The sequence below is a fragment of the Camelina sativa genome, chromosome 14 (assembly GCF_030686135.1).
Source record: "Camelina sativa cultivar CO46 ecotype springtype chromosome 14, ASM3068613v1".
NCBI classification, from domain to species: Eukaryota; Viridiplantae; Streptophyta; class Magnoliopsida; order Brassicales; family Brassicaceae; genus Camelina; species Camelina sativa.
In genome coordinates, this window is record NC_141893.1 from 30,381,271 (window position 1) to 30,453,359 (window position 72,089).

The 72,089-nt window shown below is 40.3% G+C and overlaps 3 protein-coding genes, 1 non-coding gene and 2 pseudogenes across 5 annotated transcripts in view; 4 read left to right on the top strand and 2 right to left on the bottom strand.

Annotated features, from left to right (window-relative positions):
- The first annotated feature begins 18,060 nt into the window (after nucleotides 1-18,060).
- On the top strand, nucleotides 18,061-19,518 carry LOC147928822 (uncharacterized; annotated as a pseudogene).
- Nucleotides 19,519-33,167: 13,649 nt separating this feature from the next.
- Nucleotides 33,168-34,160, bottom strand: LOC147928823 (uncharacterized). The gene is made up of 3 exons (XM_087486280.1): nucleotides 33,868-34,160; nucleotides 33,492-33,780; nucleotides 33,168-33,323 (listed from the first exon to the last, which is right to left on the bottom strand). The coding sequence occupies exons 1-3, from the start codon at nucleotides 34,158-34,160 to the stop codon at nucleotides 33,168-33,170; spliced, it is 738 nt and encodes a 245-aa protein (XP_087342406.1).
- Nucleotides 34,161-35,637: 1,477 nt separating this feature from the next.
- LOC147928824 (uncharacterized) lies at nucleotides 35,638-36,742 on the bottom strand. The gene is made up of 3 exons (XM_087486281.1): nucleotides 36,728-36,742; nucleotides 36,338-36,630; nucleotides 35,638-36,250 (listed from the first exon to the last, which is right to left on the bottom strand). The coding sequence occupies exons 1-3, from the start codon at nucleotides 36,740-36,742 to the stop codon at nucleotides 35,638-35,640; spliced, it is 921 nt and encodes a 306-aa protein (XP_087342407.1).
- Nucleotides 36,743-38,859: 2,117 nt separating this feature from the next.
- Nucleotides 38,860-39,851, top strand: LOC104742619 (transcription factor TT2-like; annotated as a pseudogene). Its single transcript, XR_015580978.1, has 2 exons — nucleotides 38,860-39,142; nucleotides 39,221-39,851. The product of XR_015580978.1 is annotated as a transcription factor TT2-like (transcript).
- An 11,529-nt stretch (nucleotides 39,852-51,380) lies between these two features.
- On the top strand, nucleotides 51,381-51,487 carry LOC147928825 (small nucleolar RNA R71). The gene has a single exon (XR_015581122.1). It is a non-coding gene; the product is annotated as a small nucleolar RNA R71 (small nucleolar RNA).
- Nucleotides 51,488-66,857: 15,370 nt separating this feature from the next.
- LOC104744044 (phosphatidylinositol 4-kinase alpha 1-like) overlaps nucleotides 66,858-72,089 on the top strand; it is a 10,499-nt gene continuing 5,267 nt past the window's right edge. The window contains exons 1-12 of the mRNA XM_087483192.1: nucleotides 66,858-67,698; nucleotides 67,806-68,141; nucleotides 68,338-68,499; nucleotides 68,588-68,755; nucleotides 68,899-69,057; nucleotides 69,153-69,277; nucleotides 69,549-69,858; nucleotides 69,994-70,162; nucleotides 70,297-70,514; nucleotides 70,664-70,822; nucleotides 70,923-71,105; nucleotides 71,578-72,015. Of these exons, the coding sequence (XP_087339318.1) occupies nucleotides 66,979-67,698; nucleotides 67,806-68,141; nucleotides 68,338-68,499; nucleotides 68,588-68,755; nucleotides 68,899-69,057; nucleotides 69,153-69,277; nucleotides 69,549-69,858; nucleotides 69,994-70,162; nucleotides 70,297-70,514; nucleotides 70,664-70,822; nucleotides 70,923-71,105; nucleotides 71,578-72,015 (3,147 nt within the window). The 5' untranslated portion in view covers nucleotides 66,858-66,978. The remainder of the gene's footprint in view (nucleotides 67,699-67,805; nucleotides 68,142-68,337; nucleotides 68,500-68,587; nucleotides 68,756-68,898; nucleotides 69,058-69,152; nucleotides 69,278-69,548; nucleotides 69,859-69,993; nucleotides 70,163-70,296; nucleotides 70,515-70,663; nucleotides 70,823-70,922; nucleotides 71,106-71,577; nucleotides 72,016-72,089) is intronic.

The window sequence follows — 72,089 nt, forward strand, 5'->3', positions numbered from 1 at the left end:
TGGACCAGTCTTATTGTTTCTAGTGTTAGGCCTAGGATGAATGCACCTGAAACACACAAGAGAGGATAAACAAAACCGTGTTAGTTGAAAATTAAAAGAAAAATTTAGACAAAATCAAAAACTCAAATCTAATGGTAGATTAAAGAGTCCTCAACAACGGCGCCAAAATTTGATATGCTCAAATTAAATCCTAGAGCTACTCTCTCAAATTTAGAGATCACTGCAGTACTTAGGGGTCGAAATCCACAAGGACTCAAGTCTACACAATAAATTATAGAGTTTATTAATTAAGCTAAACAAATTAATTTGAAATAAATTAAAAAATGCAAAATATTTAAATAAAAGCGTGTGAAAATTCAATAAATCAAAAAGCTAGGCCTAGGAAATTTCTCAGAAAATTACAAATTATTAAATCAACAAATAAATAGGATTGAATCAATGAAGATCAGATCTACAAGTCTAAACATTTTTGTAAAATAAATCAGTTCTCACTACAAATAATAGCTAAATTTAAAATCAGAAATCCAAATCTCTTTGTAAATTTGTAGGTTATAATTCAGCTTTGAAAACAGGTTTATATTACTCACAGAATTACTAAATCAAATCTCTTTGGAAGAAGTAATTTTGTTCATCAAAAGGTTTTATCAGGAAAATCAATTATATTCTCATATCAATTTATTTTCCTAGGTTATTAATTCTAGGTGATCAATCAAAAATTAATGTGAAGAACAACCTATGATGAAGATCTAGAAAGATAATGAATCCTAAATAAAGAGATATAATAATTCATAAAAACCCTATGAAAAACCCTGAACCTAACAAGCAAACTACTCAAACATATTCAATGAAGAAAAAAAACATAATTATGGTTAAAAACCGTAAAAACCATGATATATCAATAACCTGATGCCAGATCTATCTTGGAGAACCAAGTAGCACCTCTCAGCTGATCCAAAAACTCATCGATCCTGGGAAGAGGGTACTTGTTCTTCACAGTGACCCGGTTCAAACCCCGATAATTGATACACAAGCGGAAACTCACATCCTTCTTCTTAACGAATAACATTGGCACTCCCCCCGGTGACACACTAGGACGGATGAATCCCTTGCTCAACAAATCCTTAGCTGCTTCTTCAGCTATGCCATCTATGTTGGAGCCATTCTGTAAATAGCCTTGGATAACGGCGTCATCCCCAGCTCCAGTTCAATCGTGAAAGGATCAGACCGAGATGGTGGTAACCCCTGTAACGACTGGAACATATCCTCAAATTCCTCAACAACCTGTATATAGCTAACCGTAGACTGTCCCACTGACTTTGTCATTGATATAGTAACAAAATAAGCCTCACGGCCCTTCTCGATCATCTTCCCAGCCTGCATGGCCGAGATCACGAGACTCCCCCAAGTCGGTCTAATACCCTGAAAAACCAACTTCCCTCCTGGACGCTCAAATTCCATTTTACCCCGATGGCAATCCAAATGTACCATACGCCGATGCAACCAATCCATCCTAATGATAACATCATACAACTCCACTGGACTGATAAGCAAATCCGCTGGCAACGACTCTCCTGCGATCTGTATATCAACTCCCCTAGCTCGTCCAATGACCCTCAGAAACTTGCCTCCCACAACTCTGACAACTCTTGTACGCTCCCCGGGATCTCCTCTGATATCAGCACTCTCTGCACACTCCGGAGTAATGAAGGTATGAGAAGCTCCAGAATCAAACATAACATGGGACTTAAACCCGCCCACCAACAAGGTCCCTACACAAACCTCATGTGCTGAGAACCTAACACTTTATCACAGGCAAAACATAAAATCTGAACCTACTAAAATTCATAAAGTTTAAGTACCAGAAATTATACCTGTGATCGCTCTGGCACTGGTTCCACCAGGCTCGAACGTCGTGTACACTCGTGGCGCCTGCTCAATCTGTGCCACCTGCTGCACTCCAGGCTGCACCACATGATGCACCGCTGCAAACACCATCTACTGCAACTTGGGACACTTGGGCTTGATGTGCCCAGGCTCCCTGTAATGATAGCACACACGAATCACTGCCATTGGAGCACTCCTATGGGGACAGGTAGCTACCTTGTGATCCACGCTCCCACATCCAAAGCCTCCTGCACCACTCGGTCTCTGCGTAGCCTCCCACTTCCTCTTGGCTCCCCGCGCAGGCTTGCCGCCCTTGCTAAAACCTCCCTGATGATGAGCTTTCCTAGGCTGCACCACGGGACTAACCGTCACTGCTTGTGCCCGGATATCCTCCTAAATCTCCGCTGCAGTCTCAACCAACTCTGCACGCGTAACATAACTTCGTCCTCTGCATTGGACCCTCAAATCATCACGAAGAGCCCTCATGAACCTCCTGATCTGGGCCTCCTCAGACTCCATAGCCCGATCCCCATAACACAGAATTCGACTGAACTCCAAGTCCAGCACCCGCACTGACCGCGTCCCCTGAGATAATTGAAGGAACTGCACCTCCAACCGGTCCAATGCCTCTCTAGGAAAGTACTTGCGGTTGAACTCCTCCACGAAGTCAGCCCAAGTCAACTCCCTCTGCACTCTCCTAGCAGCCACTGATCTCCACCACACCTGAGCATCACCAACCAAGTGGTGGACCCCTATGTCCACCCAGAACTACTCAAGACATCTCAGACTCTAGAAGTTATGGTCCAAACTCGTTCTCCACGCATCTGCAGTAGTAGGATCTGTACCACCTGAAAACCGCGTAGTATCGATGCCATGCATCTCCCTCAACATAGACACATAATGTCCATGAGCTCCCGCATCTGCAGCCACTGGCTGGCGCTCCTCCGCCACCACTGGTGGCACTACCTGAGTCTGAGCCGGTACCACTACTGACAACCGCTCCAACACCTGTGCTAGCAAAGCCGCAACATCCACTCCTGGGACTCCACCGGCTGGAACTCTCACACCCAAGACCCAAGCATCACCGGCCACTCGAGCACCCATATCGCCCCCTCCGACCACACTCATGGAATCCTCGTGGTCACCCTGCGACTCGCCAACACCATCAGCTGTCACACTCTGGTCCACAGTAACACTAACTGTTACCGACCATGACCGCGTCCACGACCAGCAACAACATCCTCTCTAACCATCTGCACTACCATGAACAGAAGGCTAAGAAAGCAATTTAATTAGAACACAGAAAACAACATAAGTAACCGTGGAATCACACAGTAGGCTCGAAGAGGATGTTCTAGGACTCCATGCCACACACAATTGACTAACTCACACAATCAATCAAAGCATGCAAACCCTAAACATCTACAACACAAAGCCTAGTGAACCCAAACCTAGAACCGTATACGAAGGGGTTAAGGTCATCTACATCAATAAAATAGTCTTTCTTCCCGATTTTATTTTTTATCGCATTGGAAAGAAGGTTAGCCATGACAAAAAAACATAGGCTAAAACGAAACCTACGATTTTGACTTTTAAAAGTTTTCACATATTCATATTTATATACATAACTAGATTAGGACCCGCCCGATGTGCGGGTTTAGAGTTTTTTTAAATAAAATGAAATCTAACAAAGAATATAAAATAAATATTTTTCAGTAAGTAAAAACTATCAATAAAAATAAATTAATACACAGAGTTGTCCAATGTGATATTTGATGTAAATGGTGGTTGAGACTATTATTCATGTTTTCTTTGAATGCCCTCGCTCTTGTGAAGTTTGGGATTTATCTCTGACTCTGGTCTCGTCAGAGGGTTTTTCATATGAGTCGGCGTACTCGAATTTGGATTTTGTTTTCTGGATGGGTGCCTCTCAACAGGATGATCATGATCAGCTTCTACAAATGGATTTTATGGGCAATCTGGAAGACCAAAAATAAAAAAAGTTTTTCAAGGTTTAGAGATCAAGGTGAATAATATAATTGCTTAGACTTTGGGCGATAAGTTAGCTAGGGAAGAGGCGCTCTCTTTTACGGCAGTCATGTCAGCTCCATCTCCGTCTTCAAATGTCCAGATTTCTTCACGTGGTTGTCAGATTGATGATTCTTAGAAAGCAACCAATGTACATTCAGAATTGGGTTGGTGGTGTTGCGTTGGGGAGGAGTGAACCTTGTTGTTGGAGGCCCAGTGGGTGGGCATTCTAACTGAACGGATCCGAACCGATCCGACCCAACCAAACTCAAACCGACCCAAACCAAACCCAATCCTACTCTCAAACCATTTGGTTAAGTTTTTTCTCAACCCAAATGGTTCGGTTTGGTTCGGTTTAAACCCAAACCGAATCGATAACTCAATGTGCTTTTTATTAACTAATTTAATTAATAATATTCATAATTTTTGTATAATATGTAATCATAATCTTATATTCTTTATGAATTCATTTATGTTAAATTAGATTTAATTATTTCTAAAACGTTAACCCTAGGTTTTAAAGAGTAAAATTGTCAATAACTCCAAAGTTCTTATAAGAAATTAAACTTTTCTATCTTCTTATGTTGTTTGGTTTGTTTCATTTTTATTTTATTCTAATTACTAAACATTTAATAATAATGTTGTTATTATTTTTAGGTAAAATTTTATGGATTCTTTGAATTATTCAACTTACAACTTCTTGTTTACTTTATACATATTATTATCAAAGGACAATGAATTTTGTTTTGTTACATTAATTGATTTGTAAACCGAATAAAATCGAACCAAATTAGAGCCAAACCGAACCAAATCAAACCAAACATAAACCAACCCAAACACAAACCAAACCGAACTAACTTTGGTTGAGTATGGTTAGAGTTTTATGAAAACCGAATTAATCAAACCGAACTGAACCCAAACCGAACCCGAACTTAAACCAAAATGCCCACCCCGAACCCAAACCGAACCCGAACTAACTTTGGTTGAGTATGGTTAGAGTTAGAAGCGTAGTTGTGGGTCGTGGAGCGGATACATGCTATAAGGATCGTTTGTCAACATTTCAAGACAGATTGTGCTGAGTTACTTACTATTGTGCAGTCCCTGAAGATTGGCCATCCTTCTCCAACCTGATCGATGAGTTTAACTCGCTGGAGTCCTTCCCACTATTCTATATCTCTTGGATCCCGCGTGATTCAAATATGAAGGCAGATTGTCTTCTTCGTGCTTCGTGTTCTCTTATCTCTGAAGTTTCTTTTGTAAACTCCTTCCCTCGAGCTTGGACAACTAACCGATGAATTTCCTTTTAATTTATTGTTTGGTTAGATGAGTTCAAAGTTATTAAAATAAAATTAAACAAAGAATATATATTTAATTATTTTCATTAGTAAAAACAATATATAAAAGTAAAGAGATAAACTTTAGTTGTAGAATATAATTATTTTTTTTGCTATACTACATTAATTTATATTCATTTAAAAACCTACTATATACATTAATTACCACTAAAAAGTGTATTTGTACACACAAATATATTTTACTGTTAAAATATATTCTTTAGTCTTTACTACTACCAACAAATTATCTTTTTGAACACATTTAATAACCTATTATATGTCTCTTCACTTTAACATTTGTATAGTTACAAAAACGCATATGTTAATATTACATACTCATATCTTATATATACTACAATAACAGTCTTTCTGAATAAATTATTTGACTGGTTAAAAAAAATAAGACGATCAATTTTTTTTTTCAACAATCTTTTTTTTTATGTAAAGGTGAGTATTTATATTTTTAGAAACAGTAATTAATTGTATATTTTCACAATCATTTTTTATATTATATAAAAAGTAATCATTTTTCTTGTAAAATTTTAAAATTAAAATAAATAAACTATATTCCATTTTCGAATTTTATGACGTATATATATATATAATTTCCTTATGATGATCTTTTTTTAATTTTAAAGCTGTTTAAATTTTATAATTTCCTTTTAATATTTTTAAAACTGTTAAAGTTTTGTTTTACATATGGAAGTTTACAAAGGTTTTTTTCTTTAAAACATTTTAAATAAAATGAGGTTTTGTTTTCTCTATTTTACTTTTATATAAAACATTTTTATGGTAGGCTTTGAATTTTTTTACATTTTTATTTTAAAAATGACATGTGTCAACATCTAGATGATACAATTGACACGTGTCACGATCTTGTTAATTAGTAATTTTGTCATCAAGCTTTATATAATAAGATACATAGCACTTTTTGGAATATTTACATCTAAATATATTGTCAATAATTTAAACTATTTTATCATCGGAAAAACTTAATTGGTATTTGTACATTTATCAGTAATTACCTATATTTTATAGTAAATTTCGATAAAAAATAAGTTTTACATATTTTATAGATATTTCCATTCGAAATCTGACATGAGCTCTTTGCGTTTCCTAGAACTTCCATCTTCCATCGCAAAATCTGAATCTATAATATTGAAAAACTGTAATCTTTCAAGCCAAGGAGTAAATAAACGAAAGATTTAGTAAATAACGATTGAGATCTTACCTCGAGGATACGGATGATAATAAACTTTTTTCTTTGTTGAGAGGGGATAACAAAAGGTCACAATATTAGAGAGACGTAGAATACTTAAATATTTGTTTGGCGAGTCGTGAAGGCTTTCATATTCGCGTCTCATGAAACCAGGCCCAAATAAGTTAACCAAGACTAACATTTGTCCGTCTTGGTAGAGATTTTAAATTAAGAAAAACTCTTACTTAATAAAGATATAATTTTTTAGTAAAATAATGATAAAAAATCAAAAGACTATGTAAAAATTAGTGAAAAAATTATAATAATTCCAAACATGACCAAACACGAATATTCATGTCCAAAGTTACAGCAAATTATTATTTAAAATTCTAAAACAATAGAAGTAAAGTGAACATAATAGATAACATCGAGTTGTGGACGTATAGCTAGCTCCTCAAACCACAGCCTTAATCTAGATAGTCTTCATCACTGGACTCGACGTCTAGCCAGCGTCTGTTAAAAAAAAAGTTCAGGTTTTAAATTTAGGAATAATTTTGTTTACACTACATTTATTCAAATCTGATAAATTAAGGACATTATAGTATATCACCCGTATTAATTCTTGCCATTTCATCTTCAAGTACGACCTTTGAACATCGTAATTGAGACATCATACATTGGATACCTATCAAAGTACAATTTAAGTTAGAAAATGATAGTTTTGAGTGGTATATAAGATGATTATTAAACATTACCTTCGAAAACAGAGATCCTCCAAAACAAAAGATTACACATTACTGGTTGATTAGCATAGGTAGGAGAGGACACAATTTTTTCCCATTGCTCAAGAAATGCAGTACAACCGCACGAAGAGCAACACACTCAATCTCTTGGCCATTTTAAGAAGAGAAGGCTACCTTCTACTGGCGAGAATTCGGTAAAATAGTTATGTTTAATATGACGATTCATAGGCTTCTATTATGGAACTGACGACAGGGTGATATGTAAAAATGCTCTGCCCTAATGGTAAGTTTATAGGACAACATCTAACAGTAGATTGCTTATTGGTGTTGGTAATGGATTAATGTACATTGGTTGTTGAATTAATATCCTATAGGCAGAACAAGTTTCTGCAAGTGGAGGGGTAGAGAAGAGTGGATGTGGTTTTTTTGGTATGGAACGTGAATGTAGAAGTAACATCCAGCATATCGGATAAGGACTTCCTGCAGTGTTTGTTTCATGTAAGTCGGACCTGCTTTGTAGATAAACTTGATGCAGCAGAAGCGTGGACGGAAGATTGTCGGCTTAGAAAATGGGAAGGGCAGTGATGTTTATGTCTTTGTATTGTAAATAGAAGCTGCGTTGTAGATAAATCAGGCGGGTTGTTGCAAACTTGATGTGATTCTCCCAAGGAATCGACGCTCTAAGGTAGGTAGACTGATAATCCTAGAACTCTGATGGCTCGCGAATCTGGATGATAAAGCTTGAGATAAACTCGAAATTCCTTATGCCCCAAACTCTCTTAAAACAAACATAACAAAGCAAGACGGTGGAAATTTCGATAGAAGCTTCGCGGAGACAGATGACAAGGCGTGAGACGAATCCCGAAAATCCTTGTGCCCTAGACTCTCTTGTAACGACTCTTCAATCCTCAGCTAATGAATGGTAATGTCAAGTGCGGCGGAATCACTTGATATACCAAAAACTCTTTGATGAAACCCACCAAGGAGAACTCTTTGATGTAACCCACCAAGGAGAAAGAACAAGTTCCAAAGGAACAAAGGAGTTTACCACTCTCAAATAAAATATAAAAGACTTCATTATTGATTGATTTCTCAAATGAGATTACATGTGTTTATAAAGAGATAGTAAACTTGGTCACAAAGCCAAGTATTAATTATTCTTGAAACTAAAACACAATAAAGATAGATAGTTGAATGAAGACACAACTCTTGGTGCATGTTTCCTTTCCCAAGGTGAGTTGAACTTTATTTTCGTCACTCTTCTTTGACCACAAAATAAAATTATTATATTGGGCTCTCATGGGCTTGTATTTTGCTCAAAGTGGACTGGACTTGATAGACATCATCCCCAATAGAATTTTATATGCTCTCTTTAGTCATAAGCTCTTGAATTGACCCATTATGTGTGTTTCCTTGATCTTCTCTCTCTACGACTCCAGTGATGAGAAACAACATGGGCTGTATAATTTCTTCTCTTTGGAAATAGTAGAAATAATTCCTGATTGCCAAACATAATTCTGGAAGCACCTAAACCAATTGGACCTAAAACTCTTCATGTGAAAAATTAGATTGACCTTCTTTGGCAAATGAAGCGTATCCTTGTATTCCTTGCACTAGTAAAAAACGTTCATATACCTACGAGATTTTGTTACGGGAATTGTTGTAGGAAACTATTACTACAGATTGTTACTAATGAGTGACTAATAAGTTGGGAAAATTTTTTGTAGCTAAGATGTCACTAAAGGTGGGTATTTAGTTACTGAAAGTATCAATTTAAATCTGTAGGAAATTTGTGATATAGTTTGTGACACAAAATGTTGTAGAGATCTTTCACACAATTGAAGTTGTCACAAAAACTAGTTAAAGATAATGAAAAAAATGTAAAATAATGAAAATATAAGTTTAACAATCTGCTAAGTCTTAATTAAAATAATAAAAATATAAGTGTAAAATATTTTCTCTATAATTCTTAATTAAAATCAAATCTAATACTTTTTAGATCCTAAACCCTCAATATCAAAATTATAACATTAAATGAGCGCAAATTACCATAAAAAAAAAAAAAAAATCGCATTGGCTAATCTAAAATAGCAAGGATTGTCCTTTTGCAAATCTGTGGTATAATGTTGAATTATTTTTCACTACATTTGTCACTTTTGTAAGATACTAGACATTCACCCGCGGTACACCGGGGGCTATATTTTTTTGTTTAGAAATGCAAAATAAAATTTATTTATTATATTAACTATATATGTAAATAATATCTTTTGTATTTTTTAAATCTACTATAGTTTTACATCAATATATTTTTGTAGTGTATAATTTCTATTGTCAACAAATATACTATTTTTTATTTTTCTTTTTCATTTACAATGGAATATGATATATTTTGGTATTTAATTCTGCTTCTTTTATTTGTTTTGAAGATATGTTGTAGGGGAGAGAATAATTGGGAATCAAGAAGTTTAATCGGAAATCTGGGCTGTTATTATTGTCTAAGATAAATCAATTGTGTTTAATGTTTAATACAGTATTTTAGAGACTGGATTAATTAAATGTAAAATATTTAATGCTAATAGGTGTTGGTCCGATACTTTTGAAAATTTGTATTGGAGAAAATATTCTTTAATTAGATTCTGAATTTGATATTTTTCAAAGAAAAAAATAATTGTAAAATTTAATGCTAATGGCATGATTGTAAATATGTTCAAACTCCAGGATTTATTTGCTAAATGTCTTAAAAAATGTATATATAGATATGTCATATCATATAATTAATAAATCCACTAATACTATTACAAAAACTAAAAATTACATAAAATAATTTGCTGTAAAAAATATTAGATTATACTATAATTTATTATAATTTGGAGGGAGTGAAGTTTTGGGAATAGTGGGAAAATTTGGGCCTTACCGTCTAAATAATTTGGGTTTGTGGAGAGAGGTAAAAACCCTAATTTATATTTTGGCTAAGTGTTTTTTTCTCTTTCTCTTCTCTTTCATTTCCCTAAGAGGGGGATATTGGTTTCAGATTTAAAAAGACTTTTAATGACTTTATGGAAAGAAAAAAATGGAGGATTTTAGGTGATTGTTAGAAAAATTTTTAAAATTTTTCTGATTTGTTTTTTCTAATCTAGTAAAATCTCTCATAAAATCTTGTAAAATCTTTCTAAAAAAATATTACACAATATTCTTTTATTTATTCAAAGTTTATGTGAAAAAAAAATCTCTTACTTATCTCTCTCATCTTCCTTACAACTAGATTCACATAACACAATGATTTCACCACAATGGTTTATGCAAGTTATGAATATATATCCTCACAACACAATGTTTCACCACGATGACTTTCATAAACCACCGAACACATAATTGAGATTTAGCGTTAAGGTTAGTTGATATGAACTAACCACTGAACACATAATTGAGAAAAATTTATCTCTATCCAATAGGTAACAAAAAGGTTGATATAAGATATGTTGAGTTTGAGAGAAGAATCAAAGAGATGAGGACAGAGCAAGTTATGAATATATATCCCAAAAGACCCATGTTTTTATTTTCAACAAAAGAACAACAAAAAGCCATGGCCTCTATCACAATCTTTCTATTTGATGAAAGAGTTTTCATGACTTTTGTTATGAAAGAAATGAGATAAAATCTCAAATCAATAACATAATATTTGAATTCATTAACAATCCAAAATTCTTTGGGTTCGGGGTGGGCATTTTTGGTCGCAAATTCGTAACTAATTTTTTCTTTTCTTGCTACAAAAATCATAAGATAACTACAGAATTATTAGTAACTATATGACAAGTTTTTACTAGTGTTGGGCTAAATTTCTGTTTATGAGCTTTTGGAAACATAAGGGATCTATTAACATCCTCCAAGTAGTTTTGTGTCGAAATTGTGGCTGATTTGGTCTGTGTAACACGATCTTTGGCTTAGACGCGAAACTAGGACTGGGATAGATCCACTGACTTGAAATATCCATATCTTTCACATATCTTTTTTTTTTTTTTTTTTGAATTTAATGTTAAATAATATTCAAAAGAAAAATAGAACTGTTTTACAACTTGTGTAACTTAGTTTGAAAAAGACAAATAATTGAGAATCTCTTAACCATACACCCTAGCCACGAGATTGTAACCAAAGCTGAAACACTTCATCATAACGCCGATCACCTAGTTGGCCAATAGCTAAGAGTTGATCCTTAACTTGTCGATCAAGCCACTCGATTAGTGCTGATGCAGGCTTTGGTGCATCACCATGGCGACGTCCATTTCGCTCCCTCCAAAGCATGTAAGTGACAGCTTGGAAAACATACCGGATGAGGAATCCCTCCACAAGTGGGATGTTTGGGTTTGAAATATAATCAAGTAGGATAGACCAGTCAGTAGTGTAGTGTGCCTTAAGCAGACCTTTAGCAAGAGCTGACCAGACTGCAGAGGCATAGTCACACACAAAAAACAAGTGATCCCTCGTTTCCATGGCAAGTTGACAGAAAGTACAAGTACCAGCCGACCCCCCGTTCCAAGCAATCATACGCGCCCCTGTCGCGAGACGATCAAGAGCAGCCAGCCATACACAAAAGGAGAATTTTGGAGTCGCATGACCAAACCAGACCCCCCTATGCCACGCTACCACATGTGTTGTCGTACGTATGTGGTTCCAAGTACATCATTTTTCCCACGCCAGAGTACTCTGTCTTCTCCCTGCTGCCGGTTTTGACTGGACTGAAGCAAAGCAGCCTCAATCGATGTTAGATGATCTGCACGGTGACGTCGCCGTCGCCGTTGAGCCCAGGCCTCCGCTAGAGAACTCTGCCAAGGTATCCCAAACTCTACTACTCCTCTGTCCCCCACAACCTCCGCAAGCATCCCCATACCAGACCAATCGTCAAACCAGAAAGATATACGGTCGCCATTACCAACTTCGACCTTACAAAACGTTTTAGCCACGTCCCTGTATTTCAGGAGCTTTGTCCAAATCCAAGACCCAAGAGAGGAGTTACTCTTCACTGACCAGAAAGAGGCGTCCTATAACAAATTGGTATGCGACCATTTTACCCACAGAGAGTCTCCATGAGATACTAACCTCCATATCAGCTTCAAACAACAAACCTTGTTTGCCTCATGGAGAGATCTTAACCCAAGTCCACCTTCATTTTGTGGCTTACACACCACCTCCCAAGCAACCTTTGCCTTTCGCACATTCATCTCTGCGCCAGACCAAAGAAAAGCTGAACACATAGAGTTAATCTCCGCAATACACGCACTCGACAAACGATAGGCCGCCATCCAGAAATTGCAGACACTCCAAAGAACAGACGAAATCAAATTGAACCGAACAGCAAAAGAGAGATAGCGAGCTGTCCATGAACCAATTCGTATTCGAAGCTGCTCCACCAGCGGCAAACAGTCAGCAGAGGTGAGCCGTTTTGTGACTAGAGGGAGTCCCAAATAGCGAACCGGGAGTGAACCAACCACAAATGGGAAACGCTCCGTGTCAAGATGTTCTGCATTACCAGCCATATATAGTGTTGATTTCTCCATACTAATCGACAAACCTGACATTTTGGCAAACTGAGTAAACACGGTGACAATGCCCTCTATAGACCGTACCTTGCCATCCGACAAAACCATGAGATCGTCGGCGAAGCTTAAATGGGTGAGACCAAGATTTTTACATCGTGGATGGAACCCAAACACACGTTCACCGGCAGCCTTGTCTAGGAGCTTAGATAAAACATCCATACAGATGACGAATAAATACGGTGAGAGAGAACAGCCCTGACGAAGACCCCTAGAGCTTCGAAAAAAACCAGCCAGCTCACCATTAACTTGCACTGAGAACGAAGCTGTTGTAACACATAGCATTATCCAGTGGATGAACAAAGGAGGAAACTGCAACGCAGTTAGAATCTTGGACAGAAAAGACCAGTGAACAGAATCAAATGCTTTGGATATATCAATCTTTATAGCACAACGACCAGAGAGGGCCTCCTTATGATAATTTTTAACCAGCTCAGTAGCAAGAAGCACGTTCTCAATCAGCAGACGATCCTTGACAAAAGCAGATTGATTTGCAGACACAAACTTAGGCAACACCCTCTTGAGCCTGTTAGCGATGATCTTCGAAATTACTTTATATAGCACATTACAACATTAGATGGGGCGATAATCTTTCATTTCCATAGCAGAAACCTTCTTAGGGATTTGTACCTTTGGGCAAGAAACCTTTGGCGAAGAAAGATTGTACAGCTAAGACGAACTCAGTTCCCAACAAATCCCATGTCGTTTTAAAAAATTCTGAGGTGAAACCATCAGGCCCCGGCGATTTGTCATTCGACATTGAAAAGAGAACCTGCCTCACTTCCTCACCAGTTACTTCCCGAGTTAAAATTTGTTGATCAATGCTAGAGCAGCGGAACGACAACAGGTGCTCAAGTTCATCAACCGTGGATCCCTCAAACTCACTGGGAATGAACTGCAAGAACTCTCTAAAGTGTCGTTCTGCCTCATCCTTAATCTCGTCAGCATTTGTAACCACCCTTCCATCAGCACAATGAATCTCCTTGATAGAATTCTGTGCAACCCGAGTTGCAGCTGCTCTGTGAAATGCTTTGTTGTTCTTATCACCTACCTTCAACCAGTGTAACTTCGACCGCTGCTTAAGAAATTTCTCTTCTAGGCCCGCCGAATGATCCCATCGAAGATAGGCTGCATTCTCCTCCTCCATCGTTAGTAGTGAAGGATTAGTCAAATTTGCCTGCTGTTTTTGACACAGGAGATCAAAAGCTTGCCTCGTCTTCAATACCAGAATACCAAGACGGCGCTTAGCTAGGGAACGGAGAGCTGGTTTGAGAGCCTTAAGTTTCTTGGTGAACCGAAACAAAGTTGACGTAGACAGAAACAAAGGTGATGTGCCCTGCCAATAATCTCTTACTAGCGGGAGAAACTCCTCCATCTCAGTCATGACATTGACAAACCTAAAAGGTTTACGTCTACGACCTTGAGTGTCACTCTGCACCTTAATCCGGCAGTTTAAATGATCTGAACAACCCCCTACTGCAAAAACGTTGTAAGCTTGTGGATACATCCTTGCCCAAGTGGCATTCACCATCATACGATCAAGCTTTTTCAGAATTAAGTCATCTTCCCGCTTATTACACCATGTAAAAATTGGTCCATGCCAGGCCATATCAGAGAGGGAACAATGGTTAATAACTGACTGGAAATCCCGCATTCCTCCAGTGATTATCGGATTGTCATCGACTCTCGAGTGTTCCTGCATATCTAAGGTTTCATTAAAATCCCCAAATAATATCCAAGGCTTATTTTGGAATATAGGGGAATCATGGTGATCTTTTATCTCCCGCCATAACACTTTACGAGCCTCCACTGTATTTAAACCATATATGAACGAACAGAAAAACTCCTCTGTTCGATCATCAAGTTTCACTGAGCACGTTATCATCTGCTCACTTTTATAGAAAGGATCCATCCTCACATCATCCTTCCATAGCACCCAAATACGTCCCCGAGAACTATACTCATAGTTCGTTAAGACAGACCATCCAGGAAACAACCGACTCCCCAACCGCTGAGCCTTTCTTTCCCGAACCCGAGTTTCCAGCAAACACCCAAACTTAAACTTATTACCCTCCACCCACTGCTTGATAACTGAATGCTTAGAGGTTTTATTCAAACCACGCACATTCCAGCAGAAACCTGACATTAATGTTTGATTTGAGGCTTCTTACTCTGATCTCTAGGAGGATCCATATCAGAATGAGTAGGAAGAGTTGAGCTTTGTTTATTGACTGATTTTGTTCCGCGAAGTAAATAAGTCCTCACATGCACACCGGATTGTTGGCCGCGTTTTACCACAGCTCCTGCATCTCCTGTCTGACGTATGGTGACATTGGAGGCATCAGAGCAACTTACAGTGGATACCTCCCCTGCAGTCATTGCTTTTCCCGGTTCAACCTCCTCTAACAGCTTTGTTTCTTCCCCCAAAACAGAGTAGGAATTCTTCAACATAGAGACAACACCAGGATTAGGGGCTGCTGATTGTTTTCTCGGGCTGATATGACTTGTTTTAGGTGTGATCCATTCCTCCCTCGGTGGATCCTCTCCTGGGATCGGCGAAGAGGCTGTTTGAATCTGCGGAATCTCAACTACGGCTAGTGGCGGACAAATCTCACCAGTGGTGGACGGTGGTGGAACTCGCTTATCATTAGCAGAAGCCTCATTCCCCGCATCCTTAGAGGTGGACGGCGGCAAAACATGCGTATCAAGAGCAGAAACCTCAGAGGATAAACAAGTTGCAACAAGATGACCCCATTTCTTACAACGAGAGCATCTTGGTGGTAACCAAGGGTAGCTATATGTTATGACTGACTCCAATTCCCCCTCTTCTTCTCCCGTGAAAACATACTCCCGAGGTAACTCTTTAGTCAAATCTGCGTGCACCATAACTTGAGCCTCATCAAACGAGGCACACGCCTCAGTTTTTGGATGCAACCTAATAGGCTGACCTACCGCACTGGAGAGAAACTCCAAACCCTTGTCCGTAAACAGAGTTGGAGGAACATGCTTAAGAATAACCCATAACGGAATTGACGTCATGGCCGGCTGAGCTTCCTCAGCAAAAGGTGAACACTTAGACACAACCATAGGGAGATATGTAATGTTCCACATTCCACGGTTCAACACCCGGTGCCTGATACCCTCATGTTTGATGCAAAACTTAACCGTAGATTCATTGACCGCGTAAACGTCAATCAACGATGTCCGATCTCCAAGTCGCCATATCTTATTCACAATCATGTGAATCTTTTCCACATGTGGAGCTTTAGAGTTTAGAAACTTGCCAATCACAAAATCCTCCCATAGGGGTTTTGCACCCGAAAAAACTTCCTTCGGTACCACCACCTTCTCCTTCCCATCTACCTCCAATACCTCAAACTTTTGTTTAGTGAAAAATCGCTTCTGAGCAACTTGCAGGAACGAACGTTTTCCTTTTACGGCAGGTGGTATCGTAGACGAGACCACCTTTGAACCCTCCTGAACGTGACTATTCCCTGAGGAACTCTCAGCCAAATCCACCACACCTATTGCACATCCTTCCCCCTCTTTCCTCCTCACCTCTGAATCCTCCTCCTACGGCAGATCAGCCGCAAGCCGTCGCGGAGAGGCCTCCGACGGCATCAAACTTGATGAGAACGCAAGAAAACCCTAGTCGCACTTTTTTCGCCCTTGCCACGTCATACCTTTTTCTTTCTTTTTTTTATCGTTCCTCGAACCGTGGTGGGACTCCAATATCATGATGAGTCATCACCACTTTGCTGGCTGAGGATTGGTCTTTCACATATCAACTGATCTTAATGTGATTCCAATTCTCCGTGGTTCTGGAATGGATCAATATTCCAGAACAGTTTTGTTCATAGCTTGAATCCGTCTGACTTGGTTGGAATCCTCCGTTGAATGATCATAGGTACAAATCGCATAGCCATGAGTTCACCTGATTTGTAAAATGAATAACTCCTTCATACGAACTCTGATTGGACTGATTACATTTCGAGATATGCTCTAAATGAGGTAAGAATGTATCCCAAATAGTCTTTTGGCTGAAAGAATTGATCTTTGACTTCGTTCGTGTTGAACAAGACTTAAGAGTCGTCTTGGATGGTTTCATGATCATATCAAAACTGCAGGAAGAATGCTAGGAAGTAAAGAAGCCTTTTGTCTTTTTTTTTGTAAATGTAGTTTGCCTTTGACAACAGAACCCTGTGAAGGGGTGGTTGATATGCGTGGATGAATATGTTAATTATTAACGAAGGTTGAGTTTGAAAAGTTATAGTTGCAGGATGTGTCATGTTTTACAAAAAAAAAACAGGACACATATGAGACGCATTGAAAAACTTTCATACATATCATTTGACTACTTGAAGCGAAGCGAAATAAAAAATATTTTATATTTGCCATAGGGAACCATATGATTACAAGCCACATAGGATACAAGGAAGAAAGATAATAAGCGTTGAATAGCATAATAAACAAAGACTTTGAATATGTTAAAGGATTGTCGATAGAGAAGATTACATCAGCAGATAGAACTGAAGATGAATTCGTACCAGAAAGGAAAACATTCTTCACAAACATTATCTGCAGCATTCTTCACAAACATTATCTGCAGCACAAGCAATGTAGGTGCACTGTGGAACAAGATCAGTCGGATAATCGTGAGTCTGAATATACAAACCTAACATCGCTGGGCCCATTTGTTGAATTTGCGAGATCACCATGTCTGCAATATCAATAGGTTGACTAAGCATCTCCATCCCAACCTCGAACTCCCCTGCACATATTTTGAAAACCCCAAAAACGAACGTAGCGTACACTAACGTTCGAGGTGATAAACGAAGCATATTAAACGCTGTTGTTGATGGTCCTTCCTAGCATAGAATACGTAGTGCTTCAAATTGATTGGCAGTGACGTTGCCATGTTCAACACATTTGACAAAGAAGTTTTGGTATATCGAATCTAATATGATTATTAGGTTTTGATATGATTATTAGAATTATGGTATTATTCCTTTTTTTAATTAGATTTAAGATTTTATATAATTTACTTTTAATAGGTCGGTGTAAGGTTCTATATAAGAACCCTCTTATGCTAATGAGAATTTGAAGCTTCCAACAATTAACCTAATTCTCAAAGAGAGACTTGGGTTAAAGGGAAGTTAGCTTTCAATCTCTTTGTTCTCTTTTGTTCTCTTTGTTCTTGAGCATAAACTACGGGGGTTACTACTAGAGGTAAGGCTAAGGCTTTGGCTCATAGCAACTTGGTATCAGAGCCAACCGATTCAATGGGGGAGAACGATTCCGTTGCAGCAGAACTCGCAAAGTTGTTTGCAAAGATAGAGAGTTTGGACACAAAGATGGAAGACATGAAGAGGGAAATCTGCGACATCAAGGGAATATTGAATCCCTTGTGTTCAACGGTGGAAAACCTCAAAACAACTACGGAGACGCAACAAGCCGCGTTAGACACAACTTCAACGACACTAGAGACGGTCGCAACCTTGCATGAAGAACAACGTGATAAGACAAAAGCTCTAGTAGAAGAGTTACGACAAGAACAGACGGAGATGCAGAAAAGTTTGGTAACAGCAAAAGCCACAACCTTGAACGAGACTTCAAAATCTGCTGCAACACAACTGAATCAAGAGTTTGGTGAGCAAGCATCTGTGATGACAAAAGTCAATCAGATAAGAGAGGAACCAAAAAACGCTTACTCTTGTGGACCATGGCCGTTTTGCTCGGAGGAGAAGGAGCGAGGTCACCGGCGAACAGATGGAGGTGGAGATTGGCATGTGAGACAGATTGGGGAGAAAACTAATTCTGATTTCTCACATGGTGATTTCCGTGTGCAGTCAGGATTGAGAGAAGGGAAAGAGGATAAGCTTAGAAACGAAGGAGTTGGTGGTTTGGTTGAATACACCGTAACACCAGCCAAAATGGAGTTTCCACCTCACGACGGAACGACTAACGCTGGCGAGTGGCTGCAAAAGTGCGAAGATTATTTCGAAGATCAAAGTATCTTCAATGATGATGCATGACTTCGCCAAGCAACCTTTGTCTTGATTGGTAAAGCGTATCACTGGCACAACAATTTGAGAAGGTTAGTCACGCATAGGCTAGGCTGGGCTGAATTTAAAAGGATTTGTAAAAGTCGTTTTGGAAAGGATGATGCCGTGAATCCAATTGGAGAGTCATGTAATCTACGACATACAGGAACAATTAATGAGTATTGTAACCAATTTGAGGAATGTTTGGTAAAAACGAGACTAACTGGAGACCAGCAACTGTGGCAGTTTTGCGTTGGACTTACAGATAGTTTAAGGAAGGAAGTCGAGTATCTCCGTTCTCGGACAATTTTTAAAGCTATGGAATATGCTCGAGATAATGAATACAAGATCGATAATGACAAGCGGACACGAACGTTTGGAGGACATTTGGCACCAATAGCTCAACACTCGGTCTTGTTCCCTAGGACAGGAAATCGTGAGAGCTCCAAGGGTGGAAAAGACAAGGAAGCTCAGTTGCCCCAACAAACAGAAGAGAAATCGGCTCCTCAACATCTGTTTTTGAAGAAATTGACCACCGCAGAAATGGAAGAGCAACGAGCAAAAGGTCTCTGCTTCAACTGTGATGAATTCTTCACCCGAGTGCATGTTTGCAAACCAATCCTGTTTCAGATCACGGTAGTCAATGATGGTGCTAATCAAGACGACGAACCAATTGAAGAGAAGGACATGCCATGAGCTGAAGCTTGAGGACAAGCTTCAAGTGGAAGAGGGGAGTGATGATATGATTATTAGGTTTTGATATGATTATTAGAATTATGGTATTATTCCTTTTTAATTAGATTTAAGGTTTTATATAATTTACTTTTAATAGAGAGATAGGTCGGTGTAAGGTTCTATATAAGAACCCTCTTATGCTAATGAGAATTTGAAGCTTCCAACAATTAACCTAATTCTCAAAGAGGGACTTGGGTTAAAGGGAAGTTAGCTTTCAATCTCTTTGTTCTCTTTTGTTCTCTTTCTTCTCTTTGTTCAAAACAAGCCATGGTGGACGTTTTAATTAATTCATGTGTCCTAACCATGATAGAGAGCGGAAGCTTAATAACGGATGAGAACGCTAGATCTCCAGGAGAACTCGGATTCACGAAAAGATCTTGCTTAGAACGTTGTAACTTGATGAAGAAGCAATAAGGATAGGGTCGAGATCGGGAACAATATCAACGTGGTTTTGCAAGTCCTCCTTGCAGGGCTTGAACACAAGGTCTTGCGGTTGAGAGTCCTCCTTTCTAGGCTTTAGGCAAAGCTCTTTTAAAACAACGTTTATTCAATAATCGATAATTACACAATAATGAGACTCATGTCTCCTTAAATAAGAAAACGAAAACCCTAGTCTAACGATAATACTATGGATTTAAAACCCATGAACCTAAGGCCCATTAAGATGACTTAAACAATCAACAAAGTCGTGGAGGTGGTAATCAACGACGTGAAGACGCACTGCATCAGTCCCTCCGGATTAGAAAGATTCGACCTCGAATCTTAAATCTTTGGAGATATCCTTTGTCCACCAATTCATAATATTTTCGCTTACGAACTTCATGACGTTTCTTTTTTTGCCTAAAGTGCAGCTTGCGAAATTTTCCTTCTTGGTGAGCCTCTGTAAAAGCAAACGTAGCTACCAAACTTTCTTGGACACGTGTGACCACAAGATCCTCTTTTTCCTTGATTCTTTTATCCTTTTTTGGAGCCAATGCCAACCCTTGTTGGTATTCATGAGAACAAAGACGATCTTCTCGGAACACCAACCATACAAAATCACATGTTTTCAACACCAAGTCACAGCTCCTAATGTGTATTGCACAATACTTCAAATGCAACTCAGCTTGCAGCTGAAAATCTTGAAATTCCGCAAAGAAATCAACGATATAGCATCCAACCCAAACTTGAAGACTATCACCCACCATACATCCTAACATATTCCTCAATCTTCTTGTTGTGATCGTTGTGTGACTATAAAATGTTGCATGCATATCCAAGCTGTAATTAAGTAACTTCCACATCAACACAACGACGACCGCATTTGTGGTCTGCTTACCCAACATGAACCGAAGTTTGTTAGAGAAACAAGCCAAGAGGAAACTTAACTTTCCGCAAGTTAATAGCCTTCTTGATGGGAAAGAAACGACACTCCAACAAATAAATGTCGTGCATTTGTAACCAGAACCCAAACGAGTAAAAAGAGCTCCGAGTGATATGTTGTTAGCAGTGGAGAAACAGAGCTGGTACCAAGTGAATGATAGCGGTGGAGAAACAGAGTTGGTACCAAGTGTGAATGTAACACCAGTACCGTCGCAAAAGACGGAACAACATGTAATCCATCCGGTCTGGTCAAAAACATTTCTTTATTTAAAATTCACTAACGAACAAATTTCAAACTGCAACTCTTGAACTTAATTACTAACATGGAAAAAGGGAAATAAGGGGGTGCATAAACAAGTTTACTCAGTGAGAAGATTAAACTTTGCTCACTGGACATACAGTAATCACGTTCCAAATATAATCAACAACCATTACTTAGCATAGATTCAGAATGTCTAACAATCAAACAAATATCTTCTTTTTCATCAATAAGATCGATATTATTTTATGCACTTTCATTGAAACTACCACATTAAAACATTTATTTTTCCTTATATTACTTGAGAAGTTTTACTTTACTTATAGGTTTGGCCATTATCACTGTGGCTCTGCATCATACACCAAAGGAGATAATTTATAGCCATCAACATAGACATACTCATTGTCGTTTTCTATGCCGACAACTACGTCATTGTCTTCCTTTTTTCGGGTTCTTTCACATCGACAACATCACTGTCTTCATCGGAGGCCAGTTTCAGAGTACACAAATCATCACCAACAACATCGTAGATATGCTCATCGACGAAACAATTCTCCCTATAATTATCCACAACTTGTGCTCCTTGTTTCGAATTTGGCAAACGATTATACATCATATGACGAGGTAAATAGGTTGCACAAAGCTTCTGCTTAAGTTTATCCCAAGACTTAATGGGATTTTTGCCATCTCGCTTGCGTGCTGTCTTCACTTGTTGCCACCATGATGCAGCTTGTCCTCGAAACTTCTTAATCACAAGCGAAACCAGTTCATTATCCGGAATGCTTCGAGACATCAATATGTTTTCAACTTCGACGAGCCAATCTAGGAACAAATCAACACCGATTCCGCCATAGAAATTAGGAATATCCAACTTAAAAAACATCGTAAGGAAATCAAACCACCAGGAACGTGATGAATCTGATACCAACTGATAAAGAGCGGAAGCTTAATAACGGACGAGAACGCTAGATCTCCAGGAGAACTCAGATTCACGAACGGATCTTGCTTAGAACGTCGTAACTTGACGAAGAAGCAATAAGGATAGAGCCAAGATCGGAACGATATCGACGTGGTTTTGGAAGTCCTCCTTGCAGGGCTTAAACACAATCTCTTAGGGTTGAGAGTCCTTCTCTCTAGGCTTTAGGCAAAGCTCTCTTAAAACAACGTTTGTTCAATAATCGATAATTACACAATAATGAGACTCATGTCTCCTTAAATAAAAAAACGAAAACCCTAGTCTAACGATAATACTATGGATTTAAAACCCATGAACCTAAGGCCCATTAAGATGACTTAAACAATCAACAAAGTCGTGGAGGTGGTAATCAACGACGTGAAGATGCGCTGCAAGGGAGCATGGTTAGGACGTTTTAATTAATTGGTTTTGGTGCTTTAGTTTATCCATTTGGTTTTCATAATTTCCATTCTACGTTAAAGTATTTTCTATATTTTACTAGGGTTTTGATTAAGTTGTATCAAGACCTATATAATGGTCTTTATTGATTAATGAGAAAGGAAGCCCCAAGAATTAACCTCAATCTCTAAGAGAGAATTAGGGTTAAGAGGGAGCTAAGCTTTCTATCCTTCTTAATTCACAAGCAATAAAAGTGGTTCATAACAATTTGGTATCATCCTCTTTTCACAAGTTCCAATTTGGTATCCTTCTTATTCTCTTTCTTCTTTCGCTTGTGGATTACATAAGTAATGATACAGAATCCTTATTTGCCATAGGACTGTCAATCATGAACTCGAAAAGATTTACAGTACGAAGAACTTCCCTTGTGAAAACTGCACTCTTAAACTCCTTTGAAGTACCTAAAAATGGAGCAAGGTTTCGGAAATCACCTCGCCCAATACGCTTGAAGATGTCGACGAGAAGTTCATAAGGGATATAAGGCATTTTGTAGGTCACCGATATATCGGAAGATGTGTAAAAGTTTTGTGAATGTGATTGAGAAAGCATTAGTTCGTAATGGTATTATAGGAGGTGGACCATTTATGGGTACGGTTGAAATAGGAACCGACTTGGCATCGTTGAGATATTTGGATTTAATGTAAAGGGAGAAAGTCATTGATGTTGATGTTTGGGAATAATACTAAGTGTTCAAGTCTTTGACGTGAAACAGAGTTAGGCAGTAATGGCTGATTTTTCAGGTGGTGTAGACATGTGTCTACAATAGATTGATGTGCGGATGGACATAGATGGGCATGTGGTGAAGTAGTTGGCGCTGTTAACTTTATTAATAAAGTGTAGTAAATGATAATTACCATATAATGAAGTGGGAGCAGGGAGATAGGTGAAGTCATTTAATAGCGTTATAGAAGCCGTGAGTGTTTCAGTCGTGTATAAAAGATGCTACACTCTCAGAGAAACCATTGTAGGTTGAAAATGGTTCACATACCTGAAGAGATTTTTGTCGATGTCATCCGAATACTTGGCAAACAAGGGTTCAGAGAACTAGGTCCTCTCATTGCTAGCGGTCCAGGCGAGAGAAAAACAGCTTATGATCCGGACGTGTTACGAGAGGCTGGCCTAAATGAGTTTATATTTGTTAGTTCCATAGCTAACGAAGCTTCTCGCTACCGCCATTTTTTCGTCCGCTGTTTAGAATCAGGTAATATGATGGCTACATACGTAGAAGGGATCCGAATGGCGGTGAAATACGGTCCATCTTAAGCAAGCTTACAGCTCCTACACAGAACCGAAGCCTATATCCTTTACGCCAGCTTTGCTTATGCCATATTTGCCATCTGCAATTGGGAGTATGAAGATGAAGTTTTAGCTATGGAGATGTTGTGCTCGAAAGTTGGATGGCTAGATACCATAATCGAAATTGGAGACGCTGTGATGTCATCGATTGCTGATATCGGACCCCCAACGAATGGCAACTACAATGCAACGTATAGGTATTCAACTGGATATATCCCAAATTGTGTGCATTTTGCTTGTAATATGCATCAGTCCCGTCTCAATATCTTTTTGGTTTCTTTTTGGACCCTAGGAAACCAAAAATTTTGGACCCTTTTCACACTATTTTTTTTTTTTTTTTTTTTTGGTCCCCTTTGTTAGAAGGAAATTTTCTGAATTTTGGGTTGGTCCCTTGGCCTTCGCCCCTCTCGCCGCCCCCATGAGCCGAGCCTAATGCATGACGTATGTTTTGATTGCATTACCTATTGGTACAGTAGGAGAGTGTTGCTTGTATGCTAAGAAATCACATGTAAGAGAATATACTAAATGAAATAAAAAAAAATTCAGCAGCCGGCAAAATGTATCATATGTATTATTTCACCCATAACCACCCTAGTAAGTGAGTTAAGAGACATAGTGGGGTGAGTAAAAAAAGTTCAGAAAAACACATGACGTGTAAATGAATTGTGATAACAGGATTTTCACTCAGGGTATTAATTCCCTATGCAGTTGTAGTACAAAGGGTTATCAATCCAAATGTTTGTTATGCTAGCAGATAAGATATAATCAGAAGCAAGCAAGTCAAGCCAAGCAAAATTGGGGTTTGATCTAACAATTCTAAAATAATTAAAAAGAAATAAATAAACTAGAATCACACGACCTAAGCACTTAATGCAAGTATTCGAGTACAGGATCGGATGGAGAGATCGGGTCAAGAAGTAAAGGATGAACAGCTCGAAGGTATAAACGAAGCTAGTGATCGAGTACCAGTTCGGATAAGGGATCGAGTTAAAGAGTAAAGTTAAACAATAAAGATGTGAAAGCTCCTAAGGATGGGGTAATCGACTCATAAGTGTTCCTGACCAATATGGGATGTCCCACATGCCTCAAGCAAATATTCCCTAGACAATGAATCTCTAAAATTTTGTTAAAACACTCTCGTGATAAAAACAATCAACCTTGATCACTCCCCTACCCAACTCTCGTTGGAAAAACATGACCAAGCAGGCAATACAAACTGATTCATTATTGTCAATAAACTCCTTATACATCTAATCTCTTAGGCTAAGTGAGTACATCTCTAGCATTGATTGATTCAAGCATTTTAACAACATCTCTCGATGGCAAAACACCCTAGATCTACTCTCAACCTCTCGGTCTGAAAATATCATTAAGAACACCAATCTAGAAAGGAATTTATATAACATAAACAATCAAGCTAAGACATCCTAACCGATCAAGAACACATATTTGTCTATCCCATCCCTAGAAACTTTGTTTCACTACTCAGATCTCATTGCAGAAAACATGAAAATACAAATAAACGAAAATTGCATTGTATTGAAAACAAGATAGAAGTAAAAGAGTACAGAGTCAAAATCTAAAAGAATAACAAAAGAAATTATAAACAAATCCTAACAAAGTGGAAAAAGTGTTTGAGTCGCTCAAGATCTCTCTCAGAAGCTCTCACTCTCTGTTCTGAGTGTCTGCGGCGTGTTTGGGCGAGAAGAAGAAGAGGGGGGTTTATATATGGAAACCCTTTTAACCTAGCTGCCCAGTCCTGCCTGAGGGTCTGCTCGATGCGGTACACGACGATGAGGTCGGGTTGCTCCTCGGATAGGTCTTCGGGTTGTTCTTCCTGCCCTTGGATCCTCTTCGATCGAGTTAAGGTTCGTACTGTTCTTCCTGTTCAATAGCTCCTTCGGGTACATGCTCGGATTTGACCTTGTTTTCCCCCATTTTAGGTTCTAAAGTACTTGTTTTCATCCAAGATGCACAAATGCAAAAATGCAACACCTTAAATGGCTTAAATGTGAATTCCTACAGTTAATGATATAAAAATGCTAAAGTTAGGGCATATACAATACAAAATATGGACAAAAAAGGGTGTCTAAAACATGTAAATTAGAGAGTTATCAAATTGACAGAAGCCTAGTAATTCTTGTCTACGAATTTGTTTTTAAAAAAAAATGACTCTAAACCTCAACTAGACTAGTAAACCCAAACGAACGGAAAATACAGTTAGACTGTTTATTTTAACTTTCCTAATTTTCTCGTTAAAAGTAGACAGAAAATATATGAAGTCAGTCCCGTCTGAATAGTTTTATAGATGCTAGGTAAACTGAACTTTTTGGACCTCTTTCTTTTCTGATCCCCTTTGTTCAAAGGGTTTTTATAAATTTTGGAATGGTCCCATGGCATTCGCTCCTCCCGCCGCCCCCTCGAGCCGGGAGTACCAACACGACTAAACAAGGAGGAAATGGTAGACATTCCTTCTACCGAGAAATCTGCGTAGAGCTGAAACATTCCACTTGTAAATGCAGCATAGACTGAGCCGGGAAAAACTTGTTAGAGCAAAGATATTCCACTATGTAGATCAGATTCTTTGCAGACGACACGAAGCCCTTCATGATATAATGCAACAGGGTTAGAAGCTGCAACACACTTGACGATGATAGAGTAGACACGAAAGCAGAAGTTCTTCCTTATCAGGCTTTTTTATTTGTTTTCCCCGTGCACATAGAAGGAGAACTAGGAGATGATGGTGTCGCATACGCAGGTGTATTTTTCCTAATCGACCGTCGCTGGTATGTAGAGGATAGAGATGGTAGTCGAATCTGCGGAATAACTTCCAGCAGTTTCGTTACCACTGATGTCACCGGAATTTCCCTTTCCGATCGACGCATATTCCTGGTTTTCACCATCGTGAGTAAGAAAATCGATGAACGAAGCGTGGAACCACTGATAGGAAAATTGAAAATCATTGATCGAGAAACTTTGTAGTTTGTAATCGCTTACAGTAAACCCTTTCCCAATTGTAAATCTTCAACCTTCGGAACGCGTAGCTATTTTCGTGGTGGCGTCATAAGCAGGAAGGGTTTGAAGGTAATTTTGCGCGATTTGAGTACCTTCTCACGAAGACCACTTCATAAATGCCTATTTCGTGCCTAAATTTTAATTAACTCAAGATCAAAACTAAAAACGTAACATGCTCATGTCAAACATTAATTTCAGAATTGTGGAGTACTTCCTGATGAAGATCAAAATATGTACTTATCAAAAAAGGATTTACTATGTATGACAAAAGAAAGTGTAGCATTATTTAAGAAGAGGGAGGAAAAGAAAGAGAGAAGAAGAAGAACAGGGAAACGGCGACGTTTACTAAAATCAGAAAACGGCAGCGTTTATCGTAAAAATAACAAACCTAATAAGGACGGACGGCCTGATTTACAACACACTACGAACTACAAACCTGAATCTTCCTCCATCAAAGCTTGCGCGGCGGCTAGATTCTTCCTCCATCGACATGGACTACTCCTCCAGACGCCGCATTGCTCTGCTAGGGGTTGAAGCCTTTTCCGTCGCGAAATTGCAGAGCCGCCGCCGATGTTCAGGCAAGACTGGAATGATTGGGATCGATACATTGGATGTGGCGAAGAAGCTTGAAGCGGAAGGTGGATTCAGCTCCGAACAGTCCCAGGCTATCACGCAGAGTTTGAAGGAGGTTCACAACTCACTTCGTACAAGTCTCCTCTCAAACGTAATCATTGTACAACACATGCCGACTATACGTTGTGTTTATGAACCCACTTTGATACTTTAGAGAATGCTAACCTAATAATATAATCATAGAGTCTGTTTAGAATGTTTTTTATGTCCATCAAAAAAAAAAAAAAAAAAAAAAACTAAATGCGGATTGCAAATTGCATATGAAAATGAAATTCAGTGTTTCTCTACCCTAAGAGCTCTATTTGCTACTCGAGAGAGTAGTCTATTATAATCGTGTCTCATGTCTTGCGAATCATAAGAGGGTCTTGTAAGAAGATTGTTACCATAATTGTAAGTGTAACTATATGCTGCTACATGCTACATCAAGCTATATGTTTTCTGCAGTGCTGGGGGGGGGGGGGGGGGGTGGGGGAGGAAATTACTACCTAAATGCAGTATTCAAAAGCTCAGCACACTAATTAAAAGACTTCAGAACCTCTAAAACAAACAACCAAATTTCGCCATATGCTTCTCTACCTCTTTTATAGAGGGTTTTAAAGTGTTTTTAAACAAAATAAGGCACTAATTTATGTGCCCACTCTCCCGTGTTTAAGTAAACGAATCTATAGGAGAGTGTTGTAATATATTCTTTTTCTATTCAAGAAACGAAGAAAATCAAGTGGCAAAAGAAAGTCAAAAGAAAATCACGAAGAAAAGTAGAAATCTTTACAATAAAAATTAGCAATTTTCTTTATATTGGTTAGAAGTCTAGAGATAAAAAATTCATTTTAAACACAACTAGATTAGTATTTCTGTCTATAGCGAAAACGATCTACCCATATTTTGTTTTAATATAATATTCAACTGGTGATTTTATAGTCACTAACACTATAATTCCAATCAAATAATAGCAGATAATATAAAATAATATTATTAAACCAATAATCAATAAAACAATAACTAATAAATCAATAACAGTAATAATTCAAGCAAATATAGTCATTCCTACTATTATTTATAAAATCTTTTAATTAATAAATCTTTATTTTATAATAAATTATAAGGGTATGTTATTGGTTTTAAGGTTATTTTATTCATTTGGAAAAAGAGTAAAATTATCTTTTTACTCATCACTTCATCGGGATAAACGCGCGGATCCATCTCCCGGGTCGGATCTTTTTCATCAGTTAACATTTAAAACCTCTTGGCCATAGATTTTGAGTTTCTTTTAATCGTAACCGTTCATCACTTTATCCAAAAAAAGGTTGTATTAGTAAACCTACCCGGTTAAAACACGCGGATTGTTATGAATATAGAGTTTAGGGATAAAGCTCTTGTTATTCTTATTGATTCTTATTGATAGAACTCGAGGTTTAAATGTATATATATAGTACAATACAAGCCAAAGCTAAGACCGACGTAAGACTAGGGTATCGCCGAGAAGGCCATCGGCCGATGCGCCGATGGGCCAATAGTACATGGGCCGAAAGACCAAGGACATAAGGACAGTATATGGGCCGGTCCGTACGAAGTCCACTAAGCGTTTTACAACACTCCCCCTTGGACGAGACGACCGTGCCTATGTTGGATGGGATCGATGCAATGTGCTTAGGGGATGCTGCCTCATTAAAACCTTACCAGGAAAACCCAATGGGACAAAACCTTGGTGAAGGAAAAAGAGTACAGCATACATTGCTCCCCCTGTTCCAAACATCACTCCAAGTCCCTAAGCCTCCGCATTCCAATCTGATGCGCGAGCTTCCTGAAAGTTGTAGTCGGTAGCGATTTGGTGAAGAGGTCGGTGGAGTTGTCACATGACTGTACTTGCACCACTTGAACTTCTCCGGCCTTTTGTAGTTCATGTGTGAAGAAGAATTTCGGCAGTATGTGCTTCGTCTGATCTCCCTTGAGTTGTGCAATGCAAGCCGTATTGTCCTCAAAGATTACGGTTGCTTCCTTGCTGTCCTCCAATCCGCTATCGGTCCGAATGTGCTGTGTCATGGACCGCAACCAAACACACTCACGGCCGGCTTCATGTATGGCTAGAATCTCCGCGTGATTTGACGATGTGGCCACAAGAGTTTGTTTCATGGATCGCCAAGAGATTGTCGTACCACCGTGCGTAAACACATAACCTGTTTGTGACTTACCATTGTGTGGATCGGATAGATAACCTGCATCAGCAAAACCAACTAAACCATCTTTGTTATGGTTAGTATAAAATAAACCAAAATCAACCGTCCCTTGCAGGTAACGAAGGACGTGTTTAACACCGTTCCAGTGCCTTATAGTCGGACAAGAACTATATCTTGCTAGGAGGTTCACGGCAGAACATATGTCCGGTCTAGTATGACTAACCAAGAACATTAACGCTCCTATAGCACTGAGGTAAGGCATTTCAGGTCCAAGAACTTCTTCATTGGCCTTCTTTGGACCAAATGGATCTTTATCCAAGTCTAAGCTTCTAACAACCATTGGGCTAGTCAATGGGTGAGCTTGGTCCATTTTAAACCTCTTGAGTACTTTTTCAGTATATGCCTTTTGATGCACAAGGATTCCATTATTACTGTACTCAAGTTGCAATCCCAAACAGAATCTTGTCTTGCCTAGGTCTTTCATCTCAAATTCCTTCTTGAGGTATTCAACTGTTTGGGCGATTTCCCCAGAGGTACCAAGGATGTTTAAATCATCCACATAAACTGCAATTATCACAAATCCTTTGTTTGCAAACTTCTTTATAAATATACATGGACTGATTGAGTCGTTCTTGTAGCCTTTCTTTGCCAAATAATCACTTCTTTATAAATATACATGGACTGATTATACCACATTCGACCACTTTGTTTCAGTCCATAAAGCGATTTGTCTAGCCTTATGCAGTACTATTCTCGAGAACCATTCTTTGCTTTAAGTTCAATACCCTCTGGTAATCTCATATAGATTTCATTATCCAGTGGACCGTATAAGTACGCAGTTACAACATCCATTAACCGCAAATCAAGTTTTTCTTTGATGGCCAAACTTATTAGGTACCGAAATGTTGTTGCATCCATCACAGGGGAGTATGTCTCCTCATAATCTATGCCAGGTCTTTGAGAGAATCCTTGTGCTACAAGCCGTGCTTTGTATCTCACGATTTCATTCTTCTCATTTCTTTTCCTTACAAAGACCCACTTATGTCCAACTGGTTTAATTTCAGGTGTTATCCTTAAGATCGGACCAAACACACTTCTCTTCTTTAAAGAGTTTAACTCCACATCAATAGCTTCTTTCCATTTAAGCCAATCTTTGCTTTGAGTGCACTCTAATATGGATGTGGGTTCTAGATCCTCATTTATGTCAAGTGCTACCTTGTATGCAAATATATCATCGATGTCGACATCTTTACGGTTCCATTTAATTCCAGACATTATATAATTGATTGATATTTCATTATTATCAACACCTATAGGACCTTGAAGTTCAGCGTCCTGACCTCCATTGGGCTCCTTAGGATTTGCCGCGGCAATGTCTGTATTTTCTATAATTCCCTGAACCTCGGTCTGTTTTGCACCTTTAGACTTCCGAGGGTTCTTATCTTTGGAATCTAATGGTCTACCTCGTTTCAAACGGGCTTTAGACTCTGTAGCAACTTGATTATTGTGTTCTTTTTGAACATCAATACGTACTGGTGCATTGCAAGCTGATATGTACGATTTTGTTACTCTATTTGGGTCAGCAAAGGAATCTGGCAATTGATTAGCTAGCTTTTGCAAATGTATAATCTTTTGAACCTCTGCATCACATGCTAGAGTTCGAGGATCTTGCCAATTTAAGGATGTTTGATTCCATTTTAATTCTTTTACCAGCTTGCTAGTCTCACCATCCATTTCAGGGAATTCGGACTCAACGAATTGACAGTCTGCGTATCTGGCCTTGAATAAATCTCCTCTGGTTGGCTCGAGATACTTTATGATGGTGGGAGACTCATATCCAACGTATATTCCCATCCTCCTTTGAGGTCCCATCTTAGTCCTCTATGGTGGAGCAATCGGTACATAAACGGCACAACCGAATATCTTTAGATGGGACAAGTTTGGCTCATGACCCGTTAATAGTTGGGATGGCGAATATTTGTGTTCACTAGATGGCCTGATGCGTATGAGTTCTGCTGCATGCAATACTGTGTGTCCCCAAGCCGACACAGGAAGCTTCGATCTCATTAACAATGGTCGAGCTATTAATTGTATTCGTTTAATGAAGGATTCAGCTAATCCGTTTTGTGTATGGACATGTGCCACGGGATGTTCCACACTCACCCCCATGGACATACAGAAATCATTAAACGTTTGGGATGTGAATTCACCAGCATTATCTAGACGTATAGTCTTAAGTGGAAAATCTGGAAAATGTGCTCTTAGCCTTATAATTTGAGCTAACATTCTAGCAAATGCTAGGTTTCTTGTGGATAACAAGCAAACGTGTGACCATCTGGTTGATGCATCTATCATCACCATAAAATATCGAAATGTCCCACAAGATGGGTGTATTGGTCCACATATATCACCTTGTATCCTTTCCAGAAAATTTAAAGTCTCTTTATGGACTTTGGCTGGTGAAGGCCGTATTATAAGTTTCCCTTGTGCGCATGCTACACACGTGAGATTTTTAGGGATAACTTTCCTTTCTATAAGGTTGTGCCCATTCGAACTCTTAATTAGTTTACGCATCATGTTCGAACCCGGATGGCCTAGCCGGTCATGCCATAGAGTGAACTGTTCATTGAATATTCTGTGCTTTGCCATGTTAGCTTCTATCATGTTAATCCTATCATGGTATAGACCAGTGGCTAGTGCAGGTATAGCCTCTAGGACCTTCTTTGGTCCATTTACATTTTCTGTAATGTATAGGAACACTTTAGTTCCCTCACCCTTGGTTTCAACATGATAACCATTTTGTCTTATATCTTTAAAGCTCAATAAGTTTTTCTTAGAGCTGGGTGAGTACAGGGCATCACTTAGTTCAATGTGTGTGCCATTAGGCAACAAAATGTGAGCCTGGCCGTAGCCATCTATTAAATTCGCTATACCCGCAATTGTGCTAACATTGGCATTTTTCATGGTGAGGTTGATAAAATATCTTTTATCTTTTAATATGGTGTGGCTGGATCCACTGTCCACCACTAGCTCACTCATATCCTCAGCCATTTCTATATAAAACAATGTTATGAATATAGAGTTTAGGGATAAAGCTCTTGTTATTCTTATTGATTCTTATTGATAGAACTCGAGGTTTACATGTATATATATAGTACAATACAAGCCAAAGCTAAGACCGACGTAAGACTAGGGTATCGCCGAGAAGGCCATCGGCCGATGGGCCAATAGTACATGGGCCGAAAGGCCAATAGTACATGGGCCGAAAGGCCAAGGACATAAGGACAGTATATGGGCCGGTCCGTACGAAGTCTACTAAGCGTTTTACAACAAACAACATTTTGTGTTGTAATGTAATAAGGCAATAAAATAAAATTCTTAAATTTAAACCAAATCAATCATCCAATACAAAAAATAAATAAAAGCATAGAATTAAACCAAATATAAAACCGAAAATTTATTCATCATCTTTAAAACAATCGGAAGTTTCTAGCAGGTCATCATTCTCATGATCGAAGTCTCCTTCGTCATCGAGATGCACAAGATTAGCTTCTGGATTTTTCTTCAAGATCTCTTGGTATGCATCAATAAGGTGTTTGGGAGTCCTGCAGTTCTTTGCCCAGTGGTTTGACATACCACATCGGTGACAAACCAATTTTGCCTTGGTTTGAGGCTTAAACGGTCCGCGGCCCTTATTACCACGTCCGCGGCCGGCTTGGCCCCCACGACCGCTACGTCCTCTGCCACCACGGCCACGGCCGTAGTGTCTTTCTCTGTGGACGTAGTTGGTCTCTCTAGGCTCTCTAAGCTCGTTAGGCACTGTAGTACTATCATGTCCCAAATCAACTTTGTGCGCTTCCGGTAATGGGGTTGTACCGGGAGGTCTCATGGCACTATTCATCAGCAACAGTTCGTTATTCTGCTCAGCTAGCAGTAAACACTCATTTAGTTCCCCATAGTCCGCAAACTTCGTTTGTCGGTACTGTTGCTGGAGGACAATATTGTTAGGACTAAAGGTAGACAACGTCTTATCCAATAGTTCCTTTTCCGTCACTACTGTACCGCACAGCCTAAGGACCGAGACAATCCTAAAAAGCTCGGAGTTATACTCATCCACGGTTTTGTAATCCTGGATCCTTAGGTGTTTCCAATCGTACTCGGCCTTTGGAAGGAGCACCGTCTTTTGGTGCCCGTAACGGCGTTTAAGCTGTGTCCAAAGGGCGAGAGGATCTTCTATGAATAGGTACTGGTTTTTGAGACTCTCAGCAATATGGTGATGCATGTGCTGGATACACTTATTCTTTTGCTTGTCCGTGCATGTGAAATTCTCTTCAATGCATTCGAACAAGTCCTTTGACTTCAAGTTGATCTTGGTGTTCATTGCCCATAGCAAATAGTTATCACCAGAAGCATTCAGTATTGGATAGTCTAGGCTCTTAAGGCTGGCCATCTGCATAAACAGGAATAGACTTCCGAATGTTAGCATGCGATATTTAAGATCGAACCATGCACTTGATTAATAGGACATGCGGTATTTGAGACCGTACCATGCCTTGGGCCATGCGGTATTTGAGACCGAAACATGTTTGCCACTTTATGGTTTTATGGTTTAAATTCATGCATGCAAAGCAACAAAAACAAATATGCTAATGCATGCAACAATTCTAGATAGGATTTCCTTTTTCTCTTAATATTTTCGATAACCACTAAATTAAATTTAGAAGTTTATCTTAATTATATTTTAATTCTAATTTCATTGTTTTAGCTTTATAGAAAATTAACATAAATTTTTAATAACAAACAAATTTAATCTTAGAACACAAGATTAAATTATGCAGCCGAAAATATACAATCCTAAACAAATTCGATTATGATCATTATGCATGAACAATCCAAATTAAATTCCTAGAACAGCTTTGAACAAAATCTATCTTATGATTTAACAAGACAATTCTAGGTTCTTATGCAACATAACAAATCAAGCAATTTCAAACAATCAAATCCGATTTTAAACTTGATAGGGTTATGGTGTAATTCTCAATCAATCTAACAATCCTAACAACCTATTTTAAGTTTTAGGTTTTAAGGGAAATTAAAGCTTTGTTAGGTTGTGTACTTGGATGTTTTAGGGTTCATTAGTTTTAAGGTTCAAATTTGATTATAGGGTTTTAAGAGGGTTTCGAATTCTGTTTAACTTAACACCAATAGGTTCTGACCGGTAATGATCTGGGAGCTAAAGACCTCAGATATCTCACGAACCTCGAACCTCGAACAGCTTCCAAGAACCACGAACTGCTTCCCACGAACAGATCCTTGTACCGCACGTACTTGGACTCACCCCCGATCCGCGTACCACGAACCTCGATCAAGTTTGTATGTAACTTGATCACGAGCTGAGGATGCTCGTGAATCAACAAAAGAACTTCGAGATAATTGAGGTAGATCCCGGAGGAGAAGAAGAAGAAGAACAGTTTAGGGTTTTGGAAGAGAAGGATGAAAGCGGCGGCTGCCTTAGGGTTTTAGGGTTTTAGGTGGTAGGAGTCTATCGTGCTGATAACGTGTTATGAATATAGAGTTTAGGGATAAAGCTCTTGTTATTCTTATTGATTCTTATTGATAGAACTCGAGGTTTACATGTATATATATAGTACAATACAAGCCAAAGCTAAGACCGACGTAAGACTAGGGTATCGCCGAGAAGGCCATCGGCCGATGGGCCAATAGTACATGGGCCGAAAGGCCAAGGACATAAGGACAGTATATGGGCCGGTCCGTACGAAGTCCACTAAGCGTTTTACAACAAACAACATTTTGTGTTGTAATGTAATAAGGCAATAAAATAGAATTCTTAAATTTAAACCAAATCAATCATCCAATACATAAAATAAATAAAAGCATAGAATTAAACCAAATATAAAACCGAAAATTTATTCATCATCTTTAAAACAATCGGAAGTTTCTAGCAGGTCATCATTCTCATGATCGAAGTCTCCTTCGTCATCGAGCTGCACAAGATTAGCTTCTGGATTTTTCTTCAAGATCTCTTGGTATGCATCAATAAGGTGTTTGGGAGTCCTGCAGTTCTTTGCCCAGTGGTTTAACATACCACATCGGTGACAAACCGATTTTGCCTTGGTTTGAGGCTTAAACGGTCTGCGGCCCTTATTACCACGTCTGCGGCCGGCTTGGCCCCCACGACCGCTACGTCCTCTGCCACCATGGCCACGGCCGTAGTGTCTTTCTCTGTGGACGTAGTTGGTCTCTCTAGGCTCTCTAAGCTCGTTAGGCACTGCAGTACTATCATGTCCCAAATAACCTTTGTGCGCTTCCGGTAATGGGGCTGTACCGGGAGGTCTCATGGCACTATTCATCAGCAACAGTTCGTTATTCTGCTCAGCTAGCAGTAAACACTCATTTAGTTCCCCATAGTCCGCAAACTTCGTTTGTCGGTACTGTTGCTGGAGGACAATATTGTTAGGACTAAAGGTAGACAACGTCTTATCCAATAGTTCCTTTTCCGTCACTACTGTACCGCACAGCCTAAGGACCGAGACAATCCTAAAAAGCTCGGAGTTATACTCATCCACGGTTTTGTAATCCTGGATCCTTAGGTGTTTCCAATCGTACTCGGCCTTTGGAAGGAGCACCGTCTTTTGGTGCCCGTAACGGCGTTTAAGCTGTGTCCAAAGGGCGAGAGGATCTTCTATGAATAGGTACTGGTTTTTGAGACTCTCAGCAATATGGTGATGCATGTGCTGGATACACTTATTCTTTTGCTTGTCCGTGCATGTGGAATTCTCTTCAATGCATTCGAACAAGTCCTTTGACTTCAAGTTGATCTTGGTGTTCATTGCCCATAGCAAATAGTTATCACCAGAAGCATTCAGTATTGGATAGTCTAGGCTCTTAAGGCTGGCCATCTGCATAAACAGGAATAGAACTCCGAATGTTAGCATGCGATATTTAAGATCGAACCATGCACTTGATTAATAGGACATGCGGTATTTGAGACCGTACCATGCCTTGGGCCATGCGGTATTTGAGACCGAAACATGCTTGCCACTTTATGGTTTTATGGTTTAAATTCATGCATGCAAAGCAACAAAAACAAATATGCTAATGCATGCAACAATTCTAGATAGGATTTCCTTTTTCTCTTAATATTTTCGATAACCACTAAATTAAATTTAGAAGTTTATCTTAATTATATTTTAATTCTAATTTCATTGTTTTAGCTTTATAGAAAATTAACATAACTTTTTAATAACAAACAAATTTAATCTTAGAACACAAGATTAAATTATGCAGCCGAAAATATACAATCCTAAACAAATTTGATTATGATCATGATGCATGAACAATCCAAATTAAATTCCTAGAACAGCTTTGAACAAAATCTATCTTATGATTTAACAAGACAATTCTAGGTTCTTATGCAACATAACAAATCAAGCAATTTCAAACAATCAAATCCGATTTTAAACTTGATAGGGTTATGGTGCAATTCTCAATCAATCTAACAATCCTAACAACCGATTTTAAGTTTTAGGTTTTAAGGGAAATTAAAGCTTTGTTAGGTTGTGTACTTGGATGTTTTAGGGTTCATTAGTTTTAAGGTTCAAATTCGATTATAGGGTTTTAAGAGGGTTTCGAATTCTGTTTACCTCAACACCAATAGGTTCTGACCGGTAATGATCTGGGAGCTAAAGACCTCAGATATCTCACGAACCTCGAACCTCGAACAGCTTCCAAGAACCATGAACTGCTTCCCACGAACAGATCCTTGTACCGCACGTACTTGGACTCACCCCCGATCCGCGTACCACGAACCTCGATCAAGTTTGTATGTAACTTGATCACGAGCTGAGGATGCTCGTGAATCAACAAAAGAACTTCGAGATAATTGAGGTAGATCTCGGAGGAGAAGAAGAAGAAGAACAGTTTAGGGTTTTGGAAGAGAAGGATGAAAGCGGCGGCTGCCTTAGGGTTTTAGGGTTTTAGGTGGTAGGAGTCTATCGTGCTGATAACGTGTTATGAATATAGAGTTTAGGGATAAAGCTCTTGTTATTCTTATTGATTCTTATTGATAGAACTCGAGGTTTACATGTATATATATAGTACAATACAAGCCAAAGCTAAGACCGACGTAAGACTAGGGTATCGCCGAGAAGGCCATCGGCCGATGGACCGATGGGCCAATAGTATATGGGCCGAAAGGCCAAGGACATAAGGACAGTATATGGGCCGGTCCGTACGGTCCACTAAGCATTTTACAACACGGATCTTCTTTTCTCTTTATTGTGTTTGTTTTTTCTTTCTTTTCGAAAGAGAAGAGAACATGGAGAACGCAGGCGAACCGATAGAGGAGAGACATAAACATGGCGAACGCAGCCGTTCTGGTATCGTCCCTTATCTCTCACTCTCTCTCTCCCTAATTGCTTCTTTTTATTTCGTTCAATAATAGAGATATAAGATTTCTTTTGACTTCCACTCATTGTTTAGGGCAAAATTAGTTCTTTGATCTTGATTCTATCTCAATTTTTTTTTTCTGCAAATCGCTTAGTTTATCTTTGATCGTAAGGTTGTGCTGAAGCAATTGACACATGCTATTTAGATTTTGTCTTTCTCCTCTCAATTTTCAGCAAACCGATTTCTTATACATGTCGATAGGTTTGGTAATCAGTTAAAATGTTTCATTCATTAGTATCGGATTTGATGAGAAAACGTTTGGTCAGCATTTTTACATTATGATACCTACAGTCTAATCATTTAAAACTGATAGAATGATTTATGCTTAAGTAATTTTGGATTTGAAAAACAGAGATATATAAAGCAAGAAAAGATGGTTCTTACGTTTTGGCTAATCTAAGTTGCAAGTTTTGATTAATTAATTTTGCAGGTTTGGTTTGTTACACTGGTGGATTGCGAGGTTTTGATGAATAAATTTGCAGAGATTAGTTGTAAAGCGATTGCCGTAGGGACAATGCAACAACTCCCCTATAAAAATTACTCAGCTAAACACAAAAACAGTTGCTGTTCACAACACTAAACCAAAGACAATTTCTAGCCATCACAACCACGAGAGAATGAGAAAGAGAGCAACTAATACTCGCTGAGAGCGGAGTTAAACAGAGTAGCTTGGACTGATCATGAAGACAAGATCCTAAGAGAATACATAACCACTCATGGTGAAGGCAAGTGGAGCACTCTCCCAAACCAAGCTGGTACGAATCTCTCTATTTATCCATCTTTATGTGTACATGGTACATCTACGACGTACAGTAATAGTCTTCTGCAAACATAACAGGGCTCAAGAGTTTAACAAAAGTTGTAGACTTCGGTGGAAGAACTATTTGAGAGCGGGATAAAGCGCGGAAGCACCTCATCTGCGAAAGAACTCATAATCCGTCTCCATAATCTATTTCGAAACAGGTTTTCACCAAACCACCTAGAAGTTTTCTTTTTGTAGTAAAATTAATTGTTACCTGACATGATAATTAATTAATGCAGATGGTCATTGATAGCTGGGGAGGCTTCCAGGCTGAACAGACAACAGAATAAAGAACCAGTGGAACTCCAACCTCCTCAATAGACTTCCCAAAACTCAAACCAACCAACCGAAACGTATACAACATTCGACCAGTAATGAGAAAAATATTTGTGTTATACGTACAAAGGTGATTATGTGCTCAAAGGCTCTTCTTCTCTTCAGAAGCGGAGTAGTACCAGCATATGTTATCAAACTTAATTCAACTTGGTTTTCTTAGTTTCAAATAGAATATGAAAGCTGGAAGCTGTTACATGATTTATTGTTTCTAGGTTTTTGTATAAAATGAATTTTCTACACCAGTGTAAATGTGGTTGAAAGGCTGATGACGATGGTGGGGTGGAGTCTGAAGTAGAAGAAGGTGAGATTGATGTTCGCGGAGAGGCCAAAGCTAAGCCTGACAGGGAAGATGGTGTTGTAGAACTAGAACTTGATCCTTGTGTAAATGAGATGACAGGGAGTTATTGCATGAGGTTGATGTTGTTGAAACACAAGAAAGTTATAAGCAAGAGATGGTGATATTGCTAACAAAGACGAACATGTGGGGATAGTAAACACAAAAAAGTTAAGTATTATGAAAGTTTATTGTGCTGATTTTATATTACAAGAAACCGTATCTAGTAAGATGGAAGATGAGAGACAAGCAGAATTTCTCACCAGTCACACTGTCACTTTGTAAAACAAAAACAGTCATAATTCACTATATTAATTTTGTTTTTCACAGAAAAAAAAAATTGGAGCACACTTTCATTCAAATAGTTATTTATTTAGAGAACATCTATCTTTTGGATTTTATTTCGGATAACTTTATTTATTAACTAAATATCCAAAAAATATGGTGGAAGTCCCCTTGGCCCAGTGGTTGGCTTAGGGTTCATTAATGCTTCTGCACCATAAGGTCTGGGATTCGAGCCTAGAAAATGCGATTTATTAATTGTGCAGATTAAATGAGGCAAATTTACAGACGATCTCCAGTGATGCGCAATTATTGTTGTTCGTCATGGTTCTACATACAACTAAAGGAAGGTGAGCATAGAGAAGGAGCTATCCATCAAGAGCATGGAGCAGGAAAGTAGTATAGAGCAAGAATTTATGTAGTGAATCTATTAGGGTAAGAAGGAATTATCCATGGTAGAATCATATGTAATAATTTTCAATAATCTTCAATCAATATTGAATCCAGACGATAAAAAAAAATATCCAAAAAACATTAAATAATTTTTTAACCGTAATTAAATCAAAAGACGAATTGAAAATCTTTAATCAAAAGATTCATTTAATTTTTAAATATACTTTTAATATCATCAAAATTATTTTAATGTTTATGCACATCATTTCATATCAGAAAATGTAAATTAAATTATGATCAAAAGTCCAATCTATTTATGTTATTACGATGAGAAATAGTGTATGTGAGACAGAAATGGGTAATTCGTATAATAGAAAAGATTTTATTTCAACGATTTTTTAAAATGGTTGATTATATGACATGTAAAGAACTACATTGAGACGAGTATTTTGAGAATTTTGGGTATTTTTGAAAATATTTTAAGAATTATCATTTCGTGAATGTTGGTGGTCCCCGATCTCGGTCAGCAGCCCAACCTGAAGATATCGCCTCCATTAAACCCGTTTTACCAATCCAGCGATGATCAAACATAAAACTCCGCCCTCCCCTCGGCCGTTTCGCTCCTACACTAGTCACCAAAGGCATATAATCAGACACGATCATCGACAAATATTTTGTCACCGTGTCCGGGAATAAATCATGCCAGTTCTCATTTCCTAAAGCCCTATCCAAACGACACGGATAGGCTTCTTATCCCGCCAGCCCCTCCATGAGAGACAATCACCCAGATATGGGAATTCAAGAAAACCACAATCCCGAATCATGCCATTAAAATCAAGGAAAGAAAACACGGGTCGTAACCTCCCTTCGCGTTTTTCATGATTACCAGTTAATTCATTAAAATCCCCAATTACAAACCAAGGTGTAGTCCGATTAGTACTTATCCTTGTCAACCTTTCCCAAACCAAAGCTCGGTTCTTGGGAACATGATCCCCATAGACAAAAGTCAAATGAATAACACGCCCCTTAAAGCATGCTTCAACATCAATTAATCTATTTGTCTCCATTAAAATTGAAACGTTAAAAATATCTTGATTATAAAATAAAGCCAAACCACCACTACAACCAACAGGTTCTACTGTTGTCAAATTTTTATAGCCAAAATGGCCTACAAATTTTCGAAAAAAGAAAAAAACTGTTTGGTTTCCATAAGAAATAAAAAGTCTGGCCTATGTTTATTCCAGAGATCCCTAAGATTCCCTATAGAGGCCTTATTACCAAGTCCTTGACATTTCCAACTTAGTACATTCATTTAACAATTTTAAGTTTTGGTGGTTTAACGCCACCTAGCCCGCCCTTCACCCCATCCTGGGTTTTCGGAACAAGACCACTTTCACCAGCAACCGGCCCATATGGGGGTCTCCGCCCTGGAGATAGTAGCAGCTGTGCATTACGCTTCTTCGTACTTGCGCCTCGGAGTACCGTACCTCGCCCCTTCCTCACTCTCGACCAGGTAACCTGCGGGTTGGCATCCCCCAATGCAACCTCCCTTGTGTCCCCCTCAACTCCACCCAAAGCCTCCTCTAGGTCATCAAAAGTGTCAGGATCCTCCTCCATCACCCAACCATCCCTTGTGTCCCCCTCCCCCTCCATGCTGCCATTGTCATCATGATCAATGACACGATCCCTCTGAACCTCTAAACTTTCCACACCACCACCCTGAGACCCCGCAACAACAGGCAAAGCTTGGGATTCCACTCCCTGATCAGGAACGAAATCATCATCCACCGCAACACCAATCATAGCGGATCCTCCAGCAACAAAAGGATTCTCGTGGGACTCGACACTATGTCCATAGGGTTCTCCACTTGAGACGTAAGTTCAACCCTAGAGTCCACCTGTGGAACACCCTCATCTATCTGAGTGACGATGGCCTGACCACCGGACCCTGGCAAGACACGATCCCCACCAACCAACTCTGTCGAACCTTCCACAATCTGACCTTCCTCAGCGACCTGAACCCCCACTACAGGAGGCACGAAGGACCGCACAACATCACCCTCATCCTGGAACAGAGATTTCCTAACAACTTTCTGTGGTTGAGATATCCTCCCCTGCGCCCTCTCATCCTCCACCACCAGCTCCCTGACCTTTTCTGCACGCTGACGGGGTTGACCCTTAGTCACCCCTTGACGCCCACGAGACCCCTGCGAAGACTCCCCCTGTGAGATCCCCTTAGCCCGATAAGAGGACCCGTCACCTGATCTGGCCTAGCCTTTGAAGGACCATAAGAAGAAGACTGATGTCGACCCTTTGTGGGACCAGCACCACCCCGTGAATCCGCTAATACCGCCCCTTTGTAACTCATTAGATGCCCCTGGTCACTACTAACCACAGTCCCAACTTGGGCACCTCCAGATGATGAAAACTTAGCACTCAGGCAGTTTTTTCCATCATGGCATAAACTAAAGCAAATCTGGCACCAACAATACAACCTCTCTTAATGAAGCTTGACAATGGTCACCTCTCCATTAAAAAATTCGATGTCTGTCTAGAAACAAAGAGGTTTCAGACCATCAACAGTCACCTTCACTCTCCCTCGGTCAATATCCACAGCCTCGACCACTCCCAAAGCTGAACCAATAACCCTGAAGGTGGGTTAAGCCTAGAACTGAATTGGCACATCCGATACATGAATCCAAAACGTTAGGGAGGATGGATAAGTCGGATCTACCACAGGAGTCCATCGGACCAAAGAAACAATCCAAGAATGGAAATGGAAAGGCTCCATCTGCATAACCTCCACAATATCAGCTTCCTCATCAAAATCAAATTGGAACTTCCCTGAACCCAAATCCGCACCCGCCACTCTACCCTCCACCTGCCTAATCCGCGGCATCATAATCAGTAACGACTTCATATCTTGGACTTGAGGGTTGAAACACCGCCCAATGACCGTCTTAGAATAACCCGCGATGAGAGCAGAGTTATCAAAGTAGGGAATCTTGATTTTCCGTCGTGTTTGTGGACCATCCAACGACAAACCAGCCACACCCTTCCCCATGAGACCACTTTGAGACATAGCAAACTCGAGAGAGAGCAAACTATGAAAACCCGTCCCGCGGACCCCACTAGCCCACTGCTAGCCGCCCCAACGGACTGTTCGTGGACCCCACTAGCCCACCGCTAGCCGGCCCAATAGACCCCAAGCTGGCCCTACAGGGCATCAATCCTAACCCATCATTGTGGATATCCAAATCCACTAGTAGGTTATTGGTGCGCCAGGCGTTCCTCGAACCCTGGTCCCCACCCTTTAACAACCTTCCTACAGGACAAGCTGTCACCAATTGATCTGCAGGTCAGTTGGTGGCAGCTCGTCCTGTGGGAAGGTTGTTAAAGGGTGGGGACCAGGGTTCGAGGAACGCCTGGCGCACCAATAACCTACTGTGGATTTGGATGAATAGTTCCATTTCCCCAGTGAGGGGTTAGGATCGATGCCCTGCAGGACCAGCTTCGGGCCTATGGGGGCAAGCTAGCAGTGGACTAGTGGGGTCAACGGGACGGGTTGTTACACAAACGAATCAAAACAAAGAAACCAGTGCACAACGAAAAGAGAATAAGATGTATTCCGCTGAATTCCGCTGAATTCCGCTTCAAACAACTCATAAACTAGTCGATACCCAAGAGAAGATCGAAAAAGGAAATCAAAATCAATTAGTGATGATCCGATTCTAAGCCAAAGCCAATCTCTTTCAAGGATCCGCCCCGATTTGGTGCGATGACACCCCCCCAATCCTTTTCTTGCCAAAAAACCTCTGAACCAGAATCACATCTATTAAGACCCAATCTCAATTCCCTGTCCGAGAAACTAAAGAACATGGAAACCCATATACACCCCTAATCTCCAAACCAGAACCAATAAACAAAGAATCGCCCAACAGTTATCCTTATCAGCTCGGTCTCCCTAGAATTCCCAATATCCTGTAACCAGATCTGGAGAGAACCACCAAAGGAAACTTCCCCATAGCCCCCACTCCGATTCTCCAATGGACCCGAAATAACCACAAGAAAACCCCATCTTCCCACCAAAGGAATCACCAGAATTATCCGACAATCAAAACCCTAAATTCGCCAAAGCCATCGCCGCTCTCTCTTCTTCTTTTTTTTTTTTTTTTTTTCTACTCTTTAGTGCACATTTGTTGGCAGAAGATTGGCAAAAGCAAATAGAAGAAAATATCAACGCAATTAACGCAATTACGCAAGTTATATGACAATCATGACTCTTCATTCCTATAAACTATCCTTCTCTAATATCAACACAATTACGCAAGTTAGATGCGTAACCATCAAGGAACTTCACATTGTGGGTAATCCAGTTGAAAAAGCCACCTTTGAAGCCACATTTAACCGATATGTTGGAACTGGACATCTCCCGTTTGCCATTATCTCAAGCTAAGGCTTATAGCAAATATCTGGAAAGTCTAATCTAGACTTCAAATTGTCCTTTGTCTTCCATTGAATGTTTAGGACAGTGTTCATGAGGTTGTCAAAGAAGTTCTTCTCATTCTGCATGACACCAAGTTTATGCTTCAACAAAAGGTCTTTCCAATATGGAAAATCAAAAAGAATGCTTTGTATGCCAATTTTGATTTGCACCAACACCGTCAACATGATCATGTCCATTACCACGAACGTCAGGAGTCCTTGCCTCTCCTAAATCTCTAAACTGAGTCAACACTTTCAACATTTATAAATGTGGGTAGATCATCATACACTTTCTTATTCTTCTTAAACAAATTCCTTGTACAACGATAAGGGTGATCAGGTGGTAAAAATCTTTTGTGACAATCAAACCAACTTGTCTTGCGTTTGTGCCTTAATTGGAATGCATCTATGTTATCTTGACAATACGGACATGATAATCACCCATGAGTGGTCTATCTAGATAACATACCATATGCTGGAAAATCGCTTATGGTTAACATTATTGTCGCTCGCATCTGAAAATTTTGTTGAGTTGATACAACATATGCTTCAACACCGTGCTCCCATAACACTTGAAACTCGTAAATCAATGGTTGGAGGAAGATATCAAGTGACTTCTTTAGATGCTCTAGACCGGGAACAAGAATTGAGAAGAACAAAAACTCTCGACGCATGCACAACGCTGGTGGCAGATTGTAGGGTGTTACAATGAATATTGACTTCCATGCTTCCCAAATGGGTTGAAATCATCTATACAAAGTCCTAAGTAGACATTCCGCAAAATCTGGATACACTGATTGAAAATGTTTCCATGCTTCCGCATCTGAAGGATGTGTGATCTTTCCTTCTTCTCTTCTATGCTCTACATGCCATCTCATTGGCTCAGCTGTACGTTCAGATTGGTATAACCTCTTTAACCTGTCTCCTAAGGGCAAATACCACATTCGTTTATAAGTAACGGGAACCCTGCCACTTGTTTCTTGAAACCATGGTTTGCGACACCATTTACATCTTCTACGGTTTTTATCTTGTCTCCAATGTATCATGCAATTGTCGATGCACACATCTATTATTTGATACGGTAACCCAAAAAAGCCACCAGTTTCTAAACCTCGTAGTAAGAAGCTGGTGAAATATTATCTTCAGGCAAAATATTTTTTACAAAATCTGTTATCGCATCCACACAATCCTCTACTAAATTGTAGTTTGTCTTAATCGTCATCAATCTACTTGCAGATGATAATGGAGAATGACTGTAACGCCCCCGAACCGTTCTAAGACCAAACCCGTCCAGAACGACCCTGGGACGCTACTTTGGGAATAATCACCAATAATCTGGCCAAGGTTCTAAAACCCATTTAGACCATTAGCCAGTCCATCGATAATATTCCCACCACTTAGACAACACTTAGGCTTGCCAACCCTTGTGATGCCCAAGTGTTGAGCCAACCCGGACTAGGTCATTATCAGTCATAACTCGTACAAAAATATAAAACCGAATACTTCATTAGTTAAAAATATTTCACAAGTTTAACAAAAAGGTAAATAAAGTTTATGGCCAGGCCTAATGTCAATAAGATAATACATGTTTTTCTTTGACAATAAAACATACTTTTATTTTACACAAGACACAAAAACTATTTCCGGGGCTCCTATCGTCCAACACGCCCTCTAGTTCTCCCCACTACTGGTTACCTGCAGGATAAAATTCTATCATAAGTAATCTAAGATTACTTAGTGAGTCTCAGGGGTCCCTGCAGAAGATTAGATTCCCAACCCCACCCCAAAACACAAGGAATCAATCAATCACACACAAATATCAATCAAATGCAACATGCAAAACTTGAATAAAAAGAAAAATATTTTTAAAAAAGTTTTACTAGGGCCCAGATATGCCGCCTTCCATCCTTTTCCCCCTTTTATCTCTGCATTACAACCACAAAGGCATGTAACCAGAATAAAACCCCAAATACACCGTCGTGTATAGCATCCGTCAAGGTAGCGAACCGAGACTGAGCTCTTCGTTACAACATACATGGCTATGCTGCATGCTGCAACGGTTTCACAAGGAAGGTCAGACACATCTCCACTCTCTTAGTGCGCTTATGGCTGTTCGGATCTCCACATCTCGAACGCCACACACTAAGACCAACCATTCTTAAGTTTTAGGTTTATGAGCTTAAAGAACCATAAACCTCTACAAACAACAAACAACAACAATAAACAACATGCAACAACTTCTCATGCAATAAATCAATCAAGCGGATCTACCCATCAATGCTTGAGATCTACCATGGACTAACCTCACATGCAATAGATCAATCAAGCGGATCTTCCCATCAACGCTTGAGATCTACCATTAATTAACCTCACATGCAATAGATCAATCAAGCGGATCTTCCCATCAACGCTTGAGATCTACCATGGATTTCTCTCACATGCAATAGATCAATCAAGCGGATCTACTCATCAACGCTTGAGATCTACCATGAAATCCACTAACCACAATGCAAAACTTCAAGAAGACTAACAAAAAATCAATAAGAATGCAACTATATGCACATGCAAGTCGACTCTAGCTTGGGTCTACCAAACACAAAGCTAGATCGAAGATATGCTCCCTGAAACTCACAGATTTTCGCAGATCTTCAGCTTCTGCAATCCAATCTCTTCTTTGCTTCAACAACTCTTCACGCAGATGAAACACACACAATTCCCTCTTCTCACACATAGAAAAAATTCTCTCTATTTCTTCTCTACTCTCTCGCCAACAGCCTTTAGGCGTCCACTCTCTCTTTTCTCTCCAAGTGAGAAAATGAGAGACTATTTATAGAGTGTGTGGGCGAGCAGCCTCCTCCATGCGCCCAAAATGAGATGTCATCACCACATTTCTCCAAGTAGACACTTGTCCAAAGTGTTGAGATGAGGTGTCATCACCACATTCTTCTTCTCATGCGTGAGTGGGGGAATATTCCTCCCCACTTCACTCTCACTCAAATAAATAATTCTCTTCTTTCTCTAAGAGACAAAATCGAGTGAAAGAGGAATATTCCTCTCCACTTCCTCCCTTATGCGATTTAATAATCGCTTAGTGGTTCCTTTACTAATTAATTAATTAATTAATTATTCCCACTAACTCTACTAATTCCGCTTAAATAAAATATTATTTTAGTGGGTTCCTTCCTGTTTCTTGCAACCTTCCTTGGTTACGGTACTATCTGCCTGGACGTGCCCTCGTCCGTCTCCGTACGCTGTCCTGTGCGTACCACATACACTAGTACGTACTATTGATCAGCCTGTTGCTCGATTTACTTTTTCCCGGACATCTCTCGGCAATTCTTTTCTGCTTCTAACTCACTTCCTTTTTTTTCCCTTCCCAGGTCAATTCTTTAGAAAATTTTATCTTGTAGTGAGGGTCACTACAATGATCCTCTCTACATCATGGGTATAGCAGTTGTTTGGCTGCATCTAACATTCCAAAAAATTAGGTTCTAAATTAGGTTCCTCTATCCTATCTACATTACCACTAGTTGACAGCATATTTCCCCTATATGCAACATTCACCATCTGAAAATTACTTGCACAAAATCTATATTTGTTCTCTATTCTTCTAAGCTAACAGCAATATTTGGTTCGCTAGTACTAGCATAATCCGACCGTTCTCCATGAAAAAACCAAATCTTATAACGTGTCATAAACTCATTGCAATACAAGTGATTCCACACTAAATCAATTCTAATATTATGAGAATTTCGTAAAATAGAACATGGACATTTTAACTTACGTGTTTTCTTAGCTTCCGGTTGTTGACAAGCCAATTCAAAGAACTCACCTACGCCTCTTGCATATTCATCTCTTAATAAGTTTGATTCCAGATCCATCATTGGTTCATCCATCCACGATCTAAAATAAGAAGACATTTTTCTCGGTTTTTTATTGCAGAGCAAGAAAAAGTGTAGTAAAAATAAGTTTGTTTTGAGAATGAGTGCCAATACTTATTTATAGAAATCATGTCCGTCGGGAATTTGTTGAGAAATTTGTCGAAAATCCGTCGGGCATCTGGAAATTCAAACGGCTATGACAACGACAACAAAATGCCGATAGACCATAACAATTTTCAAACAGCTATAACAACGGTAATATATGATCGACAGCGTCATGATGGAATTCCGACATAATTTTTTAATAGACATATTCTGTCAGGATTCTGACGGGATATGGTCCAAAATCCCAACGGACAAAATCTCGTCTGAAATAGCTACCACAATCCCCCGATGGTTTAAATTTCATCATATATTCAGACTAATAATTATTTATCATTACTAAATATCTATTAATTTAATAACAATATAATAATAATAATAATAATAATTTTAGTGTGATATTTGGTATTAGGATTGGAGAAAAAAGAATATTTGATGCTCAAAACGATACTTAAATATGGTGTAATTTTTAGTGCTGTGGTTGGATATGTATAGTGGAAAGCGTTTTCTCCCATGTATAGTCACTCTTCTCAAGAAAATCTTGTAGGGTCGTGTGCAATTTATAGAGTCAGTATAGTTCATTTCTAAAACAAGTGCTTGTGTTTTGATTATGCTGGTCTATTAGGACTAATATATTTATTCGGATAACCCCAATCAAACATTTGGAGTTAACTATTTTTTTATTTATTTAGGAAAACAAAAATATTCAAGTAAGTGTATGTGTAGTGGGGAGTTTTTACCTAGGTATTCAACAATTAAAAAAAAAAAAGTGAAAGAAAGAGCTAGAGGTGATAATTAATTTTTATTTGAGAATTTTTGAGAACCTCGGTAAACACATTTCAGTATATGTTGAAGTCTATTTTTTAAAAAAAAAATTAAATAATTAACTAAATTAATTTAAAAAATTTAAAAATATAATATGAGAGATGAGGAGAATCTTTGTGCCCATTTTCTAAGAGCAAGTCCATTGGGAAGATTTAGCAAGAACTCTTATATTTTTGGGACAAAAAATAAATAAAAACTGATAAAAACATAAGAGTTGCCTCTTAATTAGTAAGTTTTGAGATCAACTCTTATTGCTACGTGTACAGATATGATTGGTTTTATTTTTGATAGAAAAAATAATTTTTTTTCCCCTTTTTTCTCTTTCTTCTCCCAATCTCTTTCGCGACACCTTCTCTCACTTCCCCCAAATTCTCGTTGAGAATTTTTTCCACCAAATCAAAGCCTTTCCTTCACTGCTTTTCGAGAATTTGATGAACCAATCTCCATCTGATGGTAATTTCATGTTTCTATTTGTTTGAATTCTTTCCAAGACGTTTGGCTATAGTTAAAGGCATTAGGCTGACTGATGCCCCCAAATCGCAAAGACACCTTCCGAACGTCAAAGGTCTAATCGAGCAAGGTAAAGTAAATGACCTCGGGTCGCTCAATTTCTTAGGTGCAGTAGTCCTCTGGATTATAACACTGCACTCGTGATTGAGTATGACCATTCCTTGAACTTGTTTTGTTTGTTCCATCACAGCATCTTTCAGGAATTTCTGGTAAGGGGAGATCAGGGTGAAAGCGTCTATTTGAGGCATGCGAAGCTCGAGTTCCTGCATCTGTTTTTCGAAAAAAGCCTTGTACTTCTCAAGAAATTCCTTGTGAAACCGTCCAGGAAATTGTAAGGGTGGCTTGTAAGGAGGAGGGATGAATCGTCTCTCTTTCTGTTTCTCTTCTCCTGGTTTGTCTGTGGGAGGTGGACTGACCGGAAAGTCAACCCAATCATCTATCCGGATAGTGTGATTGGGTGCAGGATCGGGTTGCTCTATAGAATGGTTTGGTGGTTGAGCAGGAGTGGGCGGTTCACGGAGATCCTCCCCATCTAAGTCATTGTTGTCCTCAGTAATGTGTTGTGGTGCCATTCGAGGTGGTAATTGGCGTCCACTCTGTAGGGCTATTGCTAGCGCAGACTCTTGACCTTTTGAAGTTGAAGCCGATTTATCTGTAAGCACCTGAATTCGAGAGCCTAAGGCATCAAACTTGTTGTGTAGTTGCTGGAAATTGGCTGATAAATGGCAGGCGAGATCATCGAATCTTGTTGTATTGTGTATGGCATCGGTCTTCTGAGTTGACAGGACTTGGTGCATTTGTGAGAGCAAATCTAGCGATGACGAATTATATGAAGGTATTGGGCTGATAGTCTGATTATTGGGGATGTAAGTTCTGGGCCTTGTTGTGTGACCGCTTTGCTTATAGATGTAGTTCATGTCCTCTAGCTGATCATTCTCCCCATCTTGTTGCAGAAACTGCTTTTCCTCTGAGATTGCATGGACATGTTGTTGATGGTTGAGGAGCTTAACAAGCTTTTCATTGACGACTTTCATGTCCCTCTTGTACTTGGCATCTTCCTCTCCAGTAGATCGCACAGTGTGATCGTACTCCTCATTGTAATGCCCATCAGATTTAGCCAAGTTCTCCACTAGATCCCAACCTTCATCAACATCCTTGTTAAGGAAGTTATCATTGCTTGTGGTGTCCAGCAACATCTGTATCTTAGGGACTACACCTCGGTATAGTGTACTCAGCAATGAAGCATTGCTGAATCCATGATGAGGGCGTCTGCTTGTGTATCCCTTGAAACGTTCCCAAGCTTCATTGAACGTTTCATTGTTCTTCTGAACAAAGCTGGAGATGTCATTTTGCATCCTTGCGGTTCTGGAGTTGGAGAATAATTTGGCTAGAAACGTCTTCTTGCATGCTTCCCAAGTGGTGATGGACTCCTTGGGGAGTGATTTCTCCCAGATGTGTGCTTTGTCTCCCAAAGACAATGGGAAAAGCCGGAGTTTGAATCCATCTTCACTAACTCCATTGATCTTGGTTAGGCTACAGAGCCTATCAAACTCATCCAAATGGTCCAATGGGTCCTCCATTGGCAATCCATGAAACTTGTTGCTTTGTATCATCTGGATGAGACTACTCTTTATCTCAAAGTTGTTGTTATGAACAGCAGGTGGCACAATGCCATGTCTTTGAGTGTGAGTAGAGGGAGCATCCCCTGCTCCTATGTTGGTCCTCACTGGAGGTGCTGGTGGACCATTCTGATTGTTCATTGTCTCCTCAATTGTTGTTGGTTGTTGTGGTTTCTAGACTTGTTGTTGACGGAGTAACCTTGGTCTGTCTATGTTGTCGATGAAAGGACTCAAGTTTTGGCTACCCTTGGATCGTGTTTGCATGCACAAGCATGTGATCGAGTGAATACACGAAGGTCAACCCTATCCAGGTGATCGAGTGACGGGTCGGGTGGGTGATCAGGTTGTACCTGAAATGCAAAACAAACACACACGAAAGTAAACAAGTCAGTACCGAACCAAAGTGTATAATAGAACTTGATCTAGCAAGTGCTGAAATCTTAAACGTAGCAAATTAATTTCAACCAAATGGCAACGGCGCCAAATTGATAACAAGATTTTCACACAGGGTATCAATTCCCTATGCAGTTGTAGTACAAAGAATTATCAATCCAAATGGTTGTTATGCTAGTAGATGAGATATTATCAGAGCTATGCAAGTCAAGCCAGGAAAGAAATGGTTTTGATCTAACAATCCTAAAACAAATAAAAGAAAGCAAATAAACAAGAACCACACGACCTAAGCACTCGATGCAAGCATTCGAGTACAGGATCGGGTGGGGTGATCGAGTAAGCAAGATGCGTATGAACAGCTCGAAGGGTTACACTAAGCTGGTGATCGAGTACCAGTTCAGGTAAGGGATCGAGTTATGAATAAAAGTGTAAACAATTAAAATGCGAAAGCTCCTAAGGATGGGGTAATCGACTCCTAAGTATTCCTGACCGGTATGGAAGTCCTACATGCCTCAAGCAAATATTCCTTAGACAATGAAACTTTAAAATCTTGTTAAAACACTCTCGTGATAGAAACAATCAACCTTGATCACTTCCCTACCCAACTCTCGTTGGAGAAACATGACCAAGCATGCAATACAAACCGATTCATTATTTTCAATAAACACCTTACACATCTAATCTCTTAGGCTAAGTGAGTAAATGTCTAGCATTGATTGATTCAAGCATTTCATCTACACCTCATGATGGTAAAACACCCTAGATCTAATCTCAACCTCTCGGTTTTTTGATAGCATTAAGAACACCAATCTAGAAAGGAATTTGTAAAACATAAACAACCAAGCTAAGACATCCTAACCGATTAAGAACACCTAAATGTCTGTCCCATCCCTAGAAACTTTGTTTCACTACTCAGATTTCATTGCAGAAAACATAAAAGCATAGATAAACGAAAATTGCATTGTATTAAAAGATAAAATAGAAGTAAAGAGTACAAAATGGAAATCTAAAAGGAAAGCAAAAAGATGTGAAATAAAACCTAACGAAATAGAGAAAAGGTGTTTGAGTCGCTCAAGATCTCTCTCAGAAGCTCTCGCTCTCTGGTTTGAGTGTCTGCGGCGTCCTGGGGCGAGAGGAAGAAGAGGGGGGTTTATATATGGAAACCCCTTTGACCTATCTTCCCAGTCCTGCTCGAGGGTCTGCTCGATGGATTGCACGAGGATGAGGTCGGGTTACTCCTCGGGTAGGTCGTCGGGTTGTTCTTCCTTCTCTTGGATCCTCCTCGATCGGGTTGGGGTTCAGACTGTTCTTCATACTCAATAGCTCCTTCGGGTACATGCTCGGATTTGACCTTGTTTTTTTCCATTTTAGGCTCTAAAGCACCTTTCTCATCCAAAGTATGCAAATGCAAGAATGCAACACCCTAAATGGCCTAAATGCGAATTTCTACAGTTAATGACCTAAAAATGCTAAGGTAAGGGTATAAACAATGCAAAATATGGACAAAAAAGGATGTTTAAAACATGCAAATTAGAGAGTACGCAAGTGGGGGAGCGAAGTATCTATGACAGGGACTTTGTCGAGGAAACAACTGAAAAAATCAAAGTCTTTAAGGTTAAGATGAAAGAGGCACAAAACCGACAGAAGAGCTATGCGGATAACATCGGAGAGAGCTAGAATTTCAGGTCGGGAATATGGTTTATCTCAAGACAGTTACCTACAAGGGTAAGAACCGTGCAGCCTTGAACGAAAAACTCACCCCGCGGTACGTGGGACCGTACCGGATTTTGGAAAGAATCGGACCAGTTGCTTACCGGTTAGAGTTGCCACCGGCGATGGCTGCATTTCACAAAGTGTTTCATGTGTCCATGCTAAGGAAATGCATAACGCACCGGGAGAATGTTACCTCCGAGCCTCCACCAGATTTACAAGAGAATTTGACTATCATTGGGATACCAGTCCGAATCATAGGAAGAAAGTTGAGAACGAATCAGAAGAAAAAGGTCAAATTGATTCAAGTAGTGTGGGATTGTGATGGAGAAGAAGAAACTACTTGGGAACCAGAAGAGGTGATGAAGGTAAACTTCAAGAAATGGTTTGAGTAGTAGGAAGTATCAAAACGGAAAGCCTAGATTCGAGGGCGGATCTGTTCTAAGTGGGGAAGAACTGTAACGTCCATCTCCACCGTACCTTGGACGGTTTAATGGGTATATGTCGGTTTGAGTTTACAAATGAGATGATTAGGATTTAGATTTTACAATTAGAACAAAATTATAGGTTAGTTTAAGTTTACAAATGAGATGGTTAGGATTTAGATTTTACAATTAGAATGAAATTATATGTCGGTTTGGATTTACAAATAAAATGCTTAGGGTTTATATATTACAATTAGAATAAAATTATATGTCGGTTTGTGTTTACAAATTGGTTTGTGTTTACAAATGAGATGATTAGGATTTAAATTTTACAATTAGAATGAAATAATATATCGATTGGGTTTATAAAAATACGGTTTGAGTTTTTAATTTTATAATATAGATTTTGTTTCCTGATTTTATAAGAAGGTAAATGAATAGGTTCTTAAATATATTATGATGTGTCAAATTTTCATTGGTTAAAATAAAGAGAGGTAAATATAGGGATTCCTTTTAGCGTGAATCCAAAAATTGTTCACTGAGAACTTGACTTGTCTCAAAACTATGGTGAGTTTATCATCTTCTGCATATTTTAAATGATTAAACATGGTTATGTATTTCTCTCAATCTTTGGTTTAACAAAGATAATCTGGTTCTGGTTCAATAAGATATAGATTAAAAAAAATTCAAAAAAGATAATAAAAATAAATTCCATAAATTATGAATTGTTTTCCCTTCTTATGCGCATAGTTTATGTGGGTTATACATATTGGCACATTATATGTATTAACAACAATTTTTACAGAAGATAATCAACATATACATATTGTTCGTTCCCAACCGAAATGAATACTTTTGAGTAGAATATTAAAAGAACATTGGTACAATGGTACTTACAAGAAAATCAATATTTAAAAATAGTGGTTGATCACTAAGTCACAACCATTGTTGCATATCGAATATGGTAAATTAGTTCAAGAAAAAACAAACTTAGTTCAAACCGCCTTTGAAATTAGTCTTCTAGTCGGTGGGATGAGAGAGAGGTAAAGTTAAGTCTAATTTATTTTCGTCTCCGTTTATTTTCATTAGAGAATTCACTTATATATTAAAAATAAAACAACCATCGTGGTTCTTTCCTAAAGACACCTCTAAATAGAAAGAACGTAGCCTCCAAAATGAAATTATTGCCTTGATGAACCATATTAAGACTTGTAAGGGAAGTAGTAAGTTTGTGTAATTAGTCGCGTAGATGAAGAGTTAAGTACGCAACCCATATATTTTCACCTTTTTCCAACTATAAATAGGGATGTTTAGAAGAGGTTTTACATTCCAACTAGTAGAAAACTCTTTCACAATATCGCAGTTCTATAATTTTATTATCTTTTTTTTTCCTTTTTCATTTGAAATCTTTGTGGAAAAAATGGCATCGTCCGATCCTTTTGTTTTACTAAATAGAGAAATGTGGAAGGCGAGAAATAATTTTGATGTAAAATGCGTGGAGTTAGTGAGACTTCAGCAAGCAGCTGAACCTGGGCGGGTGGTGGCAGGATCGTAAGAAGATGGAGTTGGAAGATGTTGATGTCCAAATCGGTCATAATTAGAATATTTTAGTTCGGTAAAAAGGAGTTCGAAGTTCTCTTTATAATTCGGTGTCGAGGCACAAAAGGATGGGCTACAATGTAAATTAGATGAGCTAAAACGACTAGATTAATACAGAAGACGAGCTGCGAGTTCGTCGATTTAAGACCTTATATGAGTGATCGTGTACTTCTTGTCCGTATTCTTTTCCTTTTTCGTGCAACCCTTTTTTTCGAATGTTGTACTTTTGTATTTATAGGGAAATGTGTCGGTTCGTCCTCCGAAAAGACCAAAATACTCCTCCTTCTTTGGAGGTTTATTTGGGCCTTTTATGGGCCGAGCCTTTTGTTAAAGGGTGAAGATCTACCCCTAACTGTATTCCTCTCCCACCTTCAGTTCGTAGTCTTTAGGTGGAGAACTTTGCCCGAAGGACTCGCATTCTTCTTGGTAGCTCGGCGTGAGACCTCAGCTCGTCGAGGGGTTTCAGATTTCAAATTTCAGTTGTTGGGGATGGTAATTCAGGACAAGATTTGAGGAAGTGAAAGGTCGCGCGTGAGACTTCTCAGTTTTCGACGCTAGAGGTCGAATCATCATGTACGGTTCCTGACGCGCGTGAAATCCGGAAGTCGTACCGTCTTCCTCATATTATTATTCCGGATGAAGATGAACGTCCTTGGGATGTTCCGGAGGGTTACATCTATCTCTCGGAGAAGCTTTTCACCGAGTGCGCAATCATGTTTCCCCTTCCTGCTTTCCTGATGTCATATTTGGCGAATCGTAAGATGGCGATATCCCAATTTGCAATAGCGACTTTTCGGAATGCGGTCAGTATCTCTATTTTGGCCGACGCAGTGGAAATCGACCTTTCGGTTGAACATTTCAAGGAACTCACCTGGTTTACTGCCACAAACCAAAATAAATCATCGGGTGTTTATTACGTTAGTTAGAGGAGGCTAGTACTCGTCCAGGGGACGAAGGGGAAGACTTATAATTGGGCTGGATCGTATTTCTTTATGAGAGTGGATCCGGGGGTCGTCGAAGATCCTTCCATTCCTTGATATTCTGGGTGGAATCTTTCACCCGGTAGCCGACCTTCTCTGTAGCCCTTTTTTTACTTCAGTCTCATGCTATCGTAATTAACTTAGTTGTCGTCTTGCAGTTTCTGTGCCGAGGTGTCTGCTTCCTTACCGTGCCGCTTTTCGTGCCGAGGTTGACAAGATTAAGTCGGTTGGCCCTTACGTTTGGTCGAGCGACAGGGAAGACATCGGTGAAGAACACTTCAAAACCGAAAGCAAAAACTTCCAAACCAACAAATAAGTATCGGAGCGATTTATGGGTGGCCGAGCTCGTCTTTTTTTTTCTTAAACTGCCTTGTCGATTAGCAAGAATGGGTCGTTTAAACTTGGAGGTTCCAGACGTTTCCGCTCGTTTTCGACGAACCACCCGAACGTCATCTACGCTGCTCTTCGATCCTCCTCGTCCGCGCGAGCGTTCTGAGGGTCTGTCGTCTGATCTTGTGGTGGCAAAGAAGGCCGGCTCGTCTTAAAACTCTTGTCTAGCCGCTGCTCGCGCGGGAAAACAGGTCGCACCTCCTTCACCTCTGCCTCCCAATCGTCAAGTTGTCCCAGTCGATCCGCTTTCTTTAGGAAAGAGCAATGAAGTTGCTGGTCCGCTCCTGATGCGAACAGGCTCGTCTGCTCCTGATGCAAACAAAAGGCAGAGGAGGTCGGACTACGAATGGGATTTTCGTTACACTACAGTGGCCCGTGCTTTTTCGAACAATTCTCCATCCTGCGCCGAGCTGTTCTGCAAAATTCATTTTGGGATGGGGAATCTTATGCCGATGAGACGATTGAAGGAGAGGGATGCGGTCGTCGACGTCGCGAAGACATCCTTTGAGGTTTGTTTTCTGCACTGGTTATTTTGTGGTTTGTGAGTAGTTCCATGATATTTGGATCATCCTTTGGCCTATCGTGTAGCTTATTGCGACGATCAATTGTTTGGTTTCCCGCTATAAGCATGATATCCGCGAGCTAGAGGTTGCGGCTGCTGAGCGTCCCGACCCTGCTGCTGAAAAGGTGAAGTGGCTCGAAGATCAACTAGCAGAGGCCCTTCGTTCGAATCGAAAGCTGAATGAACAAGTTGTGAAACTTGAACAAAGTTGCAGCGGGTTAGTGGCCGAGAGGGACGAGCTTCGGGTCAAGCTGGGGACTACTGAGTCGTCATACGACGAGATTAAGGCGGCACTGGAGGCCGAAACAAAGAGGTTGCGGGTGCGTCGAGAAGACTATGGTCTTTATGTCAAAATCTCCGTCTACCGCTATCTTTCCGGTCGTGCTCAGAGGCTTTTATCGAAGCATAAGAGTTATGCTGATGCGTTTGAAGCTTTGCGCCCGAAGTTCTTGGAATATAACTAGGCCATTGGGAATAAGCGTATATTGGAGACACTCGTCGCAGATGGTCAAATCTCTCTTTTGGCTGACGGAGTTATTGAGAAGGTGGACGACGTGGCTGCTCAACTTCAGAAGGAGAATGAACAGGTCTTTATTCCCGACATCGTCGATGGCGACTTCGATGTGTCCTCGTGTTTCGCTACTCCCCTGCCAGAGGTGGAAGGGGTCAGGTCGCCGGGCTACGAGGAAATTCATCATGAGTTCGAGGATGGGGCATCCAGCGACGAGGAGGAGGAGATGACTGAGGCGCAGGGGAGTGCTCTAGCGATGGAAACCCCCGGGAATGGGCGAGTGGAGGGACATAGTGATGAAGCCATCGCTCAGGTGGAAGGACGGGACGAACAAGTCGTCATCCAGGCAGAAGGGGATGGCGGGCTGGTCCTTGCTCAGGGAAAAGAGCAAAACGAACAAGCCTCCACCGAGGAACGCAAGGAGGATTCACCGGTCGTCGGTCTGGTCTTATAGGGTCTTCGCCGTATTGGGGTCGGCTCCCACCTTTTTTTTACCGTAAGCTTTAGATTGCCGTGTTCGGGGGTCGGCTCCCTTCGTTGTGAAAATTTTTAAGTTGTCGTGTTTTGGGATCGGCTCCCCCTTTTTTTTAATTTGTACTTGCCGTGTTCGGGGGTCGGCTCCCTTTGAATCCGTAGCTGCCGTGTTCCGGGGGTCGGCTCCCTTGGAACTTAATTGGTTTTGTTACGTTAGCCTCTTTTAAACCCGTTAGCTTTAAAGATTCGTGTTGATCATTTAATGGGTTGTGATTTTCGAGGCTTGCTTGATTGGTCTTATCGCCCTCAGGAAGTCGCACCTCTCATTCTATAAATTAGCTCTCCAAACTCTACATATTTCATTCCTCTCCCCCCCCCTTTTTTAATATAAGTCATTGGTAAGGCGAGCAAGGTTGTTCCAATGTCGGTAACAACGAGGTCGGCGTGGTTGAGGAGGGCGCGAGAGCGACTCGCTGTGAGATCCGACGATGTGATTCGCTCGGAGATTGAGTACTACCATGCTCGGATTCAGAGACTGAGGAACTATATCGTAGCTACACGTCGTATATTCGAGCGTCATTTCCAGTTTTGTCGTGTGGACGGGACTGTGGGACTTCTTGAGCTTCTGATCGATGATGGGTTTTTTCTTCCGAAATGGAGATGGGACCGACTGCTCGAGGAACGCTCTCGCTGCGAGTCGTTGTTGGCCGCAGTGGAAGTTCCTGATCTCGAAGAAAGTGACCTTGAACCCATTGGCAGGAGGCCTTTCAAGGATCGCGCGGAGCTCGACATTTTCCAAACTCGGGTCGACGTGTTGCGTCGGTATATCAAGTAATTGGAGAGCACTGATCATTACTTTTGTGAAAGTAGTCGTGTCGAGGGGGCTTGCTCCTACCTTGAAGGAATCGTGTCGCTTTTGGCAGGCGACGCTCGGCGGACTGGAATTCGATGAACCTTCCAACGCCGACCTAGGGATTGACGAGTGAACTCATCGTGCGTGTTGACTCATCTTGTTTATGTTTTCTTCTCCCCCCCCCCTTTTTTTAGGGTATGTGCCGTAATGGGGTCAGCTCTTGTGTTGAACTATTGCCGAGCTAGGGGTTGGCACCCTTCGTTTAATTTTCAACGCGATTTCTATATTATGCTCTTGTCTTTTAACTATTCAGGTACAACGCGCGATTGTTGGTTTATCCTTACCCTGTTTTACCAGTTGCGACTTGGTAAAAAGAAATTCAGGTGCGACTCATGACGATCGGCTTACCCCTATTTTGCGAGTTGAAACTCGGCTTAAAAAAGATATTCAGATGCGACTCATGACGATCATCTTACCCCTATTTTGCGAGTTGCGACTCAGCTTAAAAAAGAAATTCAGGTGCGACTTGTGATGATCGGCTTACCCCTGTTTTGCGAGTTGCAACTCGGGTTTAGGTAATGGCCTTGGAAAATATTCGAAATTTTTTTTGGCGAACTTGTGATGGTCGAAAGATATTTTATATTATTGGCAGCTGTGTCCCGTATACGGGACTTCCTACGTACCCTCCGGTCAGAAGGGATCAAGCCGCTCGTAGTTCACATTACATAGATAATCAAAATTCTAGACAGCGAGCTAAGTGTAGCCGAGCTTAGTTTTTTTTAGTAGTAGTAACGCTTTAGATGCATAGAGTCCCAAGATCTGGGTACAAGTTCGCCGCTCATTGTTAGAAGCTCGTACACGCCGGGGTGGACGACCTTGGATACTTGATATGGGCCTTCCTAGTTAGCTCCCATTTTTCCGGTGTTTGGTTCGGTAGTATTTTCGAAGACCTTCCCCAAGACGCGATACCCTTCGTCAAAGTGTCGGTTATGAACTTTCTCTTTGTACTATTTGGCCGCGGCGAGCTGATAATTCTGAATTCGCAGAAATGTCTTCTCGCGTTCTTCTTCCAACTCGTCGAGTCTGTCTAGAAGCATCTGGCTGTTAAGTGCGGTGTCTTGTATGAGCATTGTTCGTCAAAGACTCGTATTGCCGACCTCGTCATGCGCCATTGCTTCCATCCCATAGGCCAGGTAGAATGGAGTTTGGTTGGTAGCTTGCCGTGGGGTCGTTCGGTAGGACCAAAGTACCCCGTCAAGCTCGTCGGCCCAAGCACCCTTCTTGGCGTCTAACCTTTTCTTCAGGTCGTCGAGTATAGTTTTATTTGTTGCTTCGGCCTGTTTGTTTCCTTGTGGGTACCTTGGCGTTGACTTTCTTAACTTGATTCTCCACTTTGCGCAGAAGTCTTCGAATTGCAGGGAGATGAATTGCAAGCCATTATCGGTGATTATTTCGTAGGGAAGGTCGTGACGGCAGATGATGTATTTCCATACAAAGAGCTGGATGTCTTTGGCCTTGATGTTGGCGTAGGATTCGGCTTCGACCCATTTGGTGGAATATTCTGTAAGGACGAGGATGTAGCGCTTTTATCTGGACGAGGGTAACGGGCCGATAATATCCATCGCCCAATGCATAAAAGGGTATAGAGCTATGCCAGCTCGCAGCAGCTCGGTCGGCTGATGAATGATGGGGGCGTGCCGTTGGCAATTCTCGCATTTGGACACAAACTTCTCACAATTGGATATCATTGTCGGCCAGTAATGGCCATGTTTCTTAATTCTTAGTGCCAAGGCTCAGCCTCCTGAATGGTTACCTCCGGCTCCTTCGTGGGTTTCCATCATGACTCGCTCTGTGTCGTCGCCGTCTGCGAGATATGCGCGAATCTCGACTCGCCAGTCTGTCTTTTCGTCGTCCGATGGAGGCTCGAACTGCCGTCGTAAAGTTGCGGTTTGCCAAGTGGTCCTGATTTCGTTGGGCTGGTGAAGGGCAAGGCAGGTCTCTGCTCGAGTTTCTTCTATGCTTGGTGTGTCAATGCTCTCCACTGGGATAATCCGCCGAAGGTCAGGGTCTGATGTTGAAGCGAGTGCAGCTAAGGCGTCGGCCGGAGCGTTGTCCCCTCTGGGGATCTTTATGAGTTCGAACTCGTCGAAACGCTTGGACAGGATCCTGACGACGTCAAGGTATGCAGCCATTTGCTCACTCGTAGTGTCGTATTCGCCGCTAAACTGATTGGCGACGAGTTGAGAGTCGCAGAAAGTTCAGATTCGCTTGATTTGCATTCCACTAGCGAGTTTAAGCCCGGCGATAGGTGCCTCATACTCGGCGACATTGTTGGTTGCCTGGAACCGAAGACGGAAAGACTGCTCCAAGATTTCTTCGGTTTTAGAAGTTAGTCGGATTCCCACGCCAGAACCAAGGTGTAAGGATGCACCGTCGACATGCAGGGTCCACTGTCCGTTCAATTGATCGGTGGGCGTTGGCTTTGCTTCGCCTAATGGTAGTTCAATTAGGAAGTCGGCCAATACTTGTGACTTAGCGGCTGGACGGGTGCGGAATTCGATATCATACTCGCTGAGCTCGATTGCCCACTTCGTTAATCGATCGGATTGATTCGGACTGTGCAATATAGATTGTAAGGGCTGGTTGGACAAGACGGCAATGGTGTGTGACTGAAAATACGGTCGGAGCTTCCTTGCTGATGTGACGACTGCCAGGGCGACCTTCTCGACCGTCGGGTAATGAGTTTCTGCGTCATCCAGGAATTTGCTTACATAGAAAATAGGTCGCTGCTCTCCTCGGTCGTCTTTGACGAGTACTCCACTAACCGCCGACCTAGAGAACGCTATTTAAAGGAACAGGATATCGCCAAAATCCGGCTTGGCTAGGATTGGGGGCGTCGATAAGTAACTCTTCCACTTACTGAACGCATCGTGGTAGGCTTCGTTCCACTCGAACATTCCTTTGGTCTAAAGGAGTTGGTAAAATGGCAGGCACTTATCTGTTGATATGGATATAAAGCGATTCAGGGCGGCAATTCGTCCAGTTAGTCGTTGTACCTCTCTGGCATTCCTTGGCAATAGTAGGTCGATGATCGCCTTGATTTGCTTTGGATTTGCTTCAATGCCTCGCCGAGTTACCAGGTAGCCGAGAAACTCCCTCGATTTGACTGCAAAAGTGCACTTGGCTGGGTTCAATTTCATCCCATACTTATTCAGAGTATCGAAACACTGTCAGAGGTGGGTGATATGGTCGCCGGCACGCTGTGACTTGACGAGCATGTCGTCTATGTACACCTCCATGGTCCTGCCAAGTTGCTTAGCGAACATCTTTTTGACTAGTCGTTGGTAAGTTGCTCCCGCATTCTTTAAGCCGAAGAGCATGACCTCGTAACAATAGGTTCCCCTATCTGTAATGAATGACGTCTTTTCCTGGTCGTCCTTGTGCATTAAGATTTTGACTTCATCATTTACTGCTTCCGATCTTTCGGGACCTAGCTTGCGTCGTTTCTATTTGACTGGCTTATGTGTTGGATTGGCTTTGAGCTTGTGAGTGGTAACGGTCGGGTTGATTCCTTTCATGTCAGTCACAGTCCATGCGAATGTCGAAACGTTTGTTTTGAGGAAAAGGATAAGCTCGTTGCGCATGGCTGGAGTTATCTCTGTTCCGATATTCACACATTGTTTCTTATCAGTCTCGTCAATGCTTACTTCTTCTGTTGCAGCGACACCCTGCTAGATCGGAGTCGGCTTCCCATCGGTCGGTGATAAGCTGTCGTCACCGACCCGCTGCATTGGTTGCTATAACGTTTTCACCGTGCGAATCTTGTGTTCAATCAAGAAGTAGGTCCTCGCGCTCTACTGGTTTCTGCGCAATGTATACACGCCTTTTGGGGTTGGAAATTTGACGCATTGATGGTACGTTGATGGGACTGCGTTCATCTTATGGAGCCACGGGGTTCCAAGGATGACATAATAGATAGTTGGTTTGTTGATGACGGCCAATCAGAAATACCTCGCCATTCCCCCAACGAAGATCAGAAGATCAATGGTGCCGAGTGACATGATATGATCTCCGTCGAAACCGGTTAAGGAGTGGCACTCTGGCTTGATGTCACTCTCGCCGACCTCCATTTGTGCCAGGAAGTTTCTGAAGATTACATTCACCGAGCTCCTGGTGTCGACCATGATTCTCGTAACTTCACTTTTGACAATCAGGAGTTCTAGCTCGCTATTGTTGAAGGATATCAGTGTATTTTCGGGGTTGATCCTCGATGGCTAGGATTTCTTCATTTTGGCTTTCTTGGTGTAGTCCCTTATCGACATGACCGAGTCATTGCACCCTGCTAGCCCACCCATAATCATGTTTATCCGTATTATTGTTGGGGGACGTTAGTCAGGCTTACGATCTGTGCGTTGTCGTTTTTCATTATTGACATCATTTGGAATTTCCAACTCATCCTCATTTTGGTCGGCGAGCGTCTTGGAATCCTTTACAAATTTTCGGACGATATTTTTGGCTCGCTTGGTATCGTTTTTCTCGGATCGGGCTGTCTTGCTTCTGTCAGACTCGACGACCATTGCCCCCTTTTGTACCGCTCCATCAGGATCGTTTGGAGGTAACGACACTCTTCGGTTGCGTGGGTGGTACTTCGATGGAAATCGTAGTATTGAGTCGTACTGTTTTCACCTCCTTCCTGCCGGATGTATTTATTCTCACCGATCGCGAAGGTCCGACGAGTTCAATCTTTGTTCCGAGTAAAGTGTTGTTGTGGCTCAACGTGCTCGACCTTTGGAGCTACGACTGTTGGTTGTTTAGTAGTGACGTCAGTTTCTGCGGCGTGCTTCTTAGCGTTAACAACCTTTTCTTCTTCAACCTCGATAAACTTCGCAGCTCGGCACAGAGCGTCGGCTATTGTCTCCACATGGGTCAGGGACAGCTCTTCCTTAAACTGAGATTTGTACCAAAGTTCATTTTTGAGTGCGACGATAGCTGCGGCATCTGGAATTGAGATATTGACGACGACTACTTTAAAACATCCAATAAAGGATCGAAGTGATTCATTACGTTCTTGAGTCAGGGCGTATAGGTCGGCGTGGGAGTTCTTATTTTCTATCAGAACGGAGAATTGCTTCAAGAACTCGGTTATCAGATCCTTGATACTGTCAATCGATCCAGATGGGAGTCGCAAAAACCAACTTAGCGCAGTACCTGTCAAGTGCTCGGCGAAGACTTGACATGCTCCGGCATCATATTCTGTCGGGCTGAACTGCAAGGGGCCGAGAGCTACCCCAAAGGAAAGCAAAAAGTCTCGTGGATCGGCTGTGCCGTCGTAGTAGCCCAGCCTTGGCTTAACTGCTTGTTTCACTGGTGTGGTCACGAGTCTTCTAGAGAATGGAGTTCGCTGAGTCGCTTCGAGCATGTGATCTACCTCGGGTGCTTTTCTCGTCGCTTTATGGTATATCGCTTCCATTTCTTGCATTTTCTCTCTAATTTCCTTCAGCTCGGCGTCCTTCGCCCCGTCGTCCTGCTCGTCGATGCGCGAGGTGGGGTTACACTCGAATCCGCCGGTTCGCGCATGCGGTCTTGGCGTCGTTGCAGCTGAGAGGAAACTTACCGGGTTTTGCCGGACGGCGTGGAGATGATTGATTTCTTCCTGAGAGCCAATCTGTGTTGCGGCAAGTGCGTCCAACCGAGTGTTAGTCCGTTGTTCCTGCTGGTCGAGGCGTGTTAGTATCCCACGGAATAACTCGTCTATACTGGAGACGGGCTGACTGCTGAGCAGGGTCAGTTGCGCGGATTTATGTGTCGCCTCTGTGCTCGTCGGGCTTGTTAGGTTCGTCGCGATGACAAATGTCTCTGGGCTCTCCGCCATGACAGCTTTCCTTGGAGCGTCTAGGGTCGGAAGGATTGCTGGCTCCATCTGATCCGTTCCTGGCGTTATCGTTCCACCTGATGACCCGACGTCTTTGTTTCCTTCTTTTGCAGTCCCAGTCATTTCGTCCAACTGTAGTAGGTCCGTTCTTCAAACTCTAAAGAAGATTTCGACTTAGCTCCCCCTACCTGGCGTGCCAAATTGTTGATGTCCAAATCGGTCACAATTAAAATGTTTTAATTCGATAAAAAGGAGGTCGAAGTTCTCTTTATAACTCGGTGCCGAGGCACAAAAGGACGGGCTACAACGTAAATTAGATGAGCTAAAACGACTAAATTAATACAAAAGACGAGCTGCGAGCTCGTCAATTTAAGACCTTAGACGAGTGATCGTTTACTTCTTGTCTGTATTCTTTTCCTTTTTTGTGCAACCCTCTTTCTCGAATGTCGTATTTTCGTATTTATAGGGAACTGTGTCTGTTCGTCCTCCTTCTTTGGAGGTTTATTTGGGCTTTTTATGGGTAGAGCATTTTGTTAAGGGGTGAAGATTTACCCGTAAAAGAAGACCCGTACGAGAAGCTCAAAGAAGTTTTAAAGAAAATGGTTGCTTATGCGGAGAACCCACAGTAATACATACATATATATATAGGTTATATAAATACTTTGCTTGTGATGCTCTATTATAAATAAGTAATTGGTATATATTGCTATTTAAGTCCAACGAGACTATCTTGTAAATAAATAACAGAGAATTTGTTCTCTCTAAAACTCTGATGAGTTTAATATATAAAAACAAAGATTATATGAATTCGTTTCAATCTGTACCTTTTCTCTTCTTCCTTTCTTCTTCTAAAGAGAGAAGTAGTAAAGTAGTTTGTTAGAGAGAATCTGTTTCCGGTTCAATAATATAAGAGTAGTTTTCTTGGGACACAAGACAGTGAATAAAGGAATGAAAAATCATTCTTATTGCTTCATCGTTTTGGAGTACATTGTACCTTAGATTTTTATTTTTATAGGAAAATTCTTAATTATAATAAAATGTAACTCCTTAGATTATGAATTTTCTTACCTTCTTGTATGTAGATTTATTTTGGGTATAGTTTTAGAAGTCTATTAAATATTAAAATATTAGTCAAATACTATGTAATTTTATTTTTGAGAAATTGTTAGAAACCAGTAATATTTAAAACCAATAAGATAAAATTTGATTCATAATATAATAATAATGACCAACATCCAAACAATAGCATAAAATTTTTAAAAAATAAATAAAAAATTTATAACAAAAGAATAAAAGGAAAAAAATAATAATAAATACATTTACTTCCACTTGTTGTCTATAAGCACGAAAACCTCTCTGCCTTCAAAAACCTCATTCATACACACAGACAGAGGAAACAGAACCAAAGAAAAAAAAAAACTCAAAATCTCTAATTCATGAAACATCGAAGATTCTGATTCTATGGAGGCATTGAACGAGCTTTGCGACATCATAGAGAAGAATCCGAAGCAATTTTTGGATAAGCTTCCTTGGATATGCCAACAATGTCCACAACCCAAACAGCTTCGTACCGAATCGCCCAGGGTTTCTCAGAGTCATCTCAACGCGGTCTTATCCGTCACTCGAATCCTCTCCAAGAACCTCGACACATCCCAAAACGACGCCAAATTCGTCGTTTTAGATTTCCTCCAAGCTCTGCATTCGTCGTTTCGCCGTTCGTTCTGGCCGTATTCGTACACGTTAGAGTCGCTTTCCGCGTTCTATTTAAGTTTCTTAGGTTACGTTTCGTGTCTTTCACCTGAATTTGGTACTATGGTTGTGGAGCTTGTCATGATGAGTTGCTGTGGTGAGACTGAGAGTGACGACAGAGATCAATCCATCTCTATGGCTTTCTTGGTTGCTGTGTCTCAGCATTTTCCCACTATTCAGCAGTCTGATGGGGATAAATTTGTTACAGTGCTGCTCCATCAGTTTCCTGCAGATGAGCTGAGTTCTAAAGATGTGCTTTTGCACAAAGTGGCTTCTTTTGAGGATGAATCCATTGAGTGTTTGGAGAAGCAAGAGATTGCTTTCAAATTGGTAACCAATGTTTTGTGTCAAGTGAAACTTGATTCTAGACTACACCTTCATGTTAGAGCCATTTCTAAGAGGCAGCTCCAATCAATGTCTGCGTTTCTCAAGGTAATGCTTTTAGATCAGGCCGTTAGGGTCACCATCGAACCATTGAGTGCTGGATAATCTGTTTTTGGTCTCATATTGACGGTTGTTTTCATGATTTTGTTTCATAGTCAAGAAGGCAGGACTGGAACACACAAGACCCACTTCTGAAAACTAGGGTCAATGCCAAACTGTTTGTGTATCAGGCTGCGGCTCAAATGGAAATCGATAGTCTTATGTCCCTTGAAACAGATGGAAAGAAAAGATTGATCCTGGAAGCTCTTACATTGCTAATAGATACTGCAGAGGCCTGCTTCACATCCCTGTGGCGGAATATGAAAGCCTGCAAAGATTTGTTCATCTCTATGCTTTCTGGGACTGCAAAAATTGCAGCGGCAGAGGCAGGACAGCCACTTCGTCTTTTCCTTACCCGACTTAAACCACTGATACTAGCTGTCTGCGCTCAGGTAATTTTGGTTTTTCATAAATTATATGAGAACACAAGTTTACTCTGCGTTGGGGTATTATCATGTGTCTGTAGGGTCCCTAAAGGTATAGTCACACACATAAAAGTATAAGTATAGTCTGGATAAATATATCTTTTTGTACATTTTCAGTTACTGAATGAGGTTTCGTTTTATTTCTTGCATTTTGTTGGAACAGCCTGATACTAGGGTGAGCAGTCAGGGGAATATGTTTGAGAGCGTATTTAGAATAAGTTGTGAGATAATTGAATCTGGTTGGGCTAAGGATCAAGCTTCAGTGAACGCCTTCATCGTGGGGTTAGCTTCCAGTATTCGTGAAAGATATGATTATGAAGAGCAGGTTGGTTACTCTAAACCTTTCCTTTAGTTGGCTTATTCTCATCGCTCTTGTGTTGCATTTTAGTTCTAAATTATCGCTTGGCCTTCAGGATGATAGAGAGAAGCAAGTTCCTGATGTCCTGCTGAATGTAATACAGCTGCTTGCTGATATCAGCGTTGCTGTTCAAAAGCCTGAAGTAGCAGACATAATTTTCCAATTTTTGATTGAAAGCCTAGAGGAGTGTGATGTTTCAACTCCTCGCTCTTTGCGACTCCAAGTATGGCTCTATTTTCCAAATGATAACTTGCTGGCTATCTACTTTCTCAAACTTTGGCAATGGAAAAAATTATACGTACATACCTTTTTCGTTAGATTTTTGTTGGCATATTTACTTATGCATCTTTTGTAACCTTTATAAAGCTTCTCGAAGCTGTATCTCGGATAGCATCTTTAGGATTTGAGAAGTCCTACCGTCAGGCAGTAGTTCTGATGACTAGAAGTTACTTGAGCCAAATATCGAGGCTTGAATCCGTGGAAAGCAACACATCAGCCCCAAAATCCAGATCTGAACACAATGAGGTTTAATGTAATCTGATACATGAATCATTTTCTCTGTTTCTTTTTTATCTATCCTATTACACTAGTGCGTGCTCACATATCCAATTTCATTACAGACTCTTCCTGCAGGTTTTCTTACAATTGCTTGTGGTCTTATGAAGACAAAACTGCGTGCAGACTATCGGCATCGGCTGCTTTCCTTATGCTCAGATGTAGGCCTTGCTTCTGAGTCCAGTGGAGGGTAATTAATTATTTATTTGATCATATCTTTTGTACAGCTAGCTATATGGTTAAACAGAGGAACATAGAAAAAGAATAGATATTTATTGATTCAACAACAAGACACATAGATTTGAGAAATTTATTATTGAGAGTGCCAGTGGTGTGGTCATGGTATCAACCTTGAAATTTTATCGAAACGTTGTCCGTATAGCTTAGTATTATAAGTTATCCATAAAATGTTTTTCCATGTTAAATGATTGGACTGTTAATAATGTGGTTCATTTTATTAGGAGCGGTGCAGAACTTTTAGGTCCCCTTCTTCCTGCTGTTGCAGAAATATGTTCGGATTTCGATCCCACCTCAAATGTGGAACCATCACTTATAAAATTCTTTCGCAATTTATGGTTCTATATAGCTCTTTTTGGCTTAGCACCTCCTATTCTGGACACTCCCCTCCCGGAAGTAAAAACAACCTCCAATTCAGTGAATAGTGCAGGACGAATTAGCACATTCTCTCTACGAGCTGTACTAGGGCCTTACATGTGGAATACTCAGTGGGCTCTTGCTGTTAAGAGGATTTCTCTGGGCACTCCTCCCCTTGTAAGTAATTCTAGCGACAGTGTCGTTTTATTGGCTTTACATCAGCCTTCTATATACTGATTAGTGAGTTTACATCTTCTAGAAGGTTCTTTGTTTTTGTTTTTGTTTTTTACTGATGACTGTGTGCTTTTGTAGGTCTTCAGTTCTGCAAAATGGCTCGAAGACGAATTAGAGCTCAATTTGCTTCATAATTCTGATAACTTGCGAGGAACTGGGAATAAGAAAGTAGCTTCAACTCAGAGAACTGCTCTTTCAATTGCCGTGGGTGGTCGAATTGACGTGTCAACAATTCTCACCATCTCAGGTCAAACAGATGTGATGTGTCTGACTTCGATATCTGAAAGTTTCCTTCTGTCAATCTGTGGAATGTTGTTAGCAATGTTGCTGATATCCTACGTTTTACTATGGTGACTGAAATGGTTCTTTCTCTTTTTCCAGGTGTGAAGGCCACCTATCTTCTTGCAGTAGCTCTGTTGGAGGTCATACGTTTTATTAGCAACGGGGGTATCCTTAATGGTGGCCCAAGTGTGTCTGCTTCTCGGAGTGCCTTCAGTTGCGTCTTTGAATACCTTAAATCTCCAAACCTTAACCCTGCTGTTTCCGAGTGTTTGACAGCAATTATGCATAGAGCCTTTGAAGCAGCAGTGTCATGGCTGGTAAGTAATTATATGTATTCTAGCCTTCTTTCATGATCGTTGTGTCGAGTGTCGACTGTCACCAGTTACATCTTTGTTTTTCTTTTTCCCTGCTTTTGTGAGCTTTCTAGCAGTAGGTGAATGTTATGGGTATTTTCATCTGGTTTCAGGAAGATCATAAATCTCGCACTGGGTATGATGCTAGTATAATAGAATCCACGACAGAAGCTCATGCATGTTTCCTCATAAAGAGCATGTCACAGAGAGATGAACACATACGAGATATCTCAGTGAACCTGTTGAGTCAGATCAGGGAAAAGTTTCCCCAGGTAGGAATTACACATGCTGGATTTTGCCTTCATCAACTGTCATTTTCGCAGTTATGCATTAATTTCTGCAACATGAACCAGCTAACAATTAGAAATGCAGGTCCTCTGGAGTTCTTCTTGTCTTGATAGTTTGCTATTCTCTGTTCATGACAATACACCTTCAACGGTCGTCAATGATCCTGCTTGGACTTCTGCCGTTCGATCATTATACCAGAAAGTTGTTCGAGAATGGATCATAATATCACTTTCATATGCTCCATGCACTAGTCAGGGTTTACTTCAGGTTTCGTTCTTTACGCCAATTCTTAATTTCTTCCTTATGCACATCCAAATATCATTATTTTTGTGACAGTTATTTTCCTCCAGTTCAATCGGAGGAATTTATAATTTCATTATTTTAATACGAGAAACCTATTACGATGAAATATTTTCTTGTTCTGTCTCTAAATCTCTTTTGAAACTTTAGGCGCTCTGTTTTCGTGAAATGTTTAAAGATGTGAGGTCTCTTGTTCCTGTTTCTTTCGCTCTCTACCACTGTTATTGTTAAATGTTTCTTAATTGATTAAATGGTGACTTTCAAATGATTTTTCGTTCGTAACAAAGCTCTTTTATTGTGATTACACATTGTACTTAGAGTTATTGCTTTTTAGTGTTTGATAATACTTTGAGAGTGAACTTCGACTCTTTTTATTGTTTAGTTCTGGAATTACCAGAGTGTTTGTTGCATGCGTGTAATTTTTTATTTTGCATCTCAGGATAAGCTGTGTAAGGCAAACACAGTGCCGCGAACACAAACTACAACTAATGTGATTTCTCTTCTAGCTGAGATAAAGATTGGAACTGGGAAAAATGAAATTTGGTCTGGGATAAGAACAGCAAATATCCCAGCTGTGATGGCTGCAGCAGCTGCAGCGTCAGGGGCAAATTTAAAAACTTCTGGCGCCTTCAACCTTGAGGTACTCAGTACTAGCGTAGTTAGTGCAACAGTAAAGTGCAACCATACCGGACAAATCGCTGGCATGCTAAGGTTGGAAAACAGTGTTGGTGGATTTTCAATCAATGAAATGTTGATTTCCAATTCTGTGCGTCTCCTTCAACAATTTGTTAGTACTGCTGAGAAAGGAGGAGAGGCCGACAAGTCACAATTTCGAGAAACTTGTTCTCAAGCTACTGCACTACTTCTGTTAAATCTGGTAAGGATTTCTAACCAAATTTTGGGTGATCCGCTTTTCTTCCGTAGGTAGAGGGGACAGAACGAACCATATCT

Bases quoted from the DNA above. Each gene is read 5' to 3' on its own strand.
- LOC147928823 (XM_087486280.1), bottom strand. From the start codon at position 34,160: ATGGCCAGCCTTAAGAGCCTAGACTATCCAATACTGAATGCTTCTGGT. The intron at 33,781-33,867 runs GTACGATTGGAA...CTCGGTCCTTAG, and splicing joins GTGCTCCTTCCAAAGGCCGA to GCTGTGCGGTACAGTAGTGA. The intron at 33,324-33,491 runs GTCCACAGAGAA...CACTGGGCAAAG, and splicing joins AGCCTAGAGAGACCAACTAC to AACTGCAGGACTCCCAAACA.
- LOC147928824 (XM_087486281.1), bottom strand. The intron at 36,251-36,337 runs GTACGATTGGAA...CTCGGTCCTTAG, and splicing joins GTGCTCCTTCCAAAGGCCGA to GCTGTGCGGTACAGTAGTGA.